The 72,089-nt window shown below is 33.3% G+C and overlaps 2 pseudogenes; one reads left to right on the top strand and one right to left on the bottom strand.

The window, feature by feature from the left end:
• The first annotated feature begins 5,768 nt into the window (after positions 1-5,768).
• Positions 5,769-6,481, top strand: LOC141520309 (adenylate kinase isoenzyme 6 pseudogene; annotated as a pseudogene).
• Positions 6,482-36,722: 30,241 nt separating this feature from the next.
• On the bottom strand, positions 36,723-53,305 carry LOC141522859 (general transcription factor IIH subunit 1 pseudogene; annotated as a pseudogene).
• Positions 53,306-72,089: the final 18,784 nt, after the last annotated feature.

Genomic DNA, 72,089 nt, shown 5'->3' with positions numbered 1-72,089 from the left:
GTCATTTCTCCTTTCATTATTTACCTAGTAGGAAAGGGAGAAAAGCATGATGATTTTCATTCTACTTTCTTTCTTTTTTTTTTTTTTTGGCAAGGAAGTGGGGTTAAGTGACTTGCTGAAGGTCACACAGCTAAGATAATTATTATGTGTCTGAGGCTCAATTGGAACTCAGGTCTTCCTGACTCCAGGGCTGGTGCTCTATTTACTGTGCCACTTAGCTGCCCCTCTACTTTTTTTTTGCAATGTGGTTTAGTGACTTGCTCAAGATCACACAACTAGGTAATTAAGTGTCTGAGATGGATTTGAGTCCAGGACCAGTGCTCTATCCATTGTACCTAGGTGCCCTGCATGAAGATTTTCATTTCTCTGTTCCCTAAATGATTATGTCTTTAAACTCTTGGGCAAGTAATGTTATGGGGATTTTGGAGTATAGTGGGTGAGAGAAGATGTTCGTGTAAAAAATTTTCACATAAAAATCTGACTTTGGAAGTCAACAGAATTCCAAAAGATTTAAGATTCATTCCTCAGTAGACAAATATAAATATAAACTAATCAAAGTAGATGTATAATTTAAAATATATAAAAAGAAACTATAACCACTTGGAAAAAGTGCCAGTTTTTACATATCAAATGCGCAAAACTTATAAAAATGGAGATAGCCAATGTTGACTGAGTTATGAGAAGGCATATCAGATCACTGCTAATGCAGTATGAATTATTCTGGATACACTTTGGAATTATACAAGACAAGTTACTAAACTGTTTATAGCATCTGATCCAGAAACATCATGACTGTATTGATAACCTAAGGGAGGAGATATTACAACATTTCAAAGCAGTATCATTTTTAATAGTAAAAATATGGAAATATATGAGGCATCCAATCTTTGGGAACTAGATGAACAAATTATGATATCATTAATCTATAATATACTGTACACATACATGTACTGTATTATATTCTAATGTACCTTAATATATATTAATGTACATTATTGAATCTTAAGAGATATCAGATATAAAAAATCAGAAAAATTTAGTATAAACATATGAACTTATACAGAGTTTAAAAAGCAAAATCAAAGAATAAGATATACAGCAATTTCAGCAACATAGATAGTACTAAAAGTCAACAAAACTCAAATAGAATACTGTGGCAACATTGACTTCAAATTCTCAAAATTATAGTACCAATCCTTTCCATTGAAAGAGTACCAAAAAACCAAACCAACAACAAAAAAAGAAAACAAACTGTAAAGCAGCTTTAGGATTGCCAGTCCTAATGATTATATTAAGAGGTTTTGCCAATTTTTTTGCATAAAGAAAATAGGAATGCATTTTATTAGTTGCATAAACACTGGCACATCCATACAAAAATGCATAACAATAAAAGAAATAGAAGATTACTTTATATTTTCATGCCTCTAATCCTCTAAACATTCAACCCCTTTAAATCTACTTCCCATCTCAAGCCACTTACTTGAAACTCCTGTTAAAAGTTACCAGTTACTATCTCATCATTAATGCATCCTTTTCTCAATCCTCATTCTTTCTGACCATTCTTCAATATTTAGGACCTCATTCTCAAGGCTCTAATCTCCCTTGGCTTCTGTTACATTGCACTTTGTTTTTCCTCATCCATTTTAATTTTCCTGTTGAACATCTCCACCTGGACACCATACTATTCCTACATACTTAAGAGTCTAATAATAAGTATATCTAACCTGTCAAATTAGTTTCTCTTGCTAATTTCCTTGTTTGAGTTAATTCTATAAAGTTCATTGGGCTCAAAATCTTGGAGCTATTTTTCCCTTCTCCTCCATAGTTAATCAGTTGTTAAAATCATATTGATTCTTACTCTTCAACTTTTTGGAAATTTGGGCAATTCTTTTCATAGCCAATGTCACAATTTTTAGCTTTTACTTGGTACATTTCATATACTTCTAAGTGGTATTCCCATTCTTTCTTTTCTCTAATTTATTCTAAATGTGTCTACTCATTTAAATTCACTTTCAGATCAATCTAGTTAAAACACAACTCATGTGTCATTTGTCTACATAAACCCTTTTATGGCTTTTCTGTCACCTCAAAATAAAGCTCAAACCCTTCAATTTAACTAATCTATTTATGAAACCAAACCTCTAGAGTATGATCCTAATTTGTTTCCATTTTACAATAAACCTTTAATAATGATTTATACTACACTAAACAGATTTATTTAGTATTCTCCATATATCCTATAGACTTTCTAGCCTGTGCACCTCTGTTTATGTTCTTGGATGACCCTTCACTGAAATGTTCATTACCCATATTTCTGTGGTCAATAAACATTTATTAATTACCTTATTTGTGTCAGACATTGTGGTAAGTTCTAGGAGAACAAATAAAAGAAAAACAAGCAACCAAAAACTCATTTTCTACTTTCAAGGAGCTCATAGTCTAATGGGGAGACAGCCTAAAAAATCCTATGTAGAATAAAAAATATAGATAAGATAAATTGTAAATAATCAATAGAGAAAAAAGTACAAAAATTAAGAAGGATTGAGAAGGATTTTTTGTAGAAAGGTGGAATTTTATCTGGGACTTCAATGAAGTCATGAAGTCCATGAAATGGAGATGAAGAGCAAATTCATTCAAAGAATGAAGCATAGTCAGGGGAAAATGTTCAGCTTTGGGAGATTGTTTTTGATCTTCCAAGACATGCAAGGGAAATAAGGTGCAACAAAACTAGAAAGGAAGGAAGGAACAATTATGAAGAACTTTAAGAGCCAAACAAAGGATCCTGGAAGTAATAAGAAACCACTGTTCATCAAATAAGAGGGACATATTTTCAGAAATATGCATTTTAGGAGGATTAATTTTTCATCTGATGGATGGTTGGACACAGCTGATGGAGGTTTGGTTGGGGAAAGATGAGACAGGGAGACCAGCCAGCAGTCGACTACAATCATTGAGGCATGAGGTAATGACAACTTGCACCATGGTGTTAAGAATGTCAGGCGAGAGGAAAAGTTATATATAAGAACTATAATGAAAGCAAAATAGATTGAAAATGAGGGGTGAAAGTGAGGAGTCAAGAATGCCAAGTTATAAGCTTAGGTAACTCAGAGAATATTGACACTCCCAGCACTAAATAAAGAAGTTATTTTTTTGTGAGGTTTAGATATTTTTCCATTCAATTTTATTTTATTTTCTGTTCTAGATTCTTTTTTCTCTGCCACCCTTTCTTCATCTATAAGAAGGCAAGAAATACAAAACCTATTACAAATATAAAGCAATGCCAAAAAAAATTGTTTATCAGCCATGATCTGAAAATAAATTTTAAAAAATGAAATATAAAAGAGAAAAAAATAATGCTTTAATCTGTTCTCTGAATCTATCAGATCTCTCTACCTGGACATGTGCAGCATTTTTTCATCATGAATCCTTTGGACCTGTGGGCGATCGTTGTGTTGATCAGAGTTACTAAGTCTTTTTCAGTTGATTATCTTTATAATATTACTATTTCTGTTTAAAATTTTCTCCTAGGTCTGCTCACTTCTTTTTGCATCAATTTATTCAAGTTTAGTAATATGGAAGTTATGAAAAGGAGGATTTTGGAGAGATGATAATAAGCTAAATTTTGCATATTTTATGTTTAAGATATCTGGCTTGAAATATCTAATAAAGGGGGACCTAAGTTTGAAGTTAAGAGAAAGATTAGATTTGGATAAGTGGATGATATGGGCTAAAGCCAGTCATTATATATAGAAGTCTAAGAAATGAAGAATATTCTTAAAAAAAAAGACTACTCTTTCCAACTTTATCCTACGGTGACTTCCAGTAGTATCTTCTGCCAGATTCTTTTTACTTAAGTTTCATGAATCATGATTTATATCCTAACTGAACTGTACTTGTCTTACTAATGATTTGTCTGCTATAAATTCTTTAAAAGAACAGAAGAAAGGACATAGTAGACTTAAATGCCCTATATTATCTAGAACTTAGAAAATAAACTACATTTTGCAATGGTATATGGCTAATTCAATCTACATAGAGAAAGGAGATTGTTAGGAGAGAGCAGTGAGTGGAGAAACGATTATACTTTAACTCACTCCCTAGAAAGGATATGAGAAAGGCAGGGGAAAGATTCAGCATAAGCTATTGAGAACCAACTGTTTCCTGTCTTCTGATACCATAGTGTTTCAAAGAGATGTTGTAGAGAAAGAAATCACAGGTTTGGTTATTGATTAGATATGTGCAATGAGTGAGAGAAGAGGGTATATAGGATGACACTGAGGTAGTACTAAGTTTCATTTCTCAGAATCACTTTGTTTCTATCTCTTTTATAACATATTTCATTTTCTGGTCCAACATGCCTCATTTTTCCATAGCTAAAATTCTATCTCTGCATTGTGATTTAGTTTCTTTTTAAAATTTTTCTTTTTTAATTTTTTGTGATTTTGTTTCATGTTGTTCTTTTAGCTCTGGGTCCCATCTCTTTGGTCCTTCTCTCTCCAAAAGTTTTCATTCAAGTACAGAGCACTATCAAAAATTGCCTTTCCACTCCACTTTGATGTCACATACTTCATTTTTGCTGAACTCCCTGGCCAGTCTGCCTGGTTTCCACTATTACTTATATGCTTCCCTCCTCTCATTGTCTCCTCATTGACCACCTCCACCACTGACTCTTCACAGACTCTATTGGTGGAAGATTATTGGAATTCATTGGTTTCAGTTCCTATGAAGCATTAGGATGCACAATTTGGGTTCTTTAATCTCTCTGGGCCTCAGTTTCCTCTTCTCTCAAATGAAGGATTGGTCAAGATGCTCTTTCAACTTTTTCTCAGCTCTAAATTTTCATGATTTGTAGTCCCTTTAAAAAAAATCTTGTTACCAAATGCTTACTAGAATGCATTCTACTTTAAAAGGTCTCATGACAGTTGCAGTCAGTTTGGAGGGTTGTTATAACAACAGGCAGACTGACTGAATACTCCATATACCTTCCTCTATGAATTCAGGCTTGATTTTCCTGGGAAGCATTCATGGAGATCTCTAAGATTCTGTTTCTCTGCTTACTTTCTCTAGGTTCCAAAGGCTATTCCTTAATTGGCACTTGTTACAGAAGACGGTGCTAATAGCTCAGCGTAGATTTTGTATGTCAAGAAAGGAAAACAACAACTAACAAACTCCTATTATGTATTTCCTCGCTGTGACTGTCAGCACTGATAATTATGACCCAAGGTGACTGGCATTTCCTGGTGTGTTCTTGTGCATTGCAAGTACTCTGTTATTGATTTTAGGAAGGCATTGAATTTTGGTGGTGAGGCAGCATCCTCTATTAAAAAGAGCACTAGGCTAGGAATTGTGATTCTTGGGTTCTAGTCTCAGATCTTTTGCTTACTCACTGTGTGACACCTTAAGATACTTTATCTGTGTCTTAGTTTCCTTATGTATATAATGAGGCTGAAAAATTCAACCTCATGGAATCCCAAAGATCAATAAAATTATATATAAAATTTGAAGAAGGTTGAGTGGAAAGACTTGATGAGGTTAAAAATATAAGGTCATAGGTTCAGACATTGATTATGTGGGAAGGGCATTGATTGTTTTGCTTAGGTGAGTGGTAATTTCCTCATTGAGTAATTAAATGTCAGCATTGGGAAGGTCTTTAATCATACTTTTGTTGTGGTCTTATAAAAAAGGGGGGGAAATGTACCTCTAAAAGAAAGAGAGGCCGCTCCCTCGCGGAGGGCGGGCGCCGGGGCAGAGTCGGCGCCGCTGCTGCCATGAGGCTGCCCAACATCCCACTCACGGGTACACCAGGGGTTGGAAAGACCACACTAGGCACAGAACTTGCATCAAGAACAGGACTGACATACATTAATGTGGGCGATTTAGCACAAGAAGGACAGTTATATGATGGCTTTGATGAAGAATACAAATGTCCTATTTTGGATAAAGACAGAGTAATTGATGAGTTAGAAAAAATGACCGAAGGTGGAATTATTGTTGATTACCATGGCTGTGACTTCTTTCCTGAACAATGGTTTCATATAGTTTTTGTGCTTCAAACGGATAATTCTCTGTTATATTCAAGACTTGAAAAGAGGGGATACAGTGTAAAGAAACTACAGGACAATATATAGTGTGAAATTTTCCAAATTCTTTATGAAGAAGCCATGGCCTCCTACAAGCATGAAATAGTGCACAAGCTGCCAAGCAGTGTACCAGAAGAACTAGAGAGTAATTTAGACCAGATAATGAAATGGATTGAACAGTGGATGAAAGATAATAATTGAACTTTGAAGGCAAAGCATGGATTTTCAAGGTGTTCTAAAAATTATTTTCTTGATGACTTCTTCCTCCTTATGCAATAGGAATTAAGACAACATACACCAAATTTTACTATCCAGAATTGTGTTGTACAAGTGGCAGGTGGATAATATATAAGGTTGAGTTATGACTAAATTTTTTTTTCTCCATGAGAAAACTGAGAACCCCCAAATAAACGAAGAAGATATTAAGGATTTTTAAAGTTTAGATATATTCAACATTCTCATTTATTTTGGTTACCTGCTAAAGAGTAAGCAAATTTGAGAAACTAGATGGAAATCTTATAATTGACATGAAAAAGAAAAATGAAGACTAGGAAGAACTGCTGACTTTGTAAATAAAAGAGCTTAAGGATAAAGCTATCAACATTACTTTAAGTGTTCTATTGGTGGTGAATATTTGTTGTTTTTTAAATCTTGGAGTTGGTTATAAATTAGGATAGTCACAAAGTAAATAATGAGGCTTTTAAGAAAATATATATTTTTTATATTTAAAAAAAGAGAAAAACAGATATAGAGACAAACAGACTAAGATAGAGACATATACAGACACAGGGGGACAGACAACAGAATAGCAGAGGAAGAAAGAGGCAGAAATACACAGAGAGAGGAGAGAAACAAAGAGGAGGAGGAAGAAAAGAGAGCGAGGAGGGAGGGAGGGAGGGAGAGAGAGAGAGAGAGAGAGAGAGAGAGAGAGAGAGAGAGAGAGAGAGAGAGAGAGAGAGAGAAGAAGAGGAGAGAATTTTTTCTTTCTAGGAAAATTGAAATCAGAAAAAAATATGGTAGGATAAAAATTTAATGAGTTAAAAGAACTTTTAATTAAGTGAATAAATTCACTGTGATTATCGAAGTTAGCTCTTGTTCAACATCATTACTTCCTCAGAGGAAGCTGGTAGGATAATTGATGGATCATTGGGTTTGGAGTCAAGGGGACCTGATTTCAAATCTGATCTCAGATTCTTACTAGTGATCCTTGACAAATCATTTAACTTCTTTTGCCTTAGTTTCCTCAAACATAAAATGGGGATAATAATATCATCTGCTGCATAGAATTATTGAGAGGATCAAATGGGATATTTAAAACAAACTAAAAAATGCAACATGATATCTCAAACATAGCTGTGATATACATATATATATACATATATATATATAATATGTATTCTATATGTACATGTATTTATAAATTTCTTTCTTTTCCCCATTTTTTCTCCACCCAATCTGGGAGGTATTCCTCAAAGTGGTCTAGGAGGAATATGATAATATTAATCTGGATTGTATTTTAAGGGTAATGAACTGGGACAATATGGAGGATGGCTAGGAAAGGCATAAGAATTTGTATAATACTCATTATGTGTTGTGCGAAGTAGGCAATTTACAAATATTATCTCATTTGATCCTTACAACAACCCTAAGAGTTGGGAATCTTGATTATCCTTATTTTTCAGATGAGGAAAATGTGACAAACAGAGGTTATGTGACTTGTCCAGGGTCATAGGTCTAGTATCTGTGGGCAGATTATTCATAATTTAGGACTTCAGGTTTAGCACCTTTTTCCCCACTGTGCCGCCTATTTGTCTCCATAAATGACTGGTTACAAAAGGGAATATATTATGAAAGTTGAGGCAGAGAGAGGTATAGAAAGAAACAAGTTTTATGGTCAGAATTCTAGGATTGCACAGTTGGGGGTATTTGTAAGTGAGGATGAGATTAAGGTCTTTCTCAAATAGCATCTTCCCAGAGCAATGCTCTTCCTGATTAAGCTCTATTCCCATAGAGATAATGTCAGACAATCTGCACCCTGGTCCCTGACAAAATCAGAGATTGCTCATTTAAGTACCATTTTTTATTTGTTAGCCTATAAAAACATAAAAGAAAATGTTCATTTCAGCTTTAACAATATCTAATTAGTGACATTTCCTACACCAAAGTTTTCATCTCTTTTATTGGCTTGGGTTGCACTGCTTTATGTGTCCTACAAAATGTCTCATCTTTTTTATTTCTTTTAAACTTCATTATCTTTTTGATGACACAGTAATTTTCCTTTCCATCTTTTATCTCTGTTTAGCTGACTTTTTCACTTTGTCTTTCTCTACTACTGTGCAAGCTTTTACCCACTTGTTTGGATAACTTTTAATGGAAATTTCAATTTCTATGAAATATATGCTAGCATATTTAGATTGCTTAATGAACTTTTCCATTGGCTGGGCGAACAGATTAAATAGAAAAATGCATAAATGTGGCAAGACAAACAACTTGTCCATAGGAAGGGAGTTTTGAAGAGTGAATATTGAAAATTTTAGATTAAATAAACATCCTTTTTTGATGGGCATCTTTCTTCCATTGACCTGTGGGTAAAAGGGCATTTATATTGTCTATTTAAAATTGTGGTATAGGAATACTTTATACCCTGAAAGTCAAGAAAGAAGTGTGATATTGTTGATTGTGTGCTGGTCATGGATTTAGGAAGATCTAACCAATACCGAAAGGCTTATGACAAAGGAGTTCCTATAATTTAGGTGAGTTGGGTGATTCAGTGGTTGGAGTATTGGACTTAAAGTCAGGGCAACTTAAGTTCAAATCCAGTCTCAGAAATTTAGTGGTTATGGTAGATCATGTAACTTCTGTCTGCCTCAGTTTCTTTATCTGCAAAAGCAGGATAATAATAGCATTTGCCTCCTATGGCTGTTGTGAAGGTCAAATGAGACAGTATTTGCAAAGTGCTTTGAAAACATTAAAGCAGTATATGTCAGGAAATTCAAGCAATTTGTTAAAGAGAATAAGAATCTAACATTTGTTTTTTGCATTAAGGAATCAGTTAAAAATTAAGTAATTTCTACTTAGGTACTCAGACAAATGTATTTTTCAGAATAATCAGATCCAGTTCATTTTTTTTTTCCAAGATGCAGAACTGGCAACTTATGTTCACTAATGCAGTTTCTCTTTCCCTTTTCAAAAACTACTTATGTCTCTATGCTGAAAGATCAGTTAACTTTCTTATAATTATTTGCCCACATTGAATATACTTATTGTTCTCCCACAAATAGATTTCTATTAAGATCAAGCTCAAGCAGAAGGAAATGTGTGCAGGGTATCAGATCATTTCCTTAGTTCTTCAGACCTCATTTAACATTTTATAGAAACAGAAGGGGAGGCAGTAGAAGCAATTTTTTTTTCCTCCAGCACAGAAGATGCAGTATCTCTTGGTCAGGGTGACTTCCATCATCAAAATGATATTATGCTCACTGGATGGGGGCAAGTCCTTGAAAATGTTTAGCATTAATATAGCTCAGGGCTGGAGGGAAGTCAGTAAGCAATGTAACAAGTCTGGTTCTTCCTCAGTGTCCTTGGGACAGTAAGGGCACATCTCTTAATAATGAACATCTAAAAAGATGAATGTTGCTTTAGTGGCCACCAGGAGTAATAGACTGATAATGTAGAATGTTTTGAATAGAACATCAGGTGCTGGACTCAGCTCAGATAGATTCATAAGAGTTTATTTTTAAAATTTTAGTGTAAGATTTATACTTTAGAAACTCAAAAATCAGCATCTCATTTATTGCTTTGTGGATTAGACTTAAGAAAGTGATGACAAAACTTAAAAGTGTTCATGTGCAGGTCCAACCATTTCCCTCTAGCACCAAAGAGTTGGTAGTTAAATATTTACTACATTACCACTGCTTTTCATCCATCATCAGATTCTTTTGACAGAGGTAGAACACTATTCAATGAACCTTATCAGGAAGAATAGGCAAGGTTAGAGTGTAGTAGTCATTGAATTATTCTATCATATACAGGTATCTTCCAGAGATTGACCCTCCCTCATACTCAGGTCATGGCCACTTAGAGAGCAGGTCCATGAATTTTTTGAGTCTGTTTCTGGTGGATCAAATGTAATAGACTTTGTGAAGTCATAAAGATACAGAGTTTATGAACTTGTATCAATGAGACTAATTCTCTGGATTTCCAAATTCTGATTTCAATGTCAGTGTATCTATTTGCAGATGACAGTTTCTTGTACTATCTGTAATGATGAAGTTGAACCTATTAAGAAAAATAATACTTAGTAGACCTGACATTAGTTAAGCAACCAGTAGTCTGAAGATATTATTATTGTTATTGTTATTATTATTATTATTATATTATCCTATGACTATCTTTCTTTTTTTTCCCCCCATTTCACAATAGCCTTTTTTGAGCAGCATCTTGTGAGGAGAGAGTACACTATTTGAAGTCAGAAACATCTGGATTCAAATCCTGTCTTTGACACATGGGCAAATGACAAATTTCCTGAGTCTCAGTTTTCTAATCTCTAATCTGGAGATAATAATACTTGTGCTATGTCTACCTCACAGGATTCTTGTAGGATTTAAATAAGATCATGTCTGTTAAATCCTTTGTAAAATTTAAATACTCATGTACATATCAATTATTATTTTTATTGATCATAAGGGTCCCTTGTGAGGGTTGTTTTCCACCCTGGAGGAGATTTCCTTCCAAATCTGGTTTGCAGGTGAACATTGTTGATTCTGTCAATTATTAAGTAAAGTGTTTTGGCTTTACTAGCAATCTCATTGTTGCCTGTTTCTGTAAGATAAGGAAGAAACGATAAGAATGCAGATAGAAGGAAAAAAAAATCTGAATTTACCAGTCAATGGAATTTCTCTAGAAAATGGTCATTATTTGAGACCTGAATCTATTTCAGTTTAATTGTTCATATACTATATTCAGAAGGTATTATGGCAGAGATATTAGATAATTTATAATTTTATTTTGGTTATATCATTGCGTCCTCCTAATAGTCACATACTGACTCATCTCATTTCTTTGAAACATTAAAATACATACATATATATATACATAATCAATATGAGATATATTATAATATAGTACATATAAAATGTATACTTATATTTTTGTTTATATATTCACATATATATTGTTTATATACCTTTATATATGTATGTGAATATTAACATATACAGAGGAAGAAATAGATAATTCTTTTTAAGATTATATATATAACCAAATACTGATATATTAATGTTTACAGTTAGGAAAGGAAAATTAGGTTGAAAGTTCCTATTTAGTCTATTTCCATTCCTATTTCTAAATTAAATATTTCTTCTGCTTTAAAGAGCACACTTAAGTATATTAGCATGTTAAAAATGCTCCATATTTTCTTTGGTGATTTTTCCTAATCTTATATATTCCAACACTAGAGAGATTGAGACTATCAAATTATTTTACCTATAAAGAGACAACAGGAGCCCCAACAAAAAACATAAAGCCCATTCTGTCACATATCACAGAAGCATCTCTTTTATTGTTTCATAAACATTTTTCCTTTCATTTTCCAGTACTGATTATACATTAATGCAAAAACTTAATATATTTATATATTTTCTATTGCAAATCCTTCCTTATATTTAAATTTAGGACTACATTCCTTTTTTATATCTCTAATTCAGGATATTACATTTACTTCTGAATTATAAGCTATTTATTTATGACATGATATTGTACTATTAATATATTCTCTGAAGTACAAAATTATCATGAAAATAAATTGTAAGTGAAAAGAGAAAGCTTAGAATATATGTAATATATGGAAAGAAAAGCTATATATAAATTTACTTTGATACATTTTTCTTTTTTCCTTAAATTTTATATTTTTGCTAAAATTTAAGTTCCAAACTCTCCCCCCCCATTTACATCTACACACACATATTCATACATACCACACATATAAATATGACATACATTGTACTATACTCTGCATATTTCTATTTTTCAGGTCTTTCTCTGGAGGTGGATAACATCTTCCTTCATAGGTGGGTGATTGAGTATTTATAATACTTCAAAATAGCTTAGTCATTCATGGTTATTCTTGAAACAAAAAATTTTGTAAAAGCTGAATCAAAATAGATTAAGTTAGATATATATTGAATTGAATTGAATTGAAGCTAGTATGGAATACCTAAAGAGTATTTTTTTTAAATTTTTAGATATCCCCTTGAACACATATAGATAGTATGGAATAGTGAAAGACTGCTGCAGGGAGAATCAAGAAAACTAGGTAGCAGTCTAAATAATGAGCCAGAACCTTTCTGTACTGTAATTTTCAACTAAAAATGAAGAAATAGCAATAAATGGTACAATAAATGCAAGCATTGTGATGGTAGTGAAGAGAGCACTAGATGTAGAGTAAGATGTAGTTTGTTCAAACCTATCCTGGACTACTTACTTCCCTTTGGAAAGACACCTAAACTATCTGGGTCGTATTTTCTACAGCTAAAACCTACTTGCTTTAGTTCCCTCATCAGTAAAATGATCTGGAGGACGAAATGGCAAGCTACTCCAGTATCTTTGTCAAGAAAAACTCAAATGGATTCATGAAGAGTTGTTCACAACTGAAACAACTCGACAACAGCAACAAGATAAAGTGAAAGATTTAGATTAGCTTTTGGTTTCAAATCTTAGGTAATTCACCTGTGAAACTAGAAATGATTCTTGTAAGGGTTAAAGAATTGTGATAATGTAAGGTAATTATTTGGGAAATATAAAATGAAGAGTTGTTGTTGCAGTTGTTGCTGCTGGTGGTGGTGATTTTAAAACAAGCTACTCCAGATTTCCTGAAATCTTAATCCACAGCAGCAAAATAATTAGACAACTTGTGTACTCCACTGATATCTACTCCTAGATTTTAAATCATTTAGTCTGTACTCTGATCATTTTCTTTCTCATCCTTTCTCATGTCTCACTTGGACCACTGTGGGCTTTGATAGGTAAACTTTTGCTTTATTTTATGTAAAACAATATCTTAACCTAATTTTTTGGCTACCATTTTCAACATGCCATTTCTCACATTCCAATTTCTGCCCATCTCCCTTTCATATATTGTCTTCCCTCATTAGCAGTTATTGTCTTGTTTTCTTGTATTTGTATTCTCATAGCTTGCCATAGTAAGGACTTAATGAAGAGCTTTATTATCATCTAAATCATTCTAGATTAAGAAAAAGCAAAGAAGGCCTTGATTATGTTGACTGTGATAAATTTATGTGAGAATATGGACCATAATTATTTAGGATGGGCAAATTGGTATGGATAATTATCTACATTCTTGAAAGGAACATCCATGTCCTTGAAATCAAAAAATCACTTGAGTCTTTGAATAAACCTAGCCAAAATATAATAAAAGAGTCAAAAGAGAAGAAAAAATGGAATGAAGCAGAAAAGTGTATGCCTGAAAAAATAAAATAGCAAGCTTAATGATTTAAATATGTAAACTAGGACCCAATGTTGCAGAAAGAAATAATGACTGGTGCTAGACTATAGGCATTCAAATGGAAGAAGACATTTTTAGACCTGTGGTAGTATCTTTCATTAATTCTTTCCTGGGAACCATTCTCATTTGCACATCATTTCTTAAAATCGGGGAAGGAAATCTATGGTTTTTTTGCAGTCTAATGAAAATATTCAGGATGTACATATGACAATTCATTTATTGACTTTATATCTTAGGGAACATAAAGAAAGATAGCCTAATATGAATATAGACCTTGGCCTGGACAAAATCAATTTTTATCTCTTAGGTCAATCAATATTGATATTCATCTCAATGAGAAATCCATCTGTTTAGCACATACTCCAAATAACTTTCTAAATAGTAATGGTATATGTGGGTTTTAGAGACAGCATTTGCTGAAGTGCCATTCTTACCCCAATTCCTCACATTCTTACAGATGTGAGGAATTGGGGATAGGTCCTACTTCTGAAATATACAAACTGAGCGAGTATGGTAAATCCTTTAATCTAGGAGTTCTCTACCTTTTTCTGTCCCTGTATCCCTTGACTTTCAGTAAACCTTTCTGTACCCTTTGAAAGAAAGTTAATTCTAGAGTTTCCAATGTATAAACAGAAGAAATAACACAGAAAAATTAATTTGTCATAAAGAAAATCTACTTGCTATGTCAATGTCATTTATAGTGATTAATTATTAAATACTTATTAAATACTTACTAAATACTTATTAGAATTACTATTAAATACTTATTAGAGTAATTAGATAATAGGCAGCTAGGTGGCTCAGTGGACAGAACATTGGCCTTGGAAACCTGAGTTCATGTCCAGTCTCAGACATTTAATTATTGCCTATCTGTGTGACCTTGGGCAAGTGACTCTTAACCCCCATTGCTTTTAAAAAATAAAATTAAAAAAAAGAATAGTTAGATAAGTAAATGAGACTTCTGCTTCTAATTCTTGTCAGTAAATGATTTTATTCTCTCTCTCTCTCTCTCTCTCTCTCTCTCTCTCTCTCTCTCTCTCTCTCCCATCTTGACTTCACTCCCTCAGTATAGTTTTTGGAAGAGATAACTACATACTATGTTCAGCTTCTTGTTTTGAATTTGATTGATAAAAATAATGAAAATACTGATTCAGCAGAATAAGTTGTTATAAATAGAATTAAAGTCTTGTGAACATTATTATAAATATTTTATGTACTTTTCCAAGAGAATATCAATAATTATGCTACCTTATAGATTGGAAATCAATTTGGAGATTCTACTAATTATTTAGTTTGCTTTTACTGATTTTTTGCCCTTGCTCTAAAGGAAAAAGAATTTCTATATCTGAATCTCATTTTGGTTTTGATGAGTGAGAATTATTCCTTGAACAATCTCTTTCAAATTTTTCAGATGCACTATAATCCTGTATCACTTTCCCATATGTCCACTTATTTTATTTTTTAAAAATTTTAAAATTTTTTTTCTTTCCCACTTTCTTCTAAGATTTTATTTATTTTGAGTTTTACAATTTTTCCCTCCAATCTTCCTTCCCTCCCCCCTCCCCCCATAGAAGGCAGTCTATTAGTCTTTACATTGTTTCCATGGTATACATTAATCTAAGTTGAATGTGATAAGAGAGAAATCATATCCTTAAGGAAGAAAAATAAAGCATAAGAGATAGCATAATTATATAATAAGATAGAAGGGTTTTTTTCCTAAATTAAAGGTAATAGTTTTTGGTCTTCGTTCAAACTCCACAATTCTTTCTCTGGATATGCAGCTACCCCCAAATTGTCCATGATCTGATTGTTGCACTGATGGAATGAGCAAGTTCATCAAGGTAGGTCATCACTCCCATGTTGCTGTTAGGGTACATAATGTCTTTCTGGTTCTGCTCCTCTTGCTCAGCATCAGTTCATGAAAATCCTTCTAAGCTTCCCTGAATCCCTCCTGGGTTCTAATAGAACAATAGTGTTCCATGACATACATATACCATAGTTTGGTATGTCATTCCCTAATTGAAGGACATTGACCCAATTTCCAGTTCTTTACCACTACAAACAGGACCACTTTGAATGTTTTTGTACAAATGGTGTTTTTCTCTCTTTTTCATAATCTCTTCAGGGTATAAATCCAGTAGTGGTATTGCTGGGTCAAAGGGTATGCACATTTTTGTTGCCCTTTGGGCATAATTCCAATTTACTCTACAGAAAGGTTGGATGAGTTCACAGCTCCACCAACAATGTATTAGTGTCCCAGATTTCCCACATCCCTTCCAATTTTGATCATTGTCCTTTCTGGTCATATTGGCCAGTCTGAGAGGTGTGAGGTGGTATCTCAGAGAAACTTTCATTTGCATTTTTCATCTAAGTAATGATTTAGAGAAATTTTTCATATGATTATGGATCACTTTGATTTCCTCATCTGTAAATTGCCTTTGCATATCCTTTGACCATTTGTCAACTGGGGAATGGCTTGTTTCTTTTTTTGAAAATTTGACTCAGTTCTCTGTGTATTTTGGAAATGAGTCCTTTGTCAGAAATACTAGTTGTCAAAAATTGTTTCCCAACTGACTACATTTCTTTTGATCTTGGTTACAGTGGTTTTGTCTGTGCAAAATCTTTTTAATTTAATGCAATCAAAATTATCTAGTTTGTTTTTAATAATGTTCTCCATCTCTTCCTTGGTCATAAACTGCTTCACTTTCCATAGATCTGACAGGTAAATTACTCCTTGATTTTCAAACTTGCATATAATATTGTTTTTTATGTCTAAATCCTGTATCCATTTTGATCTTATTTTATTTATTTTTAGATTTTTGCAAGCCAATGGGGTTAAGTGGCTTGCCTAAGGCCACACAGCTAGGTAATTATTAAATGTCTGAGGCCGGATTTGAACTCAGGTACTCCTGACTCCAGGGCTGGTGCTCTATCCACTGCGCCACCTAGCCACCCCTGATCTTATCTTGGTATAGGGTGTGAGGTGTTTCTTCCATACCAATTTCCAATTTTCCCAACAGTTTTTATTGAAGAGACAGTTTTTATCCCCAAAGCTGGACTCTGAGTTTATCAAACAGCAGATTACTATAATCATTTCCTGCTATTGCATCTAATCTTTCCACTGATCCACAACTATTTCTTAGCCAATACCAGACAGTTTTGATGACTGATGCTTTATAATGTAATTTTAGATCTGGTAAGACTAAGCCACCTTCTTTTGCACTTTTTTTCATTGAATCCCTGGAAATTCTTGACTTTTTATTTCTCCTTATGAATTTACTTACAACTTTTTCTAACTCACTAAAGTAATTTTTGGGAATTTTGATTGGTAGGGCACTAAACAGGTAATTTAGTCTTGGTTGAATTGTCATTTTTATTATATTAGCTCGGCCTATACATGAGCTGTTGATGTTTGCCCAGTTATTTAAATCTGATTTTATTGTGTGAGAAGTGTTTTGTAATTGTTTTCAAAAAGTTTTTGAATCTGCCTTGGCAAATAGACTCCCAGGTATTTTATAGTGTCTGAGGTTACTTTGAATAGGATTTCTCTTTCTAGTTCTTTCTGCTGTATCTTGCTAGTCATATATAGAAATATTGAGGATTTATGAGGGTTTATTTTATATCCTGCAACTTTGCTAAAGTTGCTAATTATTTGTAGTACTTTTTTAGATGATTTTTTGGGATTCTTTAGGTATACCATCATGTCATCTGCAAAAGAGTAAGAGTTTTCTCTCTTCCTTACCAATTTTAATTCCTTCAATTTCTTTTTCTTCTCTTATTGCTGAAGCTAACATTTCTAATATGATATTGAATAGCAGTGGTGATAATGGGCATCCTTGTTTCATCCCTGTTCTTATTGGGAATGCATCAAGACTATCCCCATTGCATATAGTGCTTGTTGATGTTTTCAGATAGATACTGCTTATTATTCTAAGGAACAAATCATTTATTTCTACACACTCTAGTGCTTTTTAGTTGGAATGGGGGCTGTATTTTGTCAAAAGCTTTTCCAGCATTTAGTAATATACTCATATGATTTCTAATAGGTTTGTTGTTGATATAATTAATTATACTGACAGTTTTCCTAATATTGAACCAACGCTTTATCCCTGGAATAAATCTAACTTGGTCATAGTGCATTATCCTAGTGATAACTTGTAATCATTTTGCTAAGATTTTATTTAAGATTTTGGTATCTGTATTCATCAGGGAGATAGGTCTATAATTTTCTTTCTCTGTTTTAACTCTTCCTGGTTTAGGTATCAGCACCATATTGGTGTTATAGAAAGAGTTAGGCAGAGTTCCATCTTCCCCTATTTTTCAAAAGAGTTTATATAGACTTGGAACCAATTATTCCTGAAATTTTTGGTGGAATTCATTTGTGAATCCATCAGGCCCTGGAGATTTTTCTTAGGGAGTTCAATGATGTCTTGTTGAATTTCTTTTTTTCTGAGATAGGATTGTTTAGGTATTTAATCTCCTCTTCATTTAATTTGAGCAATTTATATTTTTGTAAATATTCACCCATTTCACTTAGATTGTCAAATTTATTGGCATAGAGTTGGGCCAAGTAATTCTGAATTATTACTTTAATTTCCTCCTCATTGGTGGTGAGTTCACCTTTTTCATTTATGATACTAGTAATTTGGTTTTCTTCTTTATTTTTTTAATCAGATTGACCAAAGGTTTATCAATTTTATTGGTTTTTTCATAAAACCAACTCTTGGTTTTATTTATCAGTTCAATAGTTTTCTTGCTTTCATTTTCTCAATTTCTCCTTTAATTTTTAGAATTTCTAAATTGGTATTTAATTGGGGTTTTTAAAATTTGTTTAATTTGTTTTGGGTCTGTATCTCTCTGGTACAGTATTGCATATGATTTTTATTGCATTATTATCTGAGAAAGATGTATTCACTATTTCTGCCTTTCTGCAGTTGATCATTAGGTTTTTATGCTCTAGTACATGGTTAATTTTTGTGTAAGTGCCATGTATTGCAGAAAAGAAAATATATTCCTTTCTATCCCCATTCAGTTTCCTCCATAAGTCTATCATATCTAGGTTTCCTAAAATTCTATTTACCTCCTTAACTTCCTTCTTGTTTATTTTATGGTTAGACTTATCTAAATCTGAAAGTGGGAGGTTGAAGTCTCCCACTAGTAGAGTTTTGCTATCTATGTCTTCCTGTAGTTCTTTCAACTTCTCCTTTAAGAATCTGGATGCTTTACCAGTGGGTGCATACATATTTAGTATTGAAAGTACTTTATTGTCTATGGTACATTTTAGGAGGATATAGTTTCCTTCCTGATCTCTTTTAACACTATGTATTTTTGCAGCTGCTTTGTCTGAGATAAGGATTTCTACCCCTGCTTTTTTCACTTCAGCTGAAGCAAAATATATTTTGCTCCAATCTTCTACCTTTACTCTATATGTATCTCTTTGCTTCAAATGAGTTTCTTGTAAGCATTCTAGTTTTTAATCCACTCTGCTATTCACTTACTAAGGTAGAGTTCCTCCCATTCACATTCAAAGTTATAAAGACTAACTCTTTATTGTCCTCCATGCTATCTTCCCTCTGTTTTTATTTTTCTCCTCACCCCCTTTATCCATATTCCCTAGTATTTTGCTTCGGGATACTGCCACCTTCAGTGTGTTTGCCCTTCAATATCCAAGGGCCCTTCCCTTTCTTTCCCCTTTTCCTTTGTTCCTTCTTCCCTCCCTTCTTCTGTTAGTTCCCCTTTTTCTCCCCCTCCCTGTCTCCTCCCTCCCCATCTCCTCCCTCCCCTTTTCCCCATTTAATACTTGAAAGGTAAGATAAGTTTCTTAACTTAACTGAGTGTTTGTGAAAGTTAACTTTAAGCCAAGTCTGATGAGAGGAAGATTCAGTTGGTTCTCAGCTCCTCCCTTCTTCCCCTCTGTTACAATAGGTCTTTTGTAACTCTTAATGTAATGAGATTTACCCCATTCAATCTCTTCCCTCTTCCTGTCTCCTTACTGTCCCCCTTTTTAAGGAGGTGTCTTTAAATCATTCTATCTGAGTCACAGAAAATTCATGAGTGTCCATCACTTCTGGCTAAGTATCTGTCCAGAAGGCTGTGTTGGTTGCTTTCTCTGGAGTGTTTGTGACCTTATTGGTTGCATTTTCAGGGTCTCAGGATCTTGCCTGCCCTGCTGATCAAGCTAGTCAAGCACTCAGGATCTCACCTACCCTGTAGATCAGGCTAGTAGAATTCTTAGGCTCTGAGTAGAGTGCCCTCTGCACCTAGCTCACCCACAATCTCGGAGGACAAACCTTGAGATGCATCTTCTTCTCCTAGTTTCTCTTTCTGGGTTTTGTCAAACAGATTTCTGTTAAGTAGTTTGTTTCATATTATTTTATGAGGGAAGATCAGGAAATTAGCACTGTGCCTGACTTCTCTCCACCATCTCAGCCAGAAGTCCCACTTCTTTTTCTAATCAGTAAACATTTTCATGAACTGGATTAAAGTTGGGATAGGAATAGGAAATTATATTAATTGAGTAGATATTCTCCCTAGATTTTGCTAAACTTCTCATCTTCCACTGAGGTTCTCATAACTAAGGTTGAGAAACCCTAACTTAAGCTTTCAGAGCCTCAGACCAATCTCTAAAGGTTGTTGATCTGCCTCAGTGGAGGGCAATTTTCTACCACAAGTTTTCTATAAGTGATAGTGTGATGAGTGAACTGATCTGGGCTTATTATTATTGTTTGAAAATATTTTATACACTAAACCTGAACTGGGTCTATAATAGGAACGGACAAATTAACTTATAATGGGTTAGTTTAGATTCTTTTCTTTGATGCTTTTTTAGGTAATGGAAAATATTTTTTGTTTAGAATAGATCAAATCCAAATTACAGTAAAATCTAGATGGTATGCATTTTAAAGATGTAAAAAATATGAGCTACTATGATTTTTAAGAATTTATATCATTATTTTAAAATCAGAAATTGTCAAAAGTGGTAGATAACAGAGATAGAATCTCAGGCCAAGATTGTTTTTTTGATGATGATCAGCAAAGTTATTAGTGTAATATTCAAAAGTACACAAGTCACACTTAGAGACTAAATTCAGGCTGATGTGCAAAGGTAAGAATAATGACCATATTTATATTCTGAGTCAACTTGTATCTTCATGCCTGCTTGAACCAACATTTTTTATTCAAATCATTTTTGCCTTTCTTTTATAACTTGCCAAAATTGCTAAAATTAAAAAATATGCAATAATATTACCATCACCCTAGTTCAGGTCCTTCTTACCTGTTTCTTGGACTACTATTAACAATTCTTAGTCTGTTTCTCAAACATCACTTTTCTTCTTGCTGGGGCCCAAATTTTCTAAAGGCACAGCTCTGACTATTACTTCCTATTTAAAAATCTTTTGCAGCTCTTAATTTCCTTTAGGACTAAACAGTAACAATGCTTGTCCTTTATTTTCAAAGAAGACCATGACATCAGGGGGTGATGCCAAGACAAACATGTAAATTGGATTTGAGTGAGGGGGCTGCTGTGCTAAATCATCAGTCTCACTTTCTCCTCCAGCCATCTGGGTTCAGGAATCAGACATGAATCAACTGCAAGTGGCCCTGGGTGTGAGGCAATCAGGGTTAAGTGACTTGCCCAGAGTCACACAGCTAGTAAGCAGCAAATGTCTGAGGTCAAATTCAAACTCCCATCCTCCTGAATGCAGTGCTCTATCCACTTTGCCACCTCGCTGCTCAGGACAAAATGCAAATCTTTTAGCTTGGCATTTAATATGCTCCAAAATCTGACTCCAATTTATGGTATTATTCATACAATCTATATTTCAGGCAAACTGGAGCTGCTGGATAATCCCATATTTTATCTAGCATCCTCTGGCATCTGTGCATTTGTATGGGTTGTCCCCTATTCCTGGGTTGAATTCCTTAACTATCTTTTAAAAATCTTTTCTTCTTTCAAGACTGAGTTCAATTAAGACTTTGTCTATGACTTTTACTCCCTACCCTTGACCCTATAAGAACTCATAAGTGCTACTGCAAATTGGCAGATCATTGGTCTGGATTTCTCTAAGCGCTTGGGCATGAGATGAATATGGCCAATTCACAACTCTTTGGTGAGTAGGAAAACATCAGCTATAAATCTTGCAGTAAGATGACCAATCACTGGGTTTTACAATCTGCACTGCCATTTGTGCTTCAAAGGGCACTTGGTATTGTCAACAGATCTGCTGTTGTATCCTTCATAATCCTAGGCATTGTTATCTTTCTAATGGCTGTACCCTAAGGACCTCTGGACCTTGCCATATACCCTATCACCATGTTCTATGGTCACCCCATCTTTCGATCACTCTTGTTTTGAACTCTTTTGGGTATGTTGTCTTCCTGAATTAGAATGTGAGTACCCAGAGAATGAGGACTATCTTTTGGTTTTCATCTCTAGTATTTACCAGAAAAATTGCACATAGTAAATACTTATTAAATAATTTTAATTCATTGATTTATTTACTACTTCAATCTTATGCTATACCTCTTCCCCCTCATCTGCATGATTCTTTTCTCCTTAAATTTTCCAAGAGCACTTATTTTGGCTCTCTCTTCTGCTCATATTATACTCTTCCTTGAATCATAATTTATTTTGTTATGTATTGGTTATCTTCCCAGTATTACAGTTGATGATTTACTTCTCGATAGTGGGGGGAATTGTACAGTTTTTCATCTTTTCATTATCATAGTCTAGCACAGTGTCTTGAAGATAGGAAGCATTTAATAAATATTTCTTGACGCAAATTGAATTTCCCAATCTTGTTTTTCATATCAGAAAGCAAGGATCAGTAAATAATGTTCACATAATATTTGTAGCCAGCATATAGGTGCCTACTTAAATTAATGAATTATAATCCTTTTAATCTGAACCTTAAATTTAACTCTAATGAATTTGCTAACTGTACTTCCTTGTTCCCACATATATTCCTCTACAATCTTTAACTTAAATAAATTTAATGGAACCATGATAAAACATTATTTGGTTTAGAAGGAAATTTGATACTGAAATACCAAATACCAAATACCAATACCTTTGTTTAAGGTAAACATAAAGTAAATGAGTCTTGAAAGTCAAGATCCTGTGATAAAAGTTTACCTCAAATTCAGTGATTAAGAGTAAAATCAGACACTATCTGATGTAACCCAATATTAAAACTTTAAAAGCATATGAATCCTGTCCTTTCTATCTTGCAATACTGAAATATTTTAGAATTTTCCCTAATCCTTCTGGCTGACCCACAATGTTCTTGACCTTAACTCAACAACTTGACTGATGTGCTTTGTTTTTGACTGATTTGACAAGTTATTTTTTATCCACTAATATGCTTGATCTTTATTTTTATTTGGTGCTTTTGTTTCACTCTCAATCTCATGGTACCTTAATGTCAGTCTCTAATTCTTTCTGTGACATTTGTGATATTTTGTGAGACTTTACCTTGGAGAGGAAAAGAATCTTGGATCACACTGATAAGTTACTACCTTCTTTAGTCTATAAGAAATGTGTATCACTGTGTTAATAATTATTCAGGAAGATGATTTCTTATCTAAATTGTTCACCTGGTGGTGCTTTATTTGAGCCACTACCCCAATGACTAGTCAGTCTCTCTCTAATGTAGAAAAATGATAATTTTCTTAAAGCCAATTCACCAACTAATCAATTAATAAATATTTATTCAGCCTGTTAAATTTTCCAGGCATTGTGCAAAGTGCTGGGGGTACAAAAAGAAGTAAAAGACAATCCCATGCCTTCAAAAAATTTACAATCTAATGTCAAGTCCCTTTGTTTCTACTTTTATAATATCTCTCACATATGCACCTTTTTTTTCATAATATTGCTACTATCTTTGATCAGACCCTCATCATCTCAAATCTGCACTATTGCAATAACCTGTTGGTTAGTCTCATGGTAGTGCCTCATCTCTTCTTATTTCACTCCATCATCTTCTTAGCTATCAAATTAATCTTTCAAAAGTTCAGGTCACCTATGTTACCCCACCTCCTCCAATTTGATAAACCCCAAAGATTCTCTATTATGTCCAGTATTAAATTAAAAAAAAATCCTATGTTTGACTTTTAAAACTCCTCATTCCTACCTTTCTTGTCTTCTTATACCTGACTTCTTTCCATGTGCTCTGCAATCAAGTCACACCTCTTTCCGTGGCTTGCACATGACATGCCAGCTCCTGACTTCAGGTATTTTCATTGACTGTTGCTTGGGACTTAAATGCTTTCCCCCCTTTGTCTTTGCTTCCTTCAAGTCTGAGCAAAAGTCCTACCTTTCACAACAAGCCTTTCCTAGCTCTCTTTGACTTTAGTGTCTTCCTTCTTAGTGTATCTTCAGTTTATCCTTTATATAACTTGTTTTACATATTTTTTTGCATTTTGCTCCCCTATTAGACTTTGAACTCCTTAAGAGCAGATACTTTTTTTTGCCTTTCTTTATATCCTTGGTGCAGGCACATTGTAGGTGCTTAAAATTTCAGTTGACTAACTCTACTTGTTGATGTTTGAAATCAATCTAGGCAATGAAATGGACAGCACACAAAATATGAAACCTATCATATTTATTTAGTTCAAGAATGTCCTTCCCATCTGGAGTCTGATTACATTCACTTCACTTCTCAGGACTCAGGTACTGAAAAGGTGATAATATAGTTATTTTGGTTCCCAAAACAAAGGAAATTAAACAGATCAAGGGCTCCTGTACAGAGGTACAATACTGAGGTTCTCTAGCCATCACCAAATCTCCTTGTTATTGTCCTACTTCTCTAAATATGACCAAAAGTTCTAATTAGGTGCAATTGTGACTGATGAGAAAGAGATAAAACCAGGGCTTATATGCATCCCAATTCAGAAGCATGGACTAGAAATGACAGGAAAGAACAGGCAAGACAGTGAAATAAATCTATTTTCAACCAGCTAAAAAGCCAAATGGAATTTGCAGTAGTTGGTGACCACATCAGCAATTTCATGTCTTTTATCCTTATCACCTCACTCTCAGGATTAGAGACTGCCATTTATTGGTCAATTTGTTTATACTTTCTCATGTGTTCTCTGACTCTTTCTAGGATAGTGGAAAGAAAAGAAAGCCAACCCTCAACTTGACATTATATAGATCATTGTTGCCTTTTTTCCTACTGTAGAACTTCACTTTTACAAATGACTCATTCTTTTAGATCCTTGGCAAATGAAAAGGAAAATCACCTCTCATAATCCAGAATGTAGGATTGTTCCCTCTTACCCTACATATATTTATCTCTCTCTACCTTCCTTCTTTTTTTGTATACATAGATCTCTCTCTCTCTCTCTCTCTCTCTCTCTCTCTCCCTATATATATATATATATATATATATATATATATATATATATATATATATTTATAAATAGAGATAGAGATTAGTATTTCATCATCTTCAGATCTAGGGATAAACAATTTAAAAAGGAAAGGGGAAATATTAGATGTCCTTGATTGAGTTAGTTAATGCAGTGTGCTTTAATCTGGATTGCATTACCACTATGACAAATCATCAAGAAAGGTTCATGTTCCATTCTCAAACCTCAAAAAGAACTTTCTAGCAACATTTTAGTAGACTTTGTTGGGATCAATGATAATGTTAACTAATTTTAGATTCCTCCACTTTACACTTTCATTCTCATGAATATTCTTTACCTTTTAGAGTTCTCTGAAATGGAGAATAGTTGACCAACTAATGAAATTTGAAAGCAGTATTTTTGCTTTAACTGGTGGTTACTCTAGAGTCATAGGATTATGGATTTGGTTCTGGAAGCATGTTGCCAGTCAGATCATACAAATGCATCATTTTTCAAATGAGAATATGGACTCAGAGCAGCTAAATTTATTTCCCAAAAATGATATAGGTAGTAGGTGGCAGAACCATTGCTTTCATATTCATTGTACAATTTTCATTATACCATAAGGCTTCTCTTTCATGACTATTAGTGACCTTTCCAATTCTGAATTTCTATGATATTCTGTTTAACAAAAGTAGGCAGACTATTTTTTGCTTATATTACCTATTTTGTCTTCTTAATTCACTTTTAAAAACTGGCTAAATTTAATAAGAGATTGCTATAATTTAAGCAAGGTCTGAGATTTTAAATAGGTATGATAGTATTAGTTCATCACTGATTCAGAAATTGGTGAAACATGAAAAAAAGCTAAAAAAATTATTGCTGATTCAGAGGTTGATTTATTTTTTCTTCAGAATTAATGTTTATCTTTTCACAGTTTTGAGTTCAATATAAATAACTGTAAATAGGTTTGTCCTCTTGCTGCTCTGAAATTTTCCAAGGCTAGTTTTCCTCAAGAAAAAAAATCAGTAAAACATCTGGGGGCTACTGTGACAGGAATATATGTAATTATTGGATTGATGTTGTTGCTTGTGCTGCTTAGTGAACCCTACATAGCAGCTTAGATTTTGCAAAAGCACAATGAATCTTCACTTTTCTTCTCTTAAGAAAGTGTTTTCTTAAGAAAATACAGATGCAATAACAATGATCTTCCTCACAGTAGTTCATCAATCTTACATTTCCTCTAATCAATAACCCTTTTCACCCATGTGTGTCAGCCCATACTATATTCCAAACTTGCTGAGATGTTAGAAAACCTTTTTTTTTAATTGGGGAAACTGATGCAATATAAAATTGTCAATACTAGTACATCATATTAGCCCCAGGATATCGATCTGCTCACTGACCCAGTGGAAGACAAATACAAGGTGTAACTATAAAATAATGAAATTGATTCCACAAGCCATAGACAATAAGGTCTTGTTACTTCATAGGTACCTCTCATGATCTTTCCTTCAAACCTATAGTATTTCTGTATCAGAATTGCAGCTAAAAAAAAACAGTACTAGGTAAAATTTCTAAGGAGGAAGTTTATACTGGTATTTACCTCCATATCCTTATCAATACTGGTGACTGTTTCTCTCTCCACCGCTCCCCAACCCCACCACCCCAGATGCCCCATGCTCTCAGATCAGGCCTCCACAAAACTACCTCATGCTACCAACTACTAGCGGTCTCTTTCCATTCATTGAAACTTACCTGGTTTGGGGACCCAGCCAAGATGTCAGAGTAAGGGCAAAAGTTCTCCCAAATTATTCTCCAAATACCTTTAAAATAGGTTAAATTCTAGAGTGGTAGAACTAACAAAAAGTAAGAGTAAAAATATTTTCAAACCCATGACAGCTTAGGAGGTCAGTGGAAAAGGTTTTGGTACTTGGCCTTGAAGCAATGTATCAGAGGCCTTGGAGGTGGCTATATCATCTGACAACAGTAGACTAGGAAGTTCTCAGCTTACAGAGCTAGCTGGTTCATATAATTAGTCCTAAGGAAATTACAGGGGACCCTTTGCTGACTCTGGGAGCACAGTCCTGTTGTATTGACCATACACAGTTCCAGGTTGCAGTCTGTGGAGCAGGGACCCTAGTTAGAGTTCCAAGGCAGAGAAGAGGACTTGTGGTTACTCAAAAGGGATCAGGGACCCAGGTCTCAAGTCAAAGGTAGAAAGGATACTAGAACTTGCAGCTGGAAGAGAGCAATATTCGAATATCACTTTCAGGGACATAAGGAGCCAGAGCATGCATGGCTACAAAGAGCTTGTTTTTTCCAGGATAGAGAAGAAAGTACTTAGAGTTGCCCAGAGATTAGGTCAGGAGAGTAGTGACTACATTATTTCTTAGCTAATATCACCTTGGAAGAACTGAAAACTTACAGATTTCCTAAAAATAGCAGCTAGAAAAATCTGAAATGTGAGACAGTTCCCCTTCAAAATCACTATGAGAAAAGAGCCCAAATTTAACATGAAGATAAAATGCAAGAAATAGCCTAGAAAAATGAACAAACATGAACTCCTAAATAATTATTTTACTGAACTAGGAAAAATAGTAACAAAAGTCATCTGGAGCAACAAAAAGTCAAGAATAGCAAAGGAACTGATAAAAAAAAAAGGTAAAGGAAGGTGGCCTAGCTCTACCAGATCTAAAACTATTCAATTAAAGCCACAGTCATCTGGTTAAGGAATAGAGTAATGGATCAGTGGATTAGGATAGGTTCAAAAGAAAAAGTAGTAAATGACTATAGTAATATCCTGTTTGACAATCCCAAAGACATTAACTTCTGGAATAAGAACTCTCTGTGGACAAAAATTGTTGGGAAAACTGGAAAATAGTATGGCAAAAACTAGGCATAGACTCACATCTCACACCCTGCACCGAAATAAGGTCAAAATGGGTACAGGATTTTGACATAAAGTGTGATACCATAGATAAACTAATAGACAAAGAGATACTCATTTATGACAAAACAAGAATTAGAGCACATTATAAACTACAAAAGAATGATTTTTACTATATTAAATTAAAAAAGTTTTTGCACTAATAAAATCAATGATGCCAAAACTAGAAGGAAAGCAGAAAGCTGGGAAACAATCTTAACAAATGGGAGTTCTGATAAAGGTCTCATTTCTAAAATACATAGAGAGCATTGCATTTTATAAGGTTATAAGTCATTCTCCAGTTGATAAATGGTCAAAGGATATGAAAAGACAGTTTTTCAAATGAAGAAATTAAGCTCTCTCTCTCTCTTTATATAAAAATGTTCCAAATCATTATTGATTAGAGAGATGCAAATTTAAACAACTCTTAAGTATCACCTCACACCTATCAGATTGACTTAGATGAGAAAAGGGGAAAATGATCAATATTGGAGAGGTTGTGGGAGGATTGGGACATTGATGCATTGCTGGTGGAATTATGAAAGGATCCCACTTTTCTGGCAAGCAAAGAACAATAAAATCTTCATACCCATTGACCCAGCAATTCCAATTCTAGACCTATATCCAGAAGAAATCATAAAAAATAGGAAAAGTCCCACATTTCCAAAATATTCACAGCAGCTCTTTTTGTAGTGGCAAAGAATTGGAAATTGAGGGGATGCCCATAAATTGAGAAATGGTTAAACAAGTTATGGTACATGAAAATTATGGAATACTATTAAAAGAAACCATAAGTGGTCAGACTCTAGAGAATCATGGAATGAGTTACAGGATCTGATGCTAAGCAAAGGGAGAACTAAAATAACAATGTACACATCAACAACAAAATTGTGAGATGATCAACCCTGATGGATGAAGCTGCCCTTAACAGTTCAGAGAGCTAGGACTATAGGAGATTGACTATGGACAATGGTAACCCCATCAATGAGAAGAAAACAAAACAAAACAAAACAAAAAAACAAAACAGAACAGAACAAAACAAAATTCTTCAGAATCTGAGGAACACTACATTCACTTTTTAAAAAATATATCGTGTATTTATTTCCCTTAATCCTAATTCCTCATACCAAAATGGCTAACCTGCAAACATGCTTAACACATATGTGTAAGTACAATATTAACCTGACTGCAGTTGAGGGGAGGGGGTGGGAAGGGAGAGTGGAAGGAAATATTGTAACTTAGAAATATGCATAGGCATATGAAGTGAATGTTAAAAAAACCTTTCATAATATGTATTTGGAAAAGTAAAACATCAATTAAAAAAGAAAAATGAACAAATAGCAACAGAAAGAAGCTAGAAAGTTATTACTAAGATTCAAAAATCAGAAGAAAATACTATTATCAAAATAGCAGCATTCTCAAAGAAACATGTTAATTGTAAATAAGTCCAGAAAGAATTCCTAAAAGAGCAGATAACTGGAATCTAATGACTATATGAAGCATCAAGAAACAATCAAATCAAATCAATACAATGAAAAAATAGAAAAAAAATTGTGAAATATCTCATTGGAGAGACAACTTACATGGAAAATAGACTGAAGAGGAATAATAAGAATTATTGGACAATATGAAAGCCATGATTAAAAAAAGAGCCTGTATGCCATATTTCAAGAAATTCCCAAGGAAAACTGCCCTAATATCATAGGAACAGAGTTAAAATTGAAATGGGAAAAAATCCACCTATTACCTCCTAAGATTTCAAAATGACAACTCCTAGGGATATTATATCCAAATTCTAGAGCTCCAAGGTCAAAATGAAAATATTCCAAGCATCCAGCAAAAACAATTCAAATATTATAGAGCTATAGTCAGGATAATGCAAGACTATTTTACATTAAAGAATTAGAGGCCTTGGAATATAATGTTTGGCTAAGTAAAGTAGCTAGTATTACACCAAGAATAAAATATTCGGCAAAACTGAGTATGATACTTTAGAAGAAAAATGGATCTTCAGTGGAAAAAAAAAGGCTTTTAAACATTCCTGATGAAAAAAATAAAAGCTGAATAGAAAATTTGAACTCAAGAGAAACTAAAAATTTAAACATGGAAAAAATCATAAAGCATTTCATAAGGTTAAACTATTTATATTACCACATGGGAAGATAATACTTGCAATTCCTAAAATCATCATCATTAGGTCATTTAGAAGGAATATAAAGAGGTAGAGGGCAGGGGTATGAGTTGACTATGATGAAATGTTTTAAAAATTAAAATTAAGGGGATAGAAAGAGGAATGCATTGGGAAAAGGGGGAGGAGAGAGATAAATGGAGTAAATTTCCTAACATAAAATAGTTGTGGGGGGCAGAGTCATGGTTGAGTAAAAGCAGGAACTCACATGAGGTCTCCCCCAAATCCCTTTAAATAATAGCTCCAACAAATTCCAGAGAAGAAGAACCCACAAAAAAAGATAAAGTGAAAACATTTTCCAACCCAAGATAATTTAGAAGATGGATCAGAAGATCTGTGGCACTAGGGTGAGAGAGTTGAGAAAAGTCCAACACAGAGGCAGAACTAGCATAGATAGGGCCGCAGCAAACTAGTACTAGGTCTTGGGGTGACTGACTCTAGCAGTACTAACAGTTTCCATACCTCTCTGTCCACAGATGGTAAAGAATTGGACAATAGGTCAGAAGTAGATTTACAGGGGTCCCTTTGCTGAGAGCAGAGGCAGAACTCTGCTTATACTTGGATCTAGGTCTTACAGTCCTGAGTCTTAGTCTCAGTGTAAGGAGGAGCACAGTGGACCTTATAGACACAAGGGAGTGGGGATCCTAGTAAAAGTTTCTGGGTTAAAAAGAATGCTAGTGGTCACAAACAAGTGCACAGTATAAGAGAGAAAAAAGCGAACCTCTTCCTAGATCATATCACCTTGGAAGAACTGAAAACATAAAGGTCTACAGAATTACTTTTGAAAACAACTACACAAAGAATGTAAAACTTGGAAGACTGCCCCCTCCACTTGGTAAATGAGCCCCAATTTAGCACAGAGAAAGAGGAAATCAATAAATTGACAATGCAACAAAAAATTCTGAAAATCAAGGGAGAATATTAAAATTAAAAGTAAGAACAATATTGAACTAATCAATAACTAAGTTGTTTTTATGAAAAAAAGAATGAAATAGATAAAACTTTGATTGATTTGATTTAAAAAAGAAAACCGAAATGAAATAAAAAATGAAAAAATGTGAAATCACCACCCAAAGAAGATGAAATTAAAATAATAATTCTGAGGATTTTGTTTAAATGTATACAATAAATCTTACAATCTAAATGAATATCTACAAAAAATATAAAATGCCCAGATTAACCAAAGAGAAAATACCATATTTAAATAAACCCATTTCAGAAAAAAAAGAAATTGAAGGCATCAATGAACTCTTTTAAGAAACAAGTCTCCAAGGCCAGATGGATTCACAAATTCTACCAAACCTTTAAAGAACAAATAATTCTAAACCTATATAAACTAATTGAAAAAATTGGCAAAGAAGGAATCCTGCCAAATTCCTTCTATGACACCATTGTGGTGTCATAAACCAGGAAGAGTAAAAACAGAGAAAGAAAATTTTAGACCAATTTCTCTAATGAATATTGATGCAAAAATTTTAAATATAATATTTGCAAAGAGATAGACAGAAATAAACTATGAGCAGGTAGGATTTATTCCAAGAAAGCAGGGATGATTCAGTATTAGGAAAACAATCAGCATATTTGATCAAATCAGTAACAAAACTAAGACAATCCATATGATTATTTCAATAGATGCTGAAAAAAATTTTTTTGACAGAGACCTATTCCTTTTAAAACCTTAGGGAGCATAGAGATAATTGAAATTTTCCTTAAAATGATAAGTAGTATCTATCTAAAACCATCAGCAAGCATTATATGTCATGGGGATAAACTAGAAGCATTCTCAGTAAGATCGGGGGTGAAACAAGAATGCCCATTATTACCACTATCATTTAATATCATATTAGAAATGTTAGCTTTAGCAATAAGAGAAGAAAAAGAAGTCGAAGGAATGAAAATAGACAAAAATCTCACTTTTTGAGGATGATATAATGGTATACTTAGAGAATCCTAGAAAATCAAGTAAAAAATTACTTGAAAAAACAACTTTAGCAAAGTAGCACAATATAAAATAAACCCCATGAAATCACCAACATTTCTTATGGAACACTCTTCACATAAATAAAGCAATACCTAAACAACTGAGCAAATGTCAACTGCTCTTGGGTAGACTGAGCTGATTTGATAAAATGACAATTCTAACTAAATTACATTACTTATTCAATGCCATACCAATCAAAATTATTGTATAGATCTAGAAAAATAACAAAATTCATCTGCAGGAACAAAATATCAAAAATATCAAGAGAATTAATGAAAACAAATGCAAAGGAAGGTGAGCTACTCATACCAGATCTAAAAACTGTATTATAAAACAGTTGCCAGTCATCAGAACTCTTGGTACTGGCTAAGAAATAAAGTGAGGAATCAGTAGAATAGTTTAGGTACAAAAGAAACAGTAAAATATAACTATGATGAACCCTAAGAGACTAGATTCTAGTATAAGAATGCAATAGTTTAGGTACAAAAGAAACAGTAAAAAATAACTATGATAAACCCTAAGAAACTGGATTCTAGTTTAAGAATTCACTTTTTGGCAAAACTTCCAGGAAAACTGGGAAATAGTATGACTGAAACTAGGCGGAGACCAAAATCTAACACCCTATACCAAGATAAGGTCAAAATGGGTACAGTATTTAGACATAAATGGTGATACCATAAACCAATTAGGAGAGCAAGAATAGTTTATCACCATGGAGAGGTGAGGAGTTTATAATCAACCAGGAGATAAAGAATATTATAAAATTAAAAGTGGATAATTTTGGTTCCTTTAAATTAAATTTAAAAAGTTTTTGCACAAATAAAATCAATGCAACCAAGATTAGAAAGAACACAGAAAGTTAGAAAACATTTTCAAAAATTGTTTTTCAAAAATATATAGAGAATACAAGTCATTTCTCAAAGGATAAATGGTCTTTTGACCAAAGGTCTTTTGACTATAATAGGCAGCTTTCAGATAAAGAAATTAGAGTTATCTATAGTCATATGAAAAAAATGCTCTAAATCATTGTTGATTAGAGAAATGCAAATGAAAACCATTCTGAGATACCATTTCACACTTATCAGAGTGGCTAAAAATGACAAAAAAGGAAAATGACTAATGTTGAGGGGATTTGGGAAGACTGGAATACTAATGCCTTGGTTGATGGAGTTGTAAATTGATCCAACCTTTCTGGAGATCAATTCAGAAATATACCAAAAGGGCAATAGAATCTGGATACCCTCTGATCCAGCAATTCCAATCCTAGGTCTATATTCCAAAAGAAATTATTAAAAAGGGGGAAAAGACTTGCATGCACAATATTTATAGCAGTTCTTTTCATAGTGACAAAGAATTGGAAATTGAGGGGATGCCTATCATTTGGGGAAATGGCTGAACAAATTGAGGAATATTGAATGGGCTGGAGTGCTATTGTTCTGTAAAAAGTCATCTTAGACAAACTTCAGAAAAACCTGGAAAGACTTGCATGACTGAATGGAGTGAGTAGAACCAGGAAAATATTATACACATTAACAGTAACATTGTATGATGATCAATTATGATGGACTTTAGCTCCTCTTAGCACTTCAATGATCTATGAAAATTCTAAAAGAGTTGTGATGAAAAATGTCATCCACATCCAGAAAAAAAAAAAACATTTGTTTCAGTTTTTTTCTTTCTCTAACCTATATCAGATTAATAGCTGCCATGAAGAAGGAGGAGGGAAAGGAAGAAGGTAGAAAATGTGGAACTCAAAAACCTTAATAAAAAAGATGAATGTTGAAAACCATCTTTACATGTAATTGGAAAAAATAAAACAAAAATAACATTGAAACTTCCATGATATTCTAGAATTAGAGAGGAAAATAAAAATTGAAAGAATCCACCAATCAATTCCTGAAAGATACCCCAAGTAACAATTTCCAGGAATATTACAGGAGAATACTAGACTTTTCAGATCAAGGAGAAAAATACTACAAACAGCTAAAAAGAAACAATTCAAGTATTGTGGAACCACTGTCAGGATAACACAAAATTTAGGAGCTTACACATTAATGGGCTTGGAACATGATATTTGGAGGTCAAAAGAGCTAGAATTACAACCAAGAATAACCTACCAAGCAAAACTGAGAATAATTCTTCAGGGGGGGAAAAATAGACATTCAATGAAAAAGGGCCTTTCAAGAATTCCTGATGAAAAGACCAGAGATGAATAGAAAATTTGACTTTCAAATACAAGATGGAAAAGAAAAATGGAAATGTAAACAGTAAAGAGAAATCATAAGGGGTTCTATAAGGCCAACTTTATATTACTACATGGGAAAATGTTGTAATTGACAGTTTCTCAAAATTTTTAGGACAGTTAGAAGGAATATACATAGACAAAAAACAGAGATAATAGCATTTTTATCTTTAAAAAATTAAAGCATAAGAAAGAAGAATGCACTAGAAAAAGAGGAAAGGGAGAATCTGAAAAATTATCTGACATAAAATAGACCTAAAATAGAATTTACAGTGAAGAAGAAATTGGAGGAAGCTGAGAAGGGAGCACATCAACCTTATTCTCACTGGAATTGTCTTAAAGAGGGAATAATACACACATTCACTTGAGTATAGAAATCTACCTTACCATACAGGATAGTAGGAATAAGAGGAGATCGGAGAAGGTGCTGTATGGCTGATAGAAAGAAAGGTAGTTTGTGGGAGGTAAAAAGAGAGAAAGAGAGAGAGGCAGACAGAGACAGACAGACAGAGACAGACAGAGAGCCAGAGAGCCAGAAACAAAGAGACAGAGAAGAATAAACAGAAGGAAAATAGAATGGAGGGAAATACACAGTTGGTAATCATGACTGTGGAAAGAAATTTTTACAGAGACTTTCTCTGGAAAAGACTTCATTTCTCAAACATATAGAAAACTGAGTATTTATATTTATTATATTTATTATATTTATATTAGTCAAAGAATATGAAAAGGCAGTTTTCTGACAAAGTAAATCTCTCTATATTCATATAAAATATTCTAGGTCACTACTAATTAAAGAAATACAAATTAAGATGACTCTGAGGTACTAACTCAGGGAATAACCTCAGGACAGGAGTTATACCTGTAAGATTGGCTAATATGACAGAAAAGGAAAATGATGAATGATGGAAAGGATATGGGAAAATTAAGACACTAATATACTATTGATGAAGTTGTTTACTGATTCAACCATTCTGGAGACCAGTTTGGAATCATGCCTAAATAACTATTAAATCTTGCATACCCTTTGATCAATAAAACTACAAGTTATGTTTATCAAAGTGATAATAAACAAAAATAAATGTGTACAAAAATATTTATAGCTGTTTTTTCAGTGATAGCAAAAAATTGGAAATTGAGGGAAAGTCCATTAGTGGAAAATGGTTGATAATTGTGATGGAATACTATTATGTTTTAAGAACTGATAAGCAGGATCCTCTCAGAAAAACCTGGAAACACTTATATGAACTGATACAAAATGAAATGAGCAGAATTAGGAAAACACTGTACATAGTAATAGCACCATTGTATGATGATCTTGAATAGCTTCATTATTCTCAGCAATACTAGGATGCAAAACAGCTCTTTAGGAGTTATGATAAAAGTTGCTGTTTATTTCCAGGGAAAGAATGGGTAAAACCTGAACTCAGATGAAAGATACATTTTTACTTTATTTTTCTTTCTTTTTTCTTTGTGTTTTCTTTTATAGAATTCCTTACATGGAAATGTGTTTTGCATGACTAAATGTATATTCTTGTTTACCTTCTCAATGGGGGGGGGCAGAAAAAGGAGAGAATTCAGAACTCAAAATCTGAAAAGAATGCTAAAATTGCTCTTACATCTATGTAATTGAGGAAAATAAAATATTAAATAATATTAAAAATAAAAATGAAAAAATGAAAGACAAAACTTTTTTACAAAGCTTAGGGATGGTGGTGGACAGTACTTTAACATTGACATTGGCTTAACAAAGAAATAACATTCACACTCAATTGGTAAGAGACCCATTTTACCCAGTAGGGAAGTAAGAGGAGAAAAGAATAAAAAAAGGGAAGGGGGACTGATGGAACAGAGACAGAGTAAGGAAGGCTTTTGATGAGGAGCAGGTTAAAGAAGAGAGAAAGAAAAAGGTAAACAGGAAAAATGGGATGAGAGAAATACAGGGTTAGTAATCATAACTATGAATGTGAATGGAATAAATTCATCTATTAAAGAGAAGCAGATAGCAGGATGGATTAAAATGCAGAATTCCACAAAATTTTTGTAGACAGAGCAGAAGATGACTCTGACTACAAATGTCTCCTGATGATTAGAGAGGCAGCTTCTTTATGCTTTATTTAAAATTTTTTCAACCTATTTTAATAAAGTACAAACAGCAAAATGTGAAAATTCAGGAGGGGAAACCCTTCCCCCAATAACTTTTAATTTGGATATGCCATAGCCTCAATAAAAAGGATAGACAAAAAATTGCAAATTTATCAATTCACCCTTTTAAAAAGTTAGTTTTTAATTTCTGAAAGTAGCTCTTAATGAAAATCAAAAGCAGATCCTGAGTAACTACAGTAAATTTATTTTGGTTTTGCCTTACTTTCCCTCCCATTTTTCAACCACAGCTTCTTTCACTCTAGATTGTGCAAGTTCAATAGTATCAGTTCCCAAGTCCAGTGGCTATGGATGTCCTTGCATATGTCCCTGCAGCATCATCTGAGTGGTGCTCAAATGGCTCAGGTTGTGTTCTCACAATTGCTGCACAAAGCGTCCCAGGGACCAAAGCCTCCAACACCCAGGACTCCTTCATATCTTCAGCAGGCACTACAACTGCCATGTGTGAAAAATAGTTGGCCAAGTGAATCATTTCTTCTTGGTGACTTACCAAATTTCTGCTTAAAAGATGTCTTTGAATTTTTTTCTTGGAATGAGCAGAGCTTAGTAGCTTGGGATCATTCCAAATGACTCTTCATCGACACTACTTTTTCCCTCTAAGAATTATGTGTTAATTGGAAAACAGGATCAGAAATGACTCAGCAGCTCCTCCAAAGTCACATAAAAGTGTTTGTATTCTGGCTGAATGTCATTTGGGACTATCTGTTTTTTGGTTTACTATGGTCCTCCCTGCATATGTGTTCCTTCAGGGTATAGGGCTGTGATGCTACTACTTCAGCATCACTTGAAAGAACCCGAGTTAGTGTAAGGTTCCATCTTTTCAATACTTTGAAAATAATTGAGACTATACTTCCTTGTTGCATATTGGAGGGACTGGATTTATCTGATTACTTCAGGCTTAGTGCAATTGTTTTATGCTATTATAACCGCCCAAATATTCATATTCAATGTATTGCTGTAACTTCACTTTTTTTTACTAGTGATTGAAATAAATTTGAATTCTCTAGAGTTCCCATCTATGCTACTGTTTTCACTGTTGTGATCATTTTGTACTTCATGTTTTCAGAGATTTACTGGATCAAAGCATTTTGGTGGTTAAATCTCTTGATGATGATGCCATTACTATTCTTTATGAATTCTGAAGATTTGGAAGTAGATAGCATGGAGAAACCCTATAAATCTCCTCTAGTGATTTATCCTCCAGTACTGTCAAATCTAGTTGTGGGTTTTTCGTTTCTAAGGATACCATTTTTTTTAACTCTTTTCATGTATTTTGGCACATTTTATAAAGAGATCTTTTGCCCCAGTGTTAAGCCAATCCCAATGGAAATAATGGGATTGAAAAAAAATGGTGTCCAAAACTTTTTTTTTTTTGGTCTTATTGGGAACGTTTTCTGCTCGTGATATCAGAAGTTGTCATGTCTTAGGTCACTGACAGCTGTTTGAGGGTAAACACCAGTCAGAAATTCTCACATCCTGCTTGTGATTGAATGCTTCGGGGCTATCCACAGTTCTGATGCTTAACTGATTGGCCTACAATTCCTTTGCACTGCTTGAATGAAGGTCTTCATAAAGTTGAAACAAAACTGAATCTTCTTGCAGGATTCTGTTTTTCTCTTCCAGGTCTTTATTGACTTTGCTCATGAGTTGGTGTAGTAGCCACTGAAGGTCTTTTTACCAGCAGTTCACTCCTTCACAAAAGTGCTTTCATGGGAAAAATGGAAATTGTGTCTCCTTCGTGTAGGCCCAGTTGAAGTTGGATTTTAAGCTTTACCTTCTGGACTGATTGATTGTAAACCTGTCGTTGCTTTCAAGTGCTCAAGCTTTCCTTTCTGCCATGAGGTCCGAGGTCCTATTCTACTTCTTCTGCTCCATCTTTACAATTAGTAAAACTTTGGATGTAGTTGCCATGCTGGTTCGTAGGAGCCTCAGCAGGGCCAGGAGAGAGGCTCCTTGGGGCATGGGCTCTTCACTAGCTGCTGCTGCTGCTTACACTACTGAGCAGTGGGAGGTCTGTGTTTATGGGGGCTGGGCTCCCCAATGCCCCTCAGGGCTCAGTTCCAGGCAAACCTTATCAGGCCTCTGCCAAGGGGAGTGTGGGAGGGGCCAAGTCCTTAGCATCCACATTCTTAAAGGAAAAGTTAAATGAATTTCAGGAGGAAAAAGTAGTGAAACTTTACCCGTGGGGCACCTCAACTTTCCCCCCTCAGAAATGGATAAATTTAATGAAAAAATAATAATCAAGAAAGAAGGTAAGATGGCAAATAGAATTTTAGAAAACTTAAATATGAGACACCTCTGGAGAAAAATGAATGGGAATAGAAAGGAGTCCACCTTTTTCCTTCACTGGACGTGCTATCTTCACAAAACTGACCTTGTAGTAGGGCAATAAAAACCTCACAACTAATTTATGAAAAATATTAACTGTATACTTTCTGGATCCTAATGCACCAAAATGACATTCAATAAAGGTTGCAAAAGCATAGATTAAAATTAATTAGAAACTAAATAATTAATACAAAAGAATGAAAGGGTCTAAATACAAATCATGGAAACAATCGCAAATTTCATTAATGAGAATAGCAGAAGATGAAACCACATACCAAAATTTATGGGATGCAATCAAAGGAGAGTACTCAGGGGAAAATGTATATGTCTAAGTGCTTACATCATTAAAATGAGAAAGATCAAGTCAATGATCTGCACATGCAACTTAAAAATAACATAAACCTAGGAAAAGACAAAATAAAATTCCTAGTTAAATATCAAAATTGAAATCCTGAAAATCAAAGGAGGGATTAGTAAAATTGAAAGTAAGAAAATAATTGAACTAATAAAGTAAAGAGCTTATTTCATCAAAAAAAAAAAAACACTGATAGATCATTGGTTAATTTAGTTAAAAAAGAAAGAAGAAAACCAACTTATTAGTATCAAAAATGGAAAGGATGAATTCACCACTAATGAAGAATAAAATAAGGGAATTTTAGGAACTGCTTTGCCCAATTATGTGCCAATAAATCATAACCCAAGTGAAATAATTGGATATTTGCAAAAATATAAACTTCCCAGATTAATAGAAGAAATAGAACACAAATAATCCTTCAAAAAATAAACTGAACAAGATATAAATATGCTCCCTTAGAAAGAAATAGGACTAGATGGATTTACTAGTGAATTTTATCCAATATTTAGTGAAAACTAAATCATAATACTATATAAATTATTTTAAAAATATTCTTATGACTATGATGGAATATTATTGTGTTATAAGACATAACAAGCAGTTTGGTTTCAGAAAAACCTGGGAAGACTTACATATACTGATGCAAAGTGAAGTAAAGGAACCAGGGGAGCATTGTACCCAGGAACAACATTAATATAAGGATGATCAGTTTGAATTACTTAGCTGTTTTAACAATAAAGTGATTTAATACAATTCTGAAAGACTTAGGAGGAAATATAATATTTACCTGGGGATAGAGGGTTGGGGAGGAACTGATGGAATCTGAATGCATAGAATCAAAGCATCATTGTTACCCTCTACTTTCTTGTCTTTTTTTAGTCTGGTTTGCTTTTGCAACATAGCCAATATGAAAATATTTTTGCATGACTATACTTGTATAATCTATATTTAATGGCTTGCCTTTTCAGGGGGGGGAGAGAGAATTTGAAACAATATTTTTTTAAGAATGGCTTTAAAATTGTTTTTACTTCTAACTAATGAAATTTTTTTTAGTTTCCTGGTCCTTAAAAAAGCCTAGTTCTACACTAGTAACCTTATAAATAATTGATCTCTTTTGGAGAACAGCTCTACTTGATGTATTAGATAAAATATTTTCATTTTAAAAGATGTGTTTAATTTCTCAGTGAAAAGCAAAACTTACAGTGTGGTCTTCTGCGTTTTGACTCAGGATTCTGATATTGGATAAAATCCTTCTTCTCTTGAGACCTGATATGCACCGACTTTGGGCTTTGTCATAGTTTTTCAATAATTTCTGCATAATAGGACTTAGCTACTTTACCATCACTAGGCAGACACCACCAGGGTCATGTCAATATGCTTCCACTTTTCCTTTATCCCAACTGTTGAACTGTTTCCCTCCTCCTCCCCATCTTCTCTTCTGTTCAATTACTTTTGGATTCCAGATGAAATAATTCTTTGTTATGATTTTAATCCAAATAGTGACTAAAAAGGAAATTTTAGGAAATGGCAATTATACATGGTAGGAAAGGTTTTGTAACAAATGAGTCTGTTTGTTCCTCAAGCATATTGGGACTTTTCTGTACCTAAACTTAGGGATTGTCCTATGCAAAACAAATGCAGTTTTACATTTAGAACATTAATCATAAATTCTGTCTGTAGAGATTTTATCTCCTGAATTAATATTTATATTTATGGTGATTTACCAATAATCTGAATTATATCACTTAATAGTCCAAAGTTCCTCAGTTTCCTCTTTTGTACTTTGGAAGGAATAATAATTTATCACTGTTTCCTCCCTCATGAGGACATGAAGGATGAAATAACCAAGATCTGTAAAGAGCTCTAATCTCTTTAGAAAGTTTTATGAATAAAATATCATCAGTATTAATAATGAAAAACAGTTATTTGACATTTAACTGGTGCTGGATGAGATTCCATTTCTGAGATAGCAAATTGTTCTTTGAGTCATAAAGAGTCATAAAAAGGATTTAAATCATGAGATGTCATGGGATTTCATTATACTATTGATTTAGTATTTATACTCAAATACATGAGTAAATTACCTATATATATATATATATACATTTGTGCATATATTATACACATGTATGTGTGTATGTAGACATATACAACAATATATAATATACATATATGTATATATTCTCTTGGAATTTATGTATTTGTCTTTTTGTCCATATGTTGCACAAGTTACCTATATTCATGTACTGCTTGCTTTGTCCCAGTGCTGTATTTGTTATTTGAAATTTCTGAGTTACATAAAGGAAAGAAGCCTCTTTCCTCCTTGCATAACTATTACATACATGCATGTGAGTATATATGATAATAATATTTACATTCTTATAGTTATTTAATGTTTGAAAGTGCTTTAAAAATAGTATTTTATTTCATTCTCAAACACACCTGGGGAGAGTGGTATTATTATTATCCTTATTTTACATATAAAGAATTGAAGAAGCCATAGGTTGAATTGATCAGGGTCACATAGTTGCTAAGGGTCTGAGACCAGATTTTAAATTTTATATATATTTTATATATTATATTATATTATTTATTATATAATATATTATATTAAATGTATTATATATATTTTAATTTTTTATATATCTTAGGACAATAATGTTTTCCCAATCTCCCTGCTCTATTATTGTTATATGCATAGAATATTAATGTGAATTTAATCAATTATCAAATATTTATATATATATGTAACTATGTGTAGCACAGTGAATAGAGCACTAGACCTGGAGTCAGGAAGATTGGAGTTCAAATCTGGCCTCAGATTCTTACTAGATCTATGACCTGGACAAGTCACTTAATTCTGTTTGCCTCAATTTCCTCATCTATAAAATGAGCTGAAGAAGGAAATGACAAACTACTCCAGCATCTTTGCCAAGAAAATCCTAAATTGAGTCATGAAGAGTTGGTTGTGACTAAATTGATTGAACAGCTGTGACACCATGTACCAGATGGTGATATAGACCTTGGAGATGCACAGGGGAAAAAAAACCCAACAAACCAAAAAAGTTCCTTCCCTCATGAAGTTTGCATTCTATTAGGTACACACACACACACACACACACACACACACACACACACACACACAAACCCCAAATGAATACAAAGAAAACTGAAGGAGGTAAGGCATCAAGAAAGATTTCATTAGAATGTGACACTATTACTGATCTTTGAAAGATATGAAGAGGACTACAATCAAGGTGTGAATAGATTGTGAAGAACTATATAGCAGTTTGTGCTTCTTGCTACTGGTTTTATAGAAGTAGTAGCCTTTAGAGATTAAGGGAATAACAGATTAGAACTGTGCTTTAGGAAAATCACTTTGGCAGCTGTATGAATGATGGATTGGAGAAGAAAAAAATTTGAAAACAACAGCACCAATTAATAAGCTATAGCAATAGTAAATGAAATATCTTGAAAGTCTGAATCAAAGTGATAGTTGTGTTAGTTTAGAGAAGGAAATGGATGCAAGAGACATGTGAATAAAATCAATGAAAACGCTAACAAATTGCATATGTGCAGTGAGAGTTAATGATAACTTCAAGATTGTAAGCCTTAGTGACTGGAAGAATGGAGGAACTCTTGACAGAAGAAATAAGGTTTGGGAGAGAGAAAGGGTTTTGGGGGGAAAGACATTGATTTCTGTGTGCATATGTTTTATTGAGCCTATGGGGACGCATGTGCTGGTAAATGTTTTACAACTAGCTTTGTCAGAATCTGGGGTGGGAAATATATGCATGGTGCACTTTAACATTTAGTCTGCCTATTTTCTCTACCACTTTTTAAAGTCTATGTAACTAACAATACAATAAATAAAGCTCTTGTTTATGGTATTTGCTAATTTCTAAGGTTTAAATGCTCATAGTGAAGATTAAATAATTATCTCTCAGTTAACAAATAGGTAGCCCCAGTATATCTCATGGCTGTATGATGTTACTTTTAAAAGGTCCAATAGGTAGCTGATAAAGCAAGATGGAAAGTCAGGAGACAGACTGAGGCTGGGTATCTAGCTGTGTGAATCTTCTTTATAAAGAAAGACAAACATTCAACTCCTTCATTTTACAGATAGGGAAACTGAGTCTCAGAGAGATTAAGTGACTTGTACAAGAACACACAGGTAGTCAGTGACAGAAGCAGAATTTCAATGCATTGCTCTTACTTTGTCACTTGTCATTAATCCAAAATAGGCTCATGGATCTAGAAGATACCTTATGTTCAGAGAATCTTAACATGGTATCCATGGTCCTATAGCTTACAAATAAATTTCATGGGGCCCATAAACTTGAGAAAAATTTATTTGTATTTTCACTAATATCTAACTGAAATTTAGCATTTCCTTTAATTATGAATGTTATAAATAATAGTTATTAGTGAATGAACATTTATTAAACCACTACTATATTCTAGGTACTGTTCTAAGAGCTGGGGAAACAAATAAGAAAAAAAAGAGGCAATTTCTGCCCTCAATGAGTTTATAATCTTTCAGGAAAAGAAATTTGAAAAGTTGGTTAAGGGAATGTTACCTGACAAGGAGAATTGTAGAAAAGTCAGTCACAGAAGTCCCAAGATAGAAAGGCAAGTGAGATACAAAGTAAAGTTTAAGTTGAGCTTTCTCCTCAAAGAAAGATTTGGAGTTAATGGTCACATACTCTAATCAGAGAAGCAGAAGAGTAAGTAATAAAGGGGTAATGATGAAGTGGAGCAACAAGAATGCTATGATCTTATAGTATGATGAGGGTTTCCAATAACTAACTTCCTAGAGCATGGTTGAGAAGTCAGTCAGGGAAGTTTCAAGGTAATGCGTCCGGGTGAAAAATGAGATAACAAACAAAATATAGTTATAAGAAAGGAGCTATAGGCTTTGCATGACTGCCAAAGGAGTCCATGACATGAAAACATTAAGAATTCCTTTTATAAATGGCATAATACAATGGATGTAGAATATTGTTGCTTAGATCTCATGAGATATTGTACAATGATATATAACTGGTTTTGTTTAAGTTTTTTTTAATCTTGTTACAAGGGAAAGGAAAGATTGGCTATTTATGAACATGGAATATATGCTAAAACAAACAAATGAAAATAATTTTTTAAAAGGTAATATAGTCCAGTGTCTTATTTTTTAAAGTTAAACAGATTCTGGAGAGGCTAAACAATTATCCAAGAAGTCATAGTAAATTAGTGACAGAAATGGGCTAGAATTTAGTTCTTGTTACTTCCCTTTTAGCTCTATTTTTATTATAATATACTGCCTTTCTTGTAGAAAATATACTTAGGAATAGAAAGGTGAGTAAAGAGTTCCCTTCTCTTTGGCTACTATTACTTCCACAGTAACTCTACATGAATATATAGGGTTATTTCAAGCTTTTCTATTATTATTATTATTAAAAATGCTGTTAGAAGTATAGTTAGCTCCAAATATAGCCTTATTTAATAAGAAGTATTTTTGAAAGTGGACCAGCTATCTGAGTGATGCTCCTAGAGAAAGGGTGCATATATGTGAAATTTTGTCTGTCTGTTTGTGTGTTTGTGTGTGTGTGTGTGTGTGTGTGTGTGTGTGTGAGAGAGAGAGAGAGAGAGAGAGAGAGAGAGAGAGACAGACAGACAGACAGACACAAAGATGGAAACAGAGACAAAGACAAAAAAAAGAAATAGAGTCAAAGACAGAGTCAGAGAGTGAAAGAGAGAGAAGTTGAAAACAAGACATAAAAAGAACAAAATTAGGTGACCTGAATTTATCATCACTAATTCTAAACCATGAAATTGTTTTTAAAACTAAAATAGAAGAAATACTTGACTATTTTTCTCATATTTCTTTCTTCTTCTTCTTCAATTATGAACTACTTTTCATAATTGAACAATATATTACTTTAATTACATTTAGGAACTGTGTAATGTTTAGATTATAAAGTTATTATTACATTATTTCAGATTGTGTTTTATTGGTTCATTAATGCACAACTTATAACTGCAGGTTGTTTGCCACTTTATATTCATTTTGCTCATCAGCAGAAAGATCCTAGGAAAGAAATATTGATGGATAAAAGCCTCAACAATGACTTGTAAGGTAGATTTAAATACTTCTGTAGATTTTAGTTTCAAACTCATTATTGGAAAGCCAAATAAATTTTAATTGGAAAAATGTAGGTCAATGTATATTTTAGTACACTCATTTAGTAGTTAATGATATTAACTCAGATTTCAGTGCCTAAGATGAATTGGCCTGTTGAAAAGCCAATCATAGAGAAAATCCTTAAATGGTAATCCTCTGTATTGGAAATTCCCATGATGAATCAGAAAGTTCTTAGAAAATTTAAGGAACTCCATTGGTATTAAAAATCACAGCAACATTCAAATCCTTCACCACATCCCATACCTTCATTTTTTTCTAGTTTGCCTAGAAACAAATATTTTAATGAGCTCTTGTTGTGTTTAGAAACTTGGAAGAGTGATTGGTTTTAAGAAAAAGAAAAAGGAAAACTTAAATTTTCATAGTATATCTAGATGCAAATGAGAGCTGTGGTCATTTAATGGATAACTAGAGTTAGGCTTATAGGCAGGAATACCTGAGTTCAAATCCAACTACTTACACATATTAATTATATGGACTGTGGGGAAGACATATAACCTCTCAGTGTTCAAGTCCAATGGGGTGAAACTCAAATAGAAATGGGGCCACTAAACTATACGTGAACTGAATATTCCCTTAAAAACATATTACTCTTATTTAAATTTTGTTGTACTTTTATTTAATTTGTTATACATTTTCCAATGACATTTTAATTTGATTCTTCCACACTTGGGATTATGTGGACTGCATGGAGCTTACATGTTTGATATCTCTTCTGCAAGCTACTCTCTAATACTTAATAATACAGAGAAAGTAGAGAACTAAAATGGCAGAATTCCATTCTTAGAAGGAAATGATCCTTAAAGGATGAAAGTCAAAATTTCTTGGATTTTTTTTTTTTGGTTTATTGTCCCCACCCTGAAATGCCAGTAGAAATATCCATATCTGACAGTCCTCCAAAAAGGATCTCATCTGATAATGATGTTTGTCCTTCATTCTTGAAGAAAATAATGTTTTTAGGGAGGTGATGCCATGACAAGCACATGAATTGGATTTGAGTGAGGAGGGGCTATGCTTAGTCACTCATCTCACTTTCTTCTCCAGAGTCATCTGGGTCCAGTGGTCAGATATGAATAAGGAGAACTAGAGATGGCCTGGATATGAGATAATCAGGGTTAAATGACTTGCAGTTAAGTCACACAGCTAGTGACTACCAAGTGTCTGACGATGGATTCAAAGTCCTGTCCTCCTGACTTTTTTTTTTTTGCAAGGCAAGTGGGGTTAAGTAGCTTGCCCAAGGCCACACAGCTAGGTAATTATTAAATGTCCTCCTGACTTGAAGGCACTGCAGTGCTCAACCCACTATACCATCTAGCTGCCCTGTCTCTTGTACAAATGTACAAAGTAGTAGATTTCAACTAATTATTTCATTGAATACATCACAAAAATTCTTAAAGCACAAGAGATTCATTTCATTTTTTATAGATTCTTTTCTTTAAAAAAAATCTCATTGTAGTGGTATTATTGGGTAAAAGGTTATTCACAGTTTTGTAGCCCTTTGGGAAAAGTTTCAAATTGCTCTCTAGTTGTTTTTTTCCTTAGTAATGCTTATCTTTATTTTTTAATAGAAATTTTATTTTATTAATTTTTTAACATTTAACAATTTGTAAATTTATTAGTTACACATTTTTTACCACTCTCTCTTCTTTTCCTCCCTTCCCATGGCAGTAAACAGTCTGGTAAAAGTTGTACATGTACGTTTCTATTTATCATATTAGCCATTTTTTGTAAGAGGAATGAGAACAAATGGGAAATGAGATGGAAGAAAAAACATAAAAGAAGTTTAAAAAAGTGATCATAGTATATATATATTCATATTCCTTGTTTTTTCCCCTCTGGAAGTGGATGGCATTGTCTATAGAAAGTCTCTCAGGGTTGTCTAGTTTCTGAATTACTTAGAGGAGCTGTATCTATCAGAGTTGATCATTTCACAATGTTGCTGTTCATGTGTACAATGTTCTCTTGATTCTACTCCCTTCACTCAGCATCAGTTCATGAAATTCTTTTACATGCTTCTTTAAAGTCTGTCCACTCATGATTTCTTATGGAACAATAGTACTCCATAGCTTCTGTATACCATAACTTTTTCAACCATTTCACAATTGATAGGTATCCCATCAATTTCCAATTCTTTGGCACCTCAAAAAAAGAGCTGCTATAAATATTTTTGAACCTGTGAAACTTTTCCAATTTTTTATGCTTTCTTTTGCATATAAATCCAGTATTAGTATTGCTGGGTCAAAGGGTATGATTAGTTTTATTGCTCTTTGGGTATAGTTCCAGTTTGCTCTCCAGAATGTTTGGATCATACACAAATTCACCAATACTGAATTAGTGTCCCAATTTTCTCACTTAGCCTCCAACATTTACCATTTCCTTTTTCTATAGTATTAGATAATCTGATAGAAATGAGCTGATATTTCATAAGAGTTTTAATCTGCATTTTTCTCATAAGTAGTGATTGAGCTCATTTTTTAAATGACTACATACAATGTTGATTTCTTTGTCTGAAAACATCCTATTCGTATCCTGTGACCATTTATCAACTGGGAATGACTTGCATTCCTATAAATTTGACTCAGTGCTCTATATTTTAGAGAAGTAAAGTCTTTTTCAGAGAAACTTCCTGTTATTCTCCCCCTTGCCTTAGTTTCCTGTTTTCCTTCTAATCTTGGCTGCATTGTGTTTGTGCAAAACCCTTTTTAGTTTAATGCAATAAAAACTATCCATTTTATATCCTGTAATTCTTTATATCTCTTCCTTGGTCATAAATTCTTCCCTTCTCCATAGATCTGAGAGATAAACTATTCATTAATTTTCTTATAGTATTAACCTCTATGTCTAAACCATGTAATTCACTCTTCTGTCTACTTTTTTACAGGTGATTTCACCCCATTCACATTCACAGTTATATTATGTATTTTTTTCTTCCATTCTACTCTTCCCTAATGTTTATCCTTATTTCTCTATTCTTTTACCCTGTCTCTGCAGAAAAATGTTTTGCTTCTGAGTTGCCTCTCCAAACCATCCTTACTTTTATCATTCTCCCATTTCTCTTCCCACACCCCATACTCAACTGAGAGTGTAAGTAGTGTATGTTATCCTTTTTTTAAGTCAATTCTAGTGAGAGTAAGGTTCAGGTATCACACCCCCTACATGTCCCCTCTCCCAATTTTCCACTTTTTGTGCTTATTTTATGTGAAATAATTTACCTCATTCTGTCTTTCCCTTCTCCTTTCTCTAAGTGCATCTCTCTCATCTTTTAATTTTTTTGTGAATATTGCCTATTATATTCAACACACACCTCTGCCTTATGTTCATATATATATATATATATATATATATATATATATATATATATATATATATATACTTTTAACTGCCCTTATAAAGATAAAACTGTTAGGAGTTACAAGTGTCATTTTCCTTTGAATGAATGTAAATTGTTTAACCTTATTGCATCTCATGTGATTTTTCTTTCCCATTTACTGTTGAATCTTTTATAAGACAGTCAAAATTTCTATTTGATTCTGGTCTTTTCAGCAGGAATGTTTTAATGTTTTCTATTTTATTGAATATTCTTTTTTCTTCTGAAGAATTATCTTCAATTTTTCTGGATATGTGATTCTTGGCTGTGATCCTAGGTTCTTTTGTCCTCTGGAATATCATATTCTAAGTTCTTTAGTCTTTTAATATAGAAGCTACTAAATTTTGTGTTATCTTGATTTGTTTCTTTAACTTGATTTGTTTCTTTCTCAGTGCTTACTGTATTTTTCTCCATGACCCAATGTAATTCGGTCATAATACTTAGCAAATTACTAAGAGAAAGATATACAAAGAAGAGGAAGCCAGGGCTTGAGAACTCATCTTTGGTTTGCCTATAGTTACAAGCTTGCTATGAATATCCATAGATTTCATATGAGATAGAAAGTTCTAGAAATCACTGCAACCTCTCCCAAATATGACTTTGTTGCTTGCTTGTCCAGTGAGATCCCTACATATGTTCCTCAACAAGTACTGTTCCATCAAAATAGAGAGGCAGAGATTTTTGGCAACTCATTTGTTATTGAAGGAATAGCTTCTTCTAATTCAGTCACCAATCATCTTCCACACAACCTTCAACATTGAGAAGGCTTGAAAATATGGAAAGAGTTTAAGAATATTGTATACCCTTTAGCAAGAGATCATATCAATACCCATCCCCACATGTGATCCATGGGAGTCTTTGCTATATCTATTATAAAGTTACTATGCAAGCCAGCAATAAAAAAAAACATAACTGAGGATAGTGATTTATGTGTATAATGTATGATAGCAAGAAATGTGAACTAAAGATCCTAATGCAAGGAGGCAAATTTGGCTTCATAAATTTCATTGAGTTCTCCCTCCAAATTATGACATCTAATGATTTTTAACTTGTTTTCATAACTTTATGCTTCAAAAGGTGATAGAGTAAATGATGAGAACTTTTAATTTAGATCTATTTTTGATCCAAATGAAAAACTGCTTAAGTAGAAGTGATGGGAATCATGGGGAAATATGACTGTGAGATTCTAGACCAGAGGAAAAGAAAGATACACATAGTAAGACATGTACCTGTATAAGGTCTAGGTCAAAGTTTCTATGTCAATTAGCAGTGACATTGATTTTGGAAAAAGCTGTTACACTTTCAGCCTAGGGAGTCCCATTGAGACAGACACACCTACACACACATATATATGTATATATACATATATATGTATATATACATATATATATACTCACACAGAGACAGAGAAAGACAGAGTCAGAGATAGATAGTCAGTTGAAAAAATACTATAAATCACAATTAATTAGAGAAATGCAAATTAAAACAATGCTAATGTACTATTTCATACCCATCAGATTGGATAATATTATTTAAAAGGGAAATGATAATTTAGGAGACAATGTGGGAAAATTGGGACACTAATGAATTGTTGTGGATTTGTAAACTGATCTAACCATTTTGGAGGACAATTTGGAAATATGACCAAAGGTCGATAAAGCTATTCATGGGGCAGCTAGGTGGCTCAGTGGATAGAACACCTGCCCTGGAGTAAGGAGGACTTGAGTTCAAATTTGGACTTAGACACTAAATAATTACTTAGCTCTATGACCTTAGTCAAGTCACTTAACCCTATTGCCTTGCAAAAATAACACCCCCCCAAAGACTGTTCATACCTTTTGACCTAAATTATATATTAGGACTTTATCACAATGAGATCTTAAAAAACATAAAAGGACTTACATATGCAAAATTATTTATAGTAGCTTTTGTACTAGCTCCCCTTTACTGGAAGGGGATCCCCATCAACTGGAGAATTACTGAGCAAGTTGTGGTATGTGGATGTAATGGTATACTATTTTTCTATAAGAAATGATGAGCAGATAGATTTCAGGAAAAAACCTGGAAAGACTTATAGAAACTGATGCTGAGTGAAGTGAGCAGGACCAGGAGAATATTGTACATAGTAACAATAGACTTTGCTCTTCTTGGTAATAGAATGATCAAAGACGGTGATGGAAAATGTCATTCACATCCAGAGGAAAACAAAACAAAATAAAACTATGAAGTCTGAATGCAAATGAACGCATACTATTTTCCCTTTTTATCTGATTTTTCTTCTTTCTCACTATTTCTCCCCTTTTGCTCTTATTTTTCTTTCACAACCTAACCAACTAATATGGAAATGCATTTAACAAGACTGTGCATATATATCTTATATTAGGGAAGGGAAGGGAGGGAGAAAATTTTATAAAAATGAATGTTGAAATAAATGCTGGTTGACTGTGGAAAAAATTAAATAAGAACTGGGGGGAAAAGTGTATATGAGAGAGAGAGAGAGAGAGAGAGAGAGAGAGAGAGAGCACAAGTGAAAGGATCTAGAGTCTAGATAGAGTCAGAGAAAGAAAAACTAAAGAAAACGGTGGGGAAGTGAGGATAGGTAGGATTCCATAGTCTGAAATTTTATAGGGAAATTAAGATTAGGAGGAAGCACTCAAACATAAAAAAATTGATGATAAAATGAGAATTCTGATGAGGAAAAAACATTGTCTAAAAATGTAAATGTTTTTGCATTGGCACAGGAAATTCTCCAAAATATCAAGATTTTTAAGGCAAGTACAGAAAATGAGAGCAAGGTAATGGAGAATGCATATAGAATTGATCAAAGCTGTCTAAGAAAAATGTCAATAGTGCTATAGCTCTGAATGATCTGAGGTTACCAAGGAATGCTAAAGATATTTAAAGGAAATGAACAATTATATTCAGGAAAACAGAAGGACAAAAGAAGGAATAAGAATGGGATAGATGGAACAATGATAAGGGATAATGGACAAAAAAGGAAACATTAATTTACTATTTTTTCTCTGCTAGGAGAATTTTTTTTTTTTGCAAGGCAATGAGGTTAAATGACTTATGTGCCCATGTTCATACAACTTGCTAATTATTAAGTGTCTGAGGTCAAATATGAACTCAGATCCTCCTGATACCAGGATCAGTGCTCTATCCACTGTACCACTTAGCTGCCCTAGAACGTTTTTTAATTAATTTAGTTATTTTCATCCATACACACACACGTATATTTTTAAGTTACAAAATTTCCTTTCACCCTCCCCACCCCCCTCCCCCACAGTGGCAAATAGTCAGATTAGCATTGTACATACATATTTTTGATAAACATGGCTACAGATTAGTCATTTTTGGTATGAGTAATTAGGATTAAGGAATGCAATACATAAGAGATAACTTTATAAAAAGAGTTTATCAGATTCTGAAGGGTTGGTTTTTCTTTTTTTGTTGTTGTTTTGTTTTGTTTTGTTTTTCTTCCTCTGGATGTGTATAACATTGTCCATAGCCAGTCTAATATGGTTGTCCTAGCCCTCTGAACTTCTGAGAGGAGCTGTTTCCATTAAGGTTGATTACCTTACAGTGTTGTTGTTAATGTGTACATTTTTCTCTTAGTTCTCTTCCCTTTGCTCAACATCAGATCCCGTAAGTCATTTCATACTTCTCTAGAGTCTGATCATTTATGATTTCTTATAGAACAGTAATATTCCATAGAATTCATGTACCATAACTTGTTCAGTCATTTCCCAATAGATGGGCATCCCCTCAATTTCCAATTTTTTGCCACTACAAAAATAAATGCTATGAATATTTTGGAACATGTAGGACTTTTCCCATCTTTTATAATTTCTTCTGGATATAGACCTAGAATTGTAATTCAAACGGTATAAAAAAACAGTTTTATAGCTCTTTAGGCATAGTTCCATATTGCTCTCCAGAATGGTTGTATACATTCACAACTCCACCTGCAATGCATCGATATCCCAATCCTCCCACAACCTCTCCACATTGATCATTTTCCCTTTTTCTCTTCTCTGCCAATCTGATAGGTGTGAGATGATACCTCATTGTAGTTTTAATTTGCATTTCTCTAATCAATAGTGATTTGGAGCATTTTTTCATATGATTATACATATGTGTATGTGGGGGGCGAAGGGTGGTGGTAGTAGTGGTCGTCATCATAGTTTTTTTAAAAAAAACTCTCCTTCCCCCCTCCCCCTCTATGCAAAAACCCCGATTTCCAAAATCTCTCCCTTCCTCCAGATGGCACCCCTACTAAAAGCAAATGTCCACACAGGCAAACATTTGCATACATTTTCCTTTTCCTTTTTTTTTTTTGTTCTTTTCCCTTTTTTCTTTCTACAGCTCTCCACCTGTTCTCTTGCTGGAAGGAAGGATGGAAGGATTGAATGGTATATAGCATCGACATCCTCTGTTTTCCAAACTGGGTAGGTCGCTTGGTTTAGGGTTTGGGTTGTGGGTGGGGAAAGGAGAGATAACATCCTCATCATGTAATTCATTCGTTTCTGTTCCAGTGCTAGAATCCTCCACCTTGAAGTCAAACAAGACACACAGGATGGTGCCCAAGGCGCTAAGGCTGGTGCTCATGCATTCTGCCTCCAACCCTGTCCCTGTGCTTTGCCAGACTCTGCCTATCCATCCCCCCTCTTCCTAAAACTTGTCAGTTTGTATTCATTCATTTCACTCAAGTTATCCAGTTTACTGGCATACAGTTCAGCAAAGTATCTCTGAATTGTCTCTTTAATTTCCTCCTCATTGGGGGTTCACCCTTTTCATTTTTGATGCTGGTAATTTGCTTATCTTCATACTTTTTAAAAAAAATCAGATTAACCAAAGATTTATTTATTTTATTGGCTTTTCCATAAAACTAAATTATTTTTATTTATGAGATCATTGGGTTTTTTTGCTTTCAATTTTAATAATCTCTCTCTTGATTTTCAGAATTTCCAATTTGGTATTTAATTGGGGATCTTTAATTTGTTCTTTTTCTTGCTTTTTTAGTTGGATGCCCAATTCATTGATCTCCTCTTTCTCTATTTTATTCATATAGACATTTAGAGATATAAAATTTCCCTTCAAAACTACCTTGGCTGCATCCCATAAATTTTGATGATGTCTCATTAACATCATTTTCTTGTATATAATTATTTGTTGTTTGATCCACCTATTGTTTAAGATGAAGTTAATTAATTTCCAATTACTTGTTGGTTTATCTTTCCATGACCCTGTATTACATGTAATTTTTATTGCATTATGGACAGAGAAGTGTGTATTTATTATTTCTGCCTTTTTGCATTTGATTAAAGGGTTTTTGTGCCCTAGTACATGGTCAGTTTTGGTATAGGTGCTATGTACTGCCTTTTCTATCCCCATCATATTTTCTCCAGAAGTCTATCATATCTAAGTTTTCTAAGGTTTCATTCACCTTCTTAACTTCCTTCTTGTTTATTTTTTGGTTAGAGTTATCTAGTTACGAGAGAGGGAGATTGAAGTTTCCCCATTATAAAAGTTTTGCTCTCTGTGTCTCCTTGTAATTCACTCAGCTTTTCTTCTAGGAATTTGGATATTATACCACTAGGTGCATACATGTTTAGTAATGATATAACTTCAATAACATTGGTTCCTTTTAAGAAGGCACCATTATCCCTTTTAATGAGGTTGATTTTTATTTTTGCTTTTACTTTTTATCTGAGATCAGGATTGCTATTCCTGATTTTTTTACTCCAATTGAGGCATATATTTTGCTCCAAACTTTCAGCTTTACCCTGTGTGTGTTTCTCTGTTTCAAGTGTGTTTTTTGTAAACAACATATTATAGGATTCTGCTTTTTAATCCATTCTGCTATCCCCTTCTGTTTTATGGGACAGTTCATCCCTTTCACATTTACAGTTAAAATGACTAATTCTGTGTTTCCCTCCCTATCTCTCTCTCCATTTATATTTTTCTCTTTCCTTTCCTCTTGTTCTTCATCCTCACCAAAATTTTACTCCCTTTCTCCTTTGAATCAAGTATCTGAGATGGGATTTGAACTCAGGTACTCCTGACTCCAGGGCCGATGCTTTATCCACTGTGCCACCTAGCCGCCCCCTGAATTTTCTTTTAAAATTAAACTTTCAATTTATTTTATCTCTTACCCTCACCTTCCATTTTATCAGTCCCTTCTTCCCATATCTTTCCCTTCCCCCATCCCCCTTCCCCCTTCCCTGTAGATTAGGATAAATTTTTAAACCCAAGTGGAAATGTATCTTATTCCTTCTCTGGGCCAAATCTATTGAATAGAATTTACTCCAAGTTCATACTCTCCCTCCTTTCTCCCTAAAATCATAAATCTTTGTGCCTTGCCTCTTCATCTGGTATTATCACTGTAGTACTATTATCATCAATCACAGTTTGATTATTTGATGACTTGATAAGCTTATATTGTTATCAAAGTATCACAGAATGATTGTTTGATTGCTTTAAAAGCATCATTGTCTCAAATTACAACCAATTATAATTATAATCGTTTTTTTACCTTACCCCTTTTTCAAGTACCCTCCAAGTTCACACAGTCCTCATGAGCCAAAGTATCACCCAAACACAAATCATTTCTTGAACTATTTGTGCCTCTCGCCCCACAGATCTATTTTCTCTTACCTTTTAGCCCACCTCCCCAACCAGCGTACTTAACCCCTTGTTTAAGTGAAGCACTGATCTAATTAACTGCAAAAATCTTAAAGTCTGTACTGGGAGTCTCTGGAGGTCTCACCTAAAAGATTTACAATAAGTTACAGAGACTAGGACCACACAGTTTATGATGCCCTCATCAGAGTGAGGGCTAAGCTTTTATTAGCAAAGCAGAATTAAAGTGGGCCAAAGGATAGTGAGACATTTAAGTTTAAAGTTAAGGCCCCTGTTTTTCATCAGGGCTTTTTTGTCTCAAACAAGTGATGTCAACTTGGACCTCTTTATTGGAGAGACAAGACCCAAGTACACCTATATCCTTTAAGTCCAATCTCTTCAATTATATTGGACCCTTTAATTATCCTGAGAGAAATAAAGTTCTCAAGAATTAGAAGTGTTACATTTTCCCTTTTGGGGTTATATATATAATTTGATGGTCTTGATCAACATTTGTTTTGATTTACTTTGTTTTTTTCTACCTCTTTTAATTTATCTTTCTATACAACTCTTGAGTTCTGTATTTGGTGATTGAATTATCTATTCATTTCTGGTCTTTGTATCAGGAAATTCTGGAAGTCCTCTATTTCATTGAACATCCATCCTTTTCCCTGACAGTTTATGCTGAATTTGTCAGGGTAGTATATTCTGGGTTGTAATCCCGGGACTTTTGCTCTCTGATAAATGGTATTCAAGGTCTTCTGATCCTTCATTGTTGAAGCTGATAGGTTCTGTGTAAGTCTGATTGTGTTTGTATTTGTCTTCTTTTTTGTTGCTTGCAATATTCTGTCCTTTATTTTAGAGTTTTGAAATTTGGCTGTAACAGCCCTTGGAGTTTTTATCCTGGAGTCTCTTTCTGGAGGGGATCTGTGAATTTTTTCACTAGTTATATTGTTTTCTTGTTCTAGCAATTTGGACTGTTTTTCCTCATAATTTTCTGCATGATGTTGTCCAGGTTCTTTTTTGTAGTCCAATGATTCTGGTAGTCCAATGATTTGTAGATTGTCTCTTCTGGATCTATTATCCTAGGTTATTTGTTTTCCCTAAAAGGTACTTTACATTTTCTTCAATTTTTTCAACCTTTTTATTTTGTTTGATGTAATCTTGTAGTCTCGTAGATTCATTGGTTTCTGTTTGTTCAATTCTAATTTTTATAGTTTTATTTTCTTCAATTACTTTTTGTGTTTCATTTTTTAAAGTCTCTGGTCAATTTTTCATAATTTTCCTGCTTGCTTCTCATTTCTTTTTTCCATTTTTCTTCTTCCTCTCTTCTTCTGTTTGTAAATTCTTTTTTAAGATCTTTGATGAACTTTTGTATTTGAGTCTAATTTATAGACTGTTTTGATACTTCCCCTGTGAATTATTTTTCACTGATTTTTTTCTTCAGATATGTCATTGCTATAATCTTTGTAAAGTACTTTTCTATAGTGAGTGCTCTTTTAGCTTCTCTGTTCATCTTTCTTGTTTTAGTTCTACTCCTAGGATATAGGGAGTATAGATCCAAGCTTTTTTTTTTTTTTTCTTTTTTTTGCTGGGTCTAGGGTCTGATCCCTGGCTTGTAGTTGGCCAAGATGTTGCCTATGCATACGGACTTGTAAATTTACTTAGCATTCAAAGAAATATTATTTACTAAGCTACATAAATTATTTGCAAAAATAAATAGAGAAGACACTTATGATAAGACTAAGACAAAGAAAGAAGACATGGACTGGGGTGGGACTCTTTTGCCATGGGCCATTTGGATATTTATGACATCATTTGTGGGTCATACAAAATTATCAACTTATAAATTAGCTTGCTTTATTTGTTCAAATATTTAATTATCATCCCTAAAGTAGCTTTGGATTTATTGAGTTTCAAGTCCTGCCTTCAGTTGCCTCGGTAGCACCAGACCAAATGATTTCACTGACCTTATATGATCTGTTAGCTATATTTCAATATCATAAATGTATATTGATGTAAATATTTAGGGGCCACTCTTTGGTACACTGAATAGAGTCCTGAATCTAGTGAAATGGGGATAATAGCACCTATATCCCAGGGTTGTTGCAAAGATCATATGAAATAAAAGTAAAATGCTTAACACAATGCTGTGCTTCTTTGATTTTTACTATTATTAAAATATTGAATAAAATATTACCAATATAGCAGTAGATTAAAAAGTGATTCATTATAAGCTAGATTTATTACCAGGAATTCAGAAATAATTCCTTATTAGAAAAACTATAAATATAAGTGACCATATTTAATAAAAAAGCAATAAAAACACATTATTATATAGACAGATGCAGAGAAAATCCAGTTTACTATTGTACTTTTTTTTTAGGTTTTTGCAAGGCAGATGGGGTTAAGTGGCTTGCCCAAAGCCACATGGCTAGGCAATTATTAAGTGTCTGAAACCAGATTTGAACCCAGGTACTCCTGACTCCAGGGCCGGTGCTCTATTCACTGCGCCACCTAGCCACCCCTAACTATTGCACTTTTTATGTGGGAAAAAAACCCCATAGAAATAAATGCTCCAGAAAATATACAATTAATATGGCAATTTTCTTTGTCAAAGACCTGCAATTTACTTGTGGAAATGAAATATAGAAAGATTGTAGCTTGTGAGTTATTGTGAAATGGTACAGTTTTTTTACATTCTGAGGAAGAAATTGGGCAGAAGTAAACTTGAAATTCAAGAATGTTCTCTGATACTTCAATTTTGGGACATTAAAATAAATTTGCATTGTCAAAACATAGGTTATAGCAGAGCTAGCCTTATTTTGATGTAATTCTCTAAATACTAGTTATAGTGATAAGACAAAAACAATAAATTAAAAGAATAAGTATGAGAAATAGGAAGCCAAATAATTTCTATTTGCAGTTTTGTATGATGATTTACTAAGAAATCTGAAAAATTCAATAAAAACTAAGTTAATTATGAAATTACAATCATAGACTATATATATACTAAATCCACAGAAGTCATCATTCTTTTTATATTTCTAATAAAACTAAAAGGAGGAAATAGAAAAAGAAATTCAATTCAAAGTAGGTATAAAATTGAAATTGACTCACTCACTCACTCAAGACTTCTAAGATTACAACTTCAAAACATTGCTTACAGAAATAAAAGGAGACTCAAGAACTTCAAGAAAGAATGACTTTTAAAATCTGACTAGGAATTTGGTGTAATAAAGAGAGCATCTCAGAGTCAAGAAGAATGATTCAAATCCTGCTTCTGAAACATTCTGGCTATGTGACCTTGGGCAGTCATTTAAATTATCATGGTCCCAAGGAAACTGAGACTATAAATTGAGGAGATACCATTTTGACTTGGTAGAAGATGCCATATATGATACAGATAAAATAAAACAGATAAAATGAAACCTGGAAAAATAATCATAAAAAAACATTTAGATAGGGCTTTAAGATTTGTAGAATGCCTTATGTATGTGATCTAATTTATCAGGAACCTTTTGAAAAGTTCTTCATTCTTCATTTTCGAAGAGGACCAATGTCACAAGGTATTTATTGTCTTGATTCATTCATAAATTGGATTTAAATGAGTCAGAGTTGTACAATGTTGTCAGTCTCACTCTCTTTCATAATCATAAAAATCCAGTTAAGGCAAAAGTCAAGAAGATTGATGATGGCCCAGAATACAGTCAATGATCTTGGCATCTGAGATGCCTGCCAAGCTCTAAGTGTCCCATAGCACCTGCTTCAGCTGCTTTCATGACCATTGGGACATTAAAATAAATTTGCATTGTCAAAACATAGGTTATAGCAGAACTAGCCTTATTTTGATGCAATTCTCTAAATACTAGTTATAGTGATAAGACAAGAACAATAAATTAAAAGAATAAGCATGAGAAATAGAAAGCCAAATAATTTCTATTCACAGTTTTGTATGATGATTTACTCTGCCCATTACATCAAGGGAAGTCTCCCCATGCTTGGGGCTGATGCCCCTCTAACTCACAGACACGTTTGAGGCCTGTCAGTTATGTTCAACCTGGTTTAGCCTGATTGCCAAGGCAGTTTTACTGGGGTATAACTGCTACATATGCTAAAGCCTCTTGAAGGAACTGGTGAGATATAAATACCATTGTTATGTTCATTTTACAGATGAAAAAATTGAATTGAAATTGTTATTGAATTTATATTTGAAATTGAATTGAAATGATATTTCCAAGATCATACAGGCAGGTAATGTCGGGTAAGATTTGAACCATAGTTTTCCTGTATTCAAGTCCATTTCTTTATCTTCTTTGTTACTTATTTTATTACTTAAAAAAGGTGAAAAAAATTTCAAACAGAACCAAAAATTACAGAGAAGCAGTTTAGCTTCATGAAAAATATATCACCTATACTTCTGTGTAGATGATGTTATTGCTAAATAGATACAATTTTTCTAGATTTCAAATGAAACATTTAACAGTCTCCAAAAGTAGGGAAGGTGTATAGATAATAAATACAATTTCTAATTATATTTACTCCAAGGCAACCAAGACAGAGTTGTTTCTGTTTTCTTATTGTTGCAACAACAACAAAGGTACTCAAAACAGACTATACATATATGAAACCATAAATCTATAAGTAGGCAGGATCTTAGAGATCATCTGAATTTCAAAGGATAAGACAAAAGCAATAACCAAGTGTCTATATACTTTTATTTTGGGAAGTTTAGAGAGATGTGGACTAGACAATATTACAGAGATAGATTAGATTAATTCATGTTACTGAACTCAAAGATTTACTCATTTAATGTCAGGTTAAATGGAGGTCTGTGAAGTGTCCCAGGGAAGTGCTTGATCCTTCACTGTATATCATTTTTCTAGATGACATAGATAAAGACACATCTGACATTCTCATCAACTTTACAGATAATACAAAAGTAGGAGGGATAGCTAACCTAATCAAAATTTGAAATGATTTGGTGAGCAAGAATTTTGATCTCATTTAATAAGCTGAGAAAAAATAGGAAAGAAATAATCATTTACTAAATACCTGCTCTATGTCAATCATTGTCTATGTGCGTTATAAATTTGGTCACCCTGACAAACCTGTGAGGTAGGTGCTTTTATTATCTCCCTTTTATTTTCTAGAAAACTAATTTAGACAGACCTTAAGTGACTTGTCCATGGTAACTTTGTCCAGAAGTGACTTTAATAATAAAATGCCAAAAACAAAATATATTTAGGAAACAAAGGAGAAAGAATCCAAATACAGACAACTACTATTAGAATAGAGAAGATGGGGTTTGATTTCAGTGGAGGATACTGAAGCAAAAAAAAAAGCCTCTTTTATCTCAAAGTGATTAATATCAAATGTTCCAAGAGTTCATGGAAGAACTTTCAAAAAGATTTAAAAATCAAATAAGAGAGACTGAAGGAAGAAAAACTTGAAAAATAAGAACAATCCAAGAAAACCAAGAAAATGATGAAAAGAAGGAGATCCAGAATCTTGAGAGAATTGAGTGAAAATAGAATGGAAAATGCCTTTTTTAGTGCTACATATCTTTACAAAGACTGACCATATATTAGGGCACAAATAGTTTATAACTAAATGCAGAAAAATTGTTTACTTCTCAGACATAATGCAATAAAATTATATTTAATAAGAGATCATGGAAACAGAAAAAACTAACAAGATTAAACAACCTAGAATGTAAGTATTAAAGAACAAATTATATATTCAATCAATAATTTCATTAAAGAAAATGACAATAATGAAACAACGTATCAAAATCTCTGGGATACAATAAAAACAGTAATCCTAAGTAAAGTTATATCTCTAGGTATTCATATCAATTAAAAAGAAAAAGAAAACGAAAACAAATCAACTGTGCATGCAATTAAAAACAGTAGAAAAAGAACAAATTAAAAATCCCCAATTAAACATTAAATTGAAAATCTTTAAAAAATTAAAGGTGAAATTAATAAAATTGAGTATTAGAAAACCATTAGATTAATAAATAGAAAAAGGAGTTATTACAAAAAATAAATAAAATAGACAAACAGTTAATATTTAAATTACTAGTATCAAAAATGAAATTGGTAAATATACCACTAAAGAAGTTGAAATCAGAGCAATTATTGTTATTTTGTCCAATTATATGCCAATTAATTGAACAACTCAAGTGAACTGGAAGAATATTTACAAAAATGCAAACTGCCCAGATCAACACAAGAGGAAATGGAATATCTATTCAGACCTATCCTAGAAAAAAAATTTGAATAGGCCATAAATGAGCTTCCTAAGAAAAAACAAATAGTGGGATCAGATGGATTTACGGGTGAATTCTTTCAAACATTTAACGACTTACTAATTCCACTGGTAAATAAATTATTTGGAATCCAAAGAAGGATCCTATCAATCAATCCTATCAAATTCTTTTTTATGAAACAAATATATTGATACCTAAATCATTTAAAGTAAAAACAAAATTATAGACCAATTTCATTAATGAATATGTATGCAAAATTCTAAATAAATTCTAACAATATATTACAAAGATTATTCATTTTGACCAAATAGGATACATACCAGGAATGCAGGGAAGGTTTAACATAAAGAAATCTGTTAACATAATTGAGTATATCAATAATAAAAATAGAATCACATGATAATATTAATAAATACAGGAAAACATTTGATAAATACAATACTCATTTCTATTAAAAAACACTTGAAATGCATTTTTCCCCTTAAATAATTAGTAAGCATTATTTATAATGGGAGATAAGTAAAATGTCTTCCCAGGAAGATCAGGTGTGAAACAACGATGCCTATTATCACCAATGTTATTCAATATCTTATTGGAATTCCTAACAATAGCAATAAGAGAAAAAAAAAGAAATAGAAAGATTCAGAATAGGGAATGAGGTAATAAAACTATCTCTTTTTTTTGCAGATGATAAGGTATTCTTAGAAAATCAATTAAAAAGTTTATTTAAATAATAATTTCAGCAAAATATCAGGATATAAAGTAAACACACATAAATCATGAGCATTCTTATTTCCAACAAGATCCTGTAAGAAGAGATAACTGTAAATACCTCATTTAAAAATAACTCTAGACAGTTTAAAACATCTATCAGATGGAAATTCATCTACTAAACAAATCCAGGGTCTGTATGAGCAAAATCACACACAAAAAAATTTGTCTACAATGAAAATCAGATTTAAATAAATGAAGAGATATTGTTTGTGGTTTGACAGGATAATATAATAAAAATGACAAATTTACCAAAATTAATCACTATCTCCTATGCCATCTCAATTAAATTACCAAAAATTATTTTATGGATTTAGAAAAATAATTTAAAAATTCATTTGGAAAAAACCAAAATATCAAGAATATTAAAGGAACTGAGGGGGAAAAATTGTAAAGATAGGAACTTAGCAGCTAGATCTTAAACTATACTATAAGGTAGTTATTATCAAGACTATTTGTACTGGCTAATAAATAGAAAGGTAGGTCAGTGAAACAGTAGACATACAGTCTACAACAGCAAATGATTATAGTAACTGAATGTTTGATAAAGACTTAATTTGGGGGGTTTAGAATTCATTATTTAATAAAAATTGTTGGGAAAGTTGAAAAGCAGTCTGGAAGAAATTGGCCATGGACAAAATATCTTAAACCATTTTCCAAGATAAGGTCAAAATAGATATTTGACCTAGATATAAAGGGAGATAATACAAAAAAATTTGAAAAACATGGAACATATTACCTATCAAATTTATAGAGAGGTAAACAATTTATAAATGAATAAGAGATAGAGAGTGTTATGAGATGTAAAATGGATTATTTTGATTACATTAAATTAAAAAAAGTAAATAAAACAAATATATCTAAGATCAAAAGAAAAGCATAAAACTGGAGAAAATATTATAGACAGTTCCTCAGATAAAGGTCTCATATCTTAAATATGTAAAGAACTTTGCCAAATTTATAAGAATGTGAGTCATTCCACAGTTGATAAATTGCTAAAAGATATTAAACAGGAAGTTTTCTGATGAAAGATTCAAAACAGTTTATAGTCATATGAAAAATGCTCTAAATTACTACTGATTAAATCAAATTAAGAAACCTTAAATTTATTTTACATCTATTAGATTATCTAAAATGATAGAAGGGGAAAGAGACTAATGTTGGAGGGTATATGAAAAAATTGGGACTTAATTCATTGTTGGTGGACTTGTGAACTGATCCAACCATTTTGTAGAGAAATTTATAATTATGTCCAGAGGGTTATTAAATTGCCTATAACCTTTGACCCACAATACCAGTATGAGGTCTATTCTCAAGATGATTAGGAAAAATGGAAAAGAACCTACATATTCTAAAATATTTATAGTATCTTTCTTTGTGGTAGCAAAGTATTAGATGTGGGAATGTCCATCAGTTGAGAAATAGCTAAAACAAATTGTGGTATATTTTCTTTTCTTTTTCTTTTCTTTTCTTTTCTTTTCTTTTCTTTTTTCTTTTTTCTTTCTTTTTTTTTTTTTTTGCTAGGCAAATGGGGTTAAGTGGCTTGCCCAAGGCCACACAGCTAGGTAATTATTAAGTATCTAAGGCCGGATTTGAACTCAGGTACTCCTGACTCCAGGGCTGATGCTCTATCCACTGCACCACCTAGCCGCCCCGCTATATTTTCTTAATGAAATATTATTCTGCTATAAAAAAGCATAAGTTCAACGATTTTAGAAAAGGATCAAAAATCCTTCACAGAATTATGCAATGAGCAGAATTAAGAAAACATAAACAGCATTAGCTGGATTGGCTTAAGATCAACTCTGCTGGAGAGCAATATGGATTGATGCCTAAAAAGCAATAAAAATGGTTATACCCTTTGACTTAGAAATTCTAATAAAAGGCCAATATCCAGAAGAAATCATAAAAAAATGAGAAAAGTCCTGAATGTTCCAAAATATTCATAGCAGCTCTTTTTGTAATGTCAAAGAATTGGAAATTGAGGGGGTGCCTTTCAATTGGGGAATGGTTGAACAGGTTATGGTATATGAATATTAAGGAATACTATTGTTCTATAAGAAACCACAAATGATTGGACTCTAGAGAAGTATGGAATGAATTACAGGATCTGATGCTGAGCAAAGGGAACAGAACCAAGAGTACAATGTGCACATTAACAGCAACATTGTGAATTGATTAACTTTGATGGAAGCAGCATTCCTCAGCAGTTCAGAGAGCCAGGAAAACAGTATTAGACTGGCTATGGACAATGCTCTCCCCTTCTAGAGGAAGAAAAACAAAACAAAACAAAAGCAAACAAAAAAAAAACCCTTCAGAATTTGATGAACACTGCATTCACTTTTTAAAAAAATTTCTCTTATGCATTTCTTTCCCTTAATCTTAATTCCTAAAACAAAAAATGACTAATTTGTAAACATATTTAACACAAACTTGTATGTACAATATTCACCCTAACTGTTCACCACTGAGGGGAGGGGGGTGGGAAGGGAGGGTAGAAGGCAATTATGTAACTTAAAAATATACATATGCATATGGATGAATGTTGAAAAAGTTTCATAACATGTATTTGGAAAAATAAGATATCAATTAAAAAAAAAAGAACTGCTCTGAACAGCCAAATCATTCTGTTATAAATTTACTCAAATTGACTCAAAGTTCTTATGAAGGAAAATGTTATTTGAATACAGAAAGGAATATTTCTGTGCTGAAGGAAATAAATAATCAGATTTAGGGAAAAAAACACAGAAAGAATTGAACATGTGAAAGAAGATGCTATCCATCTTCAGAGAAACAGATGATAGGAAGAAATAACCATAGTGGGTCTTACATGCATGTGTTTAAATATATATATTATATATATATATATATATATATATACACACACACATACATATGTGTGTTTATACACATATATGTTTATATTTATGAATATCTATGTATGTACATATCTATGAAAACTAAATTGTAGCCTTCTTTAGAGTAGCAGGGAAGGGAGGGGAAAAATAAAGAAAAAAGTGCACAATAAATTACAAAAGAAAACCAACTAGAAACAAAGAAAAGCTGGGCATTTTTGAAAACAATGTGTCATATTTGTTATATAGGTTTTCTTAAAATGGAATTTATTTTTTATATTGAATCCTTTCTTATGGTGACTATATATATATATGCATATATATAATTGTTTTTTTTTTCCTTTTCTCATTTTGTATTGAAGTGTAAAAAAAATTAGGGAAATAGAGATGCTTAGCCCAGATAAGAAAAGACTAAGGATGATTGTTGTCTTCAAATATTTGAATTTCATGTGACTTGTCCTGCCTGTCCTCCAAGAGCAAGACTAGGAACAATGGATGGAAATTGTAAGGAAGTAAATTTAATCTTGATGAAAGATAAAAACTTTCTAGTAATTAAAACCATTCAACATTAGAATGATCTACTTGGACAGTTAGTAGATTCTCCCTCCTTAGAGATCTTTTATCATAAAAGTTGGATGACTGACTATTGGTTATATCATAGAGGGTAGTATCCTTATTCCAGCATGACTTGTACTAAGTAATCATTAAGGTCTGTTCCATTACTTAATAACAAGAATTGAAATGTGATGAAGATGTAACTTACAATATTTCTTAACATTCATGCTAGGAAAGGAAAGGATAAAGAAATTAGATATTGTTCATTTTCATTCCTTTTAGACTAGTTAGAAAGTCCTGTGTACTATCCACCGAGCCCTTTAAGCTTAATAATACAAAAAAGATACAAAATCTTACATGAGTTCAAAGATGATAGCAATTTATTTCATAAATTAATTCATATGTTAGAGAATGTTCTTTTGGAGTCAAGAAGAGTGGGAAATTCATTCAAATAGCTTGAGCAGGCCATCTGTGTGTCAGGGGAACATATCCAAATCAATCAAATTAGAGATCCATTTGAATATTTGAATTTTTTAGTCATGTCATTTTGGAAACAATGCTTACATTTTTATAGTCTAATTACAAAGGAGTGACTTTTATGTTAGGAATTTCGGGTTCTGTTGCAGGCCATGGGGAAAGGTAGGTTTAGGAAGACTTTATCCTTATTATGATCCTCAAATCCATCTACATATGAGGGGGGACATTGGTACTCTGAAATGCAGCTAGATGGACTGATCAGGAGATCATAGAATCATAGAGTTAAATCACATATTCATCCTGAAGATCATTTAGTCTATGAGCCTGTTTCTCTGTTTCATCTCTGGTGTTTTGATTTGGTCATCCCATCTCCCTTTTAATCTTTGCCTGATTGTGTTCCTGGTTTCTTTTAAATTTCAACTAAAATTCCAATCCCTCTTATTTCTGTGCCTTCACTCTGTAAATTATTTCGTAGTCATCTTTTACATAGCTTGTTCATACATATGTGTTTGCTTGTCTCCTCCCATTAGATTGTAAAATTCTTGAAGCAAGGACTATCTTTTGCCTGCTTTGTATCCCCCAGTATTTGGCACATAGGAAGCTTAGCAAATGTTTATTGATTAACTGATTAGTTGAATTCTGGTTCAATTAATTTTGTCTTATGTTTTACCAGTAAGGAAACAGATCTGAAAAGATTAAGTGACTTACTTGAGTTCAAACAACTGGCAAATGACAGAACTCAAATTTTAATTTGAGTCCTCTGACCCTAAATCAAAGGGCTTGATGGATGAGCTAGAATTTGGTAGATGAGTCAGGAATTGAGATAATTGAATTCAATTCAATAAAGTATTTCCTTAGCACCTATGGGGAAGGTACTTTGTTTAACCTGTAATTTGTCAATTTATAAGTGACAGTTATTAACATTCTGGGAATCAGTGGGACAGAACTGGTACTTCTTGTGCTGTTGGCTGAATGTGGCAGCAAACAGAAAACTTGCAACAGAACATCCTATATGCTTAATTTAGTAATTGGAATTAAGTAAGAATTCCATTAAAAGGAAAGAAAATATAATATCGACTAATACTGCCTATCATACTTGCTAAGGGTCATACTTAGCTACAAAGAAAATAAGTAAAATCTACTGGATTTCTGGAAAGCAGTGCCATAATTAGACTGAGGCAAATGGGGCTTTTACAGCTTGTCAACCTGACAGGGAGGAGTATGCATCCTCTTTGTGGTGTTCCTGTAGATAGGAGACCCATCATTTGTGATCCTCTATCTGTTTCCATTCCCCTGTGTGGTCTTGGACTACCACCTTCCCAAGTCTTTTGATCCTATGATTCCTTCTTCAAGTTTTTACCTAGCTGGGTTTCCCCATCACACCTATCCTGTCTGTTATTTTGTCACCAGTTATCTCCCCTAATTTTTGTTTACTTATGAATTTAGGGAATTCAGGTACCATCAATTATTTTTAAATTTTGAGTATGTATCTAGACTTAAGAAACTGATAGAGAAAATCTTAATATTGCAAATTTAAAATGTGTCTCGTGCCTACTTTTTTTTTTAAGAGAGCCTGTTAGTTAAACATTTCTCAATGCACTAATGAGTGGATATAATCTCTGTGTCTGTATCATTTACATTTAAATATATCTTGAATGAAATAATTCCTAATTATGCATCTACCAAGGAAGTCCCACCTAATTTAAAATCTGGAACCAGGAATGAAAAACTCTCAGTTTGGAATTCAATTGCTTCTGGGAAGTTATTCTGATTTTTAGCAATTCATTTAACCTCTTATTCTCTGTGAGGATGTCCTGAGGAAAAGCTTGCTGATGCTTGGTGGAGATATTCATCACAGTGTAACTGCGTAATGGGCAGTTTTATCTTTAACAATATCATCAACTTGTGAGATTTGGAATTAAATCTTAGACAAGCCTGTCATCCCTTATAAATACTCAAGAGACCTACAAAGTTTTTTACACCTGTTTTCAGCAAGAGAAAGAAGCACAACAGACTAAAGCAAAATAAAACCAGTGATGCACAGAACTGGTGCACAATCCATCAGTTAGCCATGCACTGGAAACAGGAGTGTTGAAAGGCTAATTGCCACTTCTCAGATCCTTGCTGAGGATAACCTTGCCTTTAAAGCAGGCTCAGATTGCTTAGGAGGAAAACAATTTTCAGGCTTTTCCAAATCATTGGAACAGTTGACTTCTGAATTAGGAAATAAATGCCACAGTATTCAAACTCAGTTTAGCATTTCAGTGGTTTCTCCTACTCAGGAAGAAAAGTTGAAGGGAAGTTAGGAAAAAAGTATTCTGGGTAACCCTACCCAATTTTAGTCAAAGACATCAGCATTATATCACCTTGTGTTTTATTCATGCAGAGAATAACATTATTGAAACTTAGGAACAATTTGCTTTGTCTTCTCTGATATGAAAGTTGACTCCCAGGTATAGATAATTGTTTTGTTAAAAAAATTGCTTTGAACACTGAATGATGAGAGAAATTCATGCAATTTTTGTCTCCCCTATTACAGAAATTGGTTAAGATGGGTATATAGATTAGAATTTTTCTCTTTTATCTTTAGGCAGTCCCACATGGACAGTTCATTTTTATATTATTTCACCCTTTTCTAAAGTTGGGAGATTCTGAAAAATGTCATTTGGATAAAGATGATAAACATGGCAAATATCAAAGAATGGTAAATGGAAAATGTCTCCTCAAGAAATAATGGTTTATGGGGCAGCTAGGTGGTGCAGTGGGTAGAGCACCGACCCTGGAGTCAGGAGTACCTGAGTTCAAATTCAGCCTTAGACACTTAATAATTACCTAGCTACCTAGCTGTGTGGCTTTGGGCAAGCCACTTAACCCCATTGCCTGGCACAAAAAAACCCCCAGAAAAATGAAATAATGGTTTAGATTATAAGAAGCTTCTAAATATCAAAGGAAAATATTTTAAATGAATATTTCTCTCAAATTATTTACATTATTTTTCTTAAAAATATTGATATCTTTTGTTTTTATATCACTTACATTCCCTAAAGTATCTTTCCTTTTTCCTCTAATTGGATCATAGGATCAAAGATTTAGAACTTGAAATGATTGTATTAGAAGGCATTAAGAGGTCCACCCACTTATAGATGAGGAAATTGAGAATCAGATATGCTAAGTGAATTGTTCATAATTTCAAAACTGGAAAGTTTCTGAGATGAGATTTGAACTTAGGTTCTTCTGATATCAAGTCCGGTCATTAATCTCACAGACTATGTGAACCTCCTCTTACAACAAATAATGAAAACAAGAGCACAAAAAAATAGTTCAGTAAAGCCAATTAAAACATCCAGTATTTCTGACACTATTCATGCATAGAATATAGTATACTTCGCCCACAGCTCCTGAAACCTCTGGAAAGAAGTGAGAGAATTGTGTTCTCATATATTTTTTCTGGAGTTGTGATGAGTCATATCATTTCTAGCAATTAGTTTCTATTACTTTATTATTTTTCCAATTACTTTGTTGAAATCATTGAAAACATTGATTTCCTGATTCTGTTTGCCCTATTTTGCATCTGTTATGTCTTCTCATACCTTTCTGTATTCATCATATTCATTATATTTTTTGCCAGTGTTGTAGTATTCCATTATCTTTGTGTACCACAGTTCTTCAATTGACGAACATTTATTTGATTTTTTGGGTTTTGGGGTTTTCTTTTTCCTTCAAAAATAATTGTAAGATACCTAGCTGTGTGGCCTTGGGCAAGCCACTTAACTCCATTTGCCTTGCAAAAATCTAAAAAAAAATAATTGTAAGAGAGTCAAGATGTCAGATGAACTCTCCTGAACTTTCCCCAATTCTCCTTCAAAGAATTTTAAAATAACACCTCAGTTTGAATTCTGGAGCAGAAGAATAAAAAAAAAAGATTAGAGAGAGAAGCAGTTTCCAACCTAAGGCAACTTAAAAAGATTGAAAAAAAAGATTTGTCTCACCTGGGTGGTCCAGTATAGATGTACCCCAGGAAATCAGAAAGAGACCTTGGAGGTGGCGGCTCCACCCAGAACCAGTAGTTTCAACTTTCTCAGCACATAGAAATAAGGAGATTATAGAAGACAGTTGGCTTGGACTGTATCTCCTATTGCACTGACCATACATAGTTCCAGGTCTCAGTCCCTGGGCACTAGTGCACTCATGCTTGTGGCCTCACCAGGTCGTGACTTTGGTCACAGTTCTAATATAGAAAAAATTGCTTGAAGTCATTCATAAAGGAGCCGTGGTCTTAGGACAAAGGAAGGAAAAGTATGCACTATTAATTGTGGCCACAGGAGAGCAAAGTCACTTGTCCAGAGCCATAAGGAGTGAGAGAGTACTTGTGGTCAAAATGAATTAGGGTAGAATTCCATGGCAGAGAGTAGTGTTTATGGTTGTTCACAGTCTAGTGCACAGGTCAGGAGAGGAGTGATCACACCTTTCTTTAGGTCATGCCACTTTCAAAGAACTGAAAACTAGTAAACTCATAGAACTAGGTTTGAAACTAGCAACACCAAAAAACAAAACAAAACAAAACATGAAAATTGGGACAGTACCTCCTTTACCTTGGGAGCAGAGTCCAACTTCAACATAAAGTTAGAAGTCAAGAAATAGACTGGAAAATAAGCAAGGAATATAAAAGAAAAACTGACCGTAGAAACTTACTATGGTGACAGGGAAGTTCAAGACAAGGTTAGAGGAAGACAACAACATCAAAACAACTACATGTAAAACCTCAAAGCAAGAAAGAAATGTTTATTGGACACAAACTCCAATGGAAACAAGATACCAGAAGTTGAGAGTTCTAGGAGCTAAGATGGTAGCATAAGCAGCAACTCTTACAGTCAACATAACTCTCCCATATTCATTTTTCAAACAAACACAAAATAGTCCCCCCAAACAAATTCTGGAACAGCAGAACAAGTAAAAAGATGGAGTGAAACAATCTTTTAGCCCTAGAAATTTGGCAGAACCACAGGAAAACTCTGACTTACTCAGGTAAAAGGATAGTAGGGGAGTGCAGTCCAGGACAGGAAGTGTCTCATCAAGCCAATTGCAAATCCCACTTAAAGCTATGGGAAATTCTGAGTTTCAGGGTGAAGCAGGAAAATGACAGTACAAGACCCACAAAGCCAGCATTAACAGCAGACTCCAGCTCCAAAAGTCATCTGTACTTCATTATAGCCCCAGGCAAATAGGCGTCCTCCAGAGACCAGAGCACCATATGCTTCATGGTAGTTTCAGGGAAATGGAAGAATATCCCACTGGCCTTACCACACACCACCACTGGGACAAAACCCCAAAGATGAATGGGAAATGGTTTTTAAGGCTACAAAGAACTCATAGAAGAGCTCAAAAAGAAGCTTAAAAATCATATGATATAAGAGCAGTGGAAGAAAAATTAGGAAGGAAATTATTGTTGCACTAAAATTATGACAAAAAGAATCAACTCCTTGGAAACTGTTTTAATACTAGAATTGACCAAATGTAAAAGGAGATACAAACATCCACTCAGGAAAATAATTCTGAAAAGAGTACAATTGACCAAATGAAAAAGAAAATATAAAAGTTAATTGATCAAAAAAATCACTTTAAATATTAGAGTTGGGCAAATGAATTCTAATGACTCTATGAGACAACAAGAATCAGTCAAATTCAAAGGAAGGAGGAAAAAAATGGAAGAAAATGTTAAAAAACTCATGGAAGGAGCAGTTGACCTGGAAAATAGATTCACAAGAGACAATATTAGAATTATTGAACTACCTGAAAGTCATAATCAAAAGGAGGACTTAGACATCATCTTTCAAGAAAT

This window comes from Macrotis lagotis, chromosome 4, assembly GCF_037893015.1.
Source record: "Macrotis lagotis isolate mMagLag1 chromosome 4, bilby.v1.9.chrom.fasta, whole genome shotgun sequence".
NCBI classification, from domain to species: Eukaryota; Metazoa; Chordata; class Mammalia; order Peramelemorphia; family Peramelidae; genus Macrotis; species Macrotis lagotis.
The sequence above is the reverse complement of the archived record's forward strand: the minus strand, read 5'-3'. Positions and strand labels throughout refer to the sequence as shown.